The 66,402-nt window shown below is 42.0% G+C and overlaps 1 protein-coding gene across 2 annotated transcripts; it reads right to left on the bottom strand.

The window, feature by feature from the left end:
- Positions 1 to 24,274: 24,274 nt before the first annotated feature.
- Positions 24,275 to 50,027, bottom strand: CNMD (chondromodulin). Of its 2 annotated transcripts, none has more exons than XM_037800278.1 (7): positions 49,908 to 50,027; positions 49,047 to 49,187; positions 41,433 to 41,573; positions 35,881 to 35,994; positions 31,706 to 31,859; positions 27,988 to 28,154; positions 24,275 to 25,006 (listed from the first exon to the last, which is right to left on the bottom strand). In XM_037800278.1, exons 1-7 carry the CDS (start codon positions 49,995 to 49,997, stop codon positions 24,791 to 24,793), a joined length of 1,023 nt encoding a protein of 340 aa, XP_037656206.1. In that variant the 5' UTR covers positions 49,998 to 50,027; the 3' UTR covers positions 24,275 to 24,790. The 2 variants fall into 2 exon arrangements, with proteins under 2 accessions (XP_037656206.1, XP_037656207.1); XM_037800279.1 differs by having other exon boundaries at positions 24,275 to 25,003.
- Positions 50,028 to 66,402: the final 16,375 nt, after the last annotated feature.

Raw genomic sequence — 66,402 nt, 5'->3', positions numbered from 1 at the left:
AACATTAGCATTTTCAGTTTACATAGAAATAAGATTATGCTACTCACACAAGAAATTTCTATTTTGTAAAAATGTAGCTTGAATTTCAGAGTTTAATAAAAATCTTATGTAAGAAACTGTTGAATGGGTTATTATTCTGAACATACTTTTTTAGCATCAGAATTATTTGAAATGGTGGTGGAAGGAACAGGTATAAGGGAGAAGTTAATAGGTCTTTTCAGTTGCAGTGGACGCCTGTTGGCATATTTCAACTAAGTATGCTTATGTAAGTAACAGAAAGAACACTTACACATATTCAAACCCAGCAATACCATTTCTTCATTTCCATTTGCTGACTCAACAGAAAAGATCATGTCTAAGAATATGGTAGCCCTTTGAATGCGTCAAACTGTGCTTGAAAATTAATCCATATTCCTTAAGGATTTGTTTATACCACCACTGAGAATTAAATAATATCTACAAAATAATAAAATATCACTAATACATGCGTGTGTCTCTCTTTTTACACATACCCCAGTCAAGATTCAGCAAAGCAAACTGGTTGCAGTTACATTTGCAGTTACTGAGCTGGCATGGTTCAAGGTAATCTGGGAATTAATACCAATTTATGAAGAAGTTTATGTTCTTCCCAAATCCTCTCTTCCTTTATTAAATGTTCCTCTGTACACTTCAAAGTAGACCTTTGGTTTTCTTCCTGGAACACAGCTTGGGTCTTCTGTCATTCCTACTCTTAATGTAACCTGAGTTTCCCCTCTGCTTTTAAAACATCAGATTTTTTTTTCTCTATTAAGTTAATGTTCTTAGGAATTTATTGACTTTTCATAAAATGTCATAATCCTATTGTTTGCTATAAAATAAGTTATCTACCTGCTATATTACATTTAATTATGGAGCTTTTGAAAAGGCAGCACTGTTTCAAAAGGTAGCCTTCCCTAGGACTTACTCCCCTTTTTAAGATGCTCCTTCAGCTCCTCTGCCACCTGCTTAGTTCTCCCATAGAACTGAACTTCTTAGGATTGTTGATTTACATGCTCTTCTGCTCTCAGTTGTGTTGCTTGAAGCCAGGTACTATGCTTTTCATCTCTTGCATTACTAGTTTGTTGCCTCGCACATCTGTGGGTTTTCAGTGTTGGAAGTATGATTTTGTTTTCCTACCTCTTTAACTGAAATATGATTTACAACCATGGACACTCCCTTGATGCCTGCTGTCCACATCCCTGAACCACAGGAACAAAAAGGGAGGCAGGGGGCCACTTGAAGTCTTTCTTACTTCCTAACACTTCTTTAAAAAGGATTGTTCCACTCTTCTGGCTCAAAGTTTCTGTATATAAGGCTCACCACTGTTTCTAATCACTGATCTTACTTACCTGTGTTTGTTGGGACTTGATTCATGTCTTCTGTTAGCATAATTACAGGATTTGATGCCCTTTAATGCTCTTGTAAATGCTCATCCTTCACCCTAGCCTTGACTTTTTATATCAACTCCAAAGACTTGCACTTTCATTCCATTTTAACACATCACCTATAACTGTTCCCCAGTATGTATTTTAAATTATTTTCCTCTCATCACAACCTGCTTCCTGCTACACATTCCCATTTCCCCTATTCTTTGACCTCATAGATCCCTCTAGTCCTTTGCTTTCTCCCATTTTCTCTATTCTTAACAGGTCACCTTTCCATGAACTGTCTCATGAGTGCTCTCCCTTCCCTAGTATCCCTGTCCTTCTTAAACCTGCTTGGTCAAATCCCAGCCCTGGATCTAGTAACTGGTCTTTTTGCACTCCTATATCCAGGTGATGAGTGTTCCTGGAGGAAATCACATTTGGACAGCTGAGAGACTTTCAATTCAGAGGCCCTACCCTTGCCTGGGCACTCAGGTGTGGTCTAGCATGCGTGTATTATTCTTGGCTGCTTTCCAGTTTCCCTCAGCAAACTATCCCCACTCTTCTTTAGAGCTCTTTATAGTTAATCTCCATTCCCTATCTTTCAATGTACCAGCCTCGCTCCTTCATATAAAAATTGAGGCTGTCTTCCACTTGTGTTAGTATGGCAGCATAAGATGTTCTAGGGTGCTGTTGCCCCACTGAATCTTTGAACAACTGTCAAAAACTGGCAGAACCGTCTTCCTCAAGATGGAACACAGTTAAAGGGTTGCAGTAATGGTGAGTGCTGAATCAAGAAACACAGCTTTGAAAACTTTAGGAGAAGCTCATGGTGTCCTTGCTACCTCTCCCACATCCCCTTGGTGTGGACCTAGCCTGCATTCCCACTGTTGGTCCCTGGTACTCCTCTGAAGGGAGAAGATTAGCCCCTATGTGCACACTGGGGTTCTTGTATGTCAGCACCAGTCTATCAGAAAGAGCCTAAAAGACTGAACCAGGAATCTCATCTCTGGCTCACCTTCCCAGAACTTGCTCTACTGGCAAAAGTAGCTTACGGATAGCTAAAGCAGTATAAGAGGATTAAGTAAAAAGCAGCCTGGGGGCAGCCTGGGACAAAGGATTACCTGTTGTAAATCATACAATAAAGCACCAAGGAAGGGGAGAAAGTCTTATTTCATAGGGGGTTGAGGGGACATTTTAATTCCTATTACTGGCAAATTCCTATTGCGACAAGCACAAGCCCAGGACAAGACTCAGGCTCCAAGAAGACCAAGAGGACCCTGTGTTTCCCATAAACCTCTGACATCTTGCTAGGAGGACTAACCTCTGAAGGAGAACACCAGCCAACACAGAGCCAATTAGTAAACACTGTGAAAGGTGTTTTTGTGTTGGTTTATTAGCTACTGACACTCAAGAAAATGTCTTTCGTATCACTAGGTGAATAAAACTTAAACAGCTCAGGATGGTGGCATAGAGAGGAGTGGAAGTTAGTCCCCTCCCCGGAACAACTAATAAACAACCAGGAACAACTAGTAAGTAATCCGGAATAACTGCTGGGGGATAACCGTGACTGTCCATACATGATACACCAACCTGGATTGGGAGGAATGCCTGAGATCTCAGCATAAAATCTGTAAGTAAGGACTGCGGACTGAGCCAGGAGCCCCCACCCCCCATGGCAGCCCGAACTGCAAAACCTTACTGTGATAGCAGCACTCTGAACAAGCGAATATACTGCAGTCCAGCTCCAACTGGGGCTTTGATTGACAGACGTGGACTGCTCAATACAAGCTAGAAATCCCCAACAAGCAGACGGAGGCTTTTAGTGACAACTGACCTTAAAGAGCCAGAGGACTTCTCTGTGCTGGGAGGGGGAGCCCAGAGGACCGGGTGCTGTCTCTAGCTGGCAGGTGAAGCTGCGGGGGAGAGGGCAGCGGGGATCATGGACTGGCCCTGAAGGGGGGCTTTCTGTCCCTTTTTATCTCAACCTGGGCGGCTCAGTGGAGAAAGCCACAGCCATTTTCAGTTCACAGCCCTCTGACCCAGACAAAGGTAGAGATAGCAGAGTCAGAGAGATAAAGACCCTATTTAAATGCTTATGATCACTTCCTAGTGGGTGTATCTTCCCTAAGAGGAAGGAGGTGGTGCCCAGCTCTACTACTAGCCTCCATTCAGAACCAGACCCCAGAGCCTGGGGGGAAAACAGCCAAAACAGAAACTTAAGGACTAAGGGGGCCACACCTCCTTACACCAGTCAGGAGTGACAGACTGACAGGTACCACCTGCTGGGCAGGTTAGGAAAAGCACAGCAGCTTGAGGCCTCACAGGGTGTGTCAATCTTCTAGGACACACCCTCAGGGAAACCTGATACTAAATATTGTCCCCTTCTGAAATCTGAGGCCGTTCTGGGGTAACCAAGGAAACCAGATGGCTAGACAACAGAAAACTACAACCTACACTAAGAAAAATGAAGTTATGGCCAAGTCAAAGGAAAAAAGTTACACTTCAACTGAGATACAGGAATTGAAACAACTAATGTTAAATCAATTCAAAAAGTTTAGGGAAGATATGGCAAAAGAGATGAAGTGTATAATGAAAACACTGGGCAAATATAAGAAATCAAAAGTTCAAACAAACAACTGGCAGAATCTATGGAAATGAAAGGCACAACACAAGAGATGAAAGACACAATGGACATACAACAGCAGATATCAAGAGCCAGATGAAAACACTCAGGAACTGGAGAACAAGACACCTGAAAGCCTACAAAAAAAAAGAACAGATAGGAAAAAAGAATGGAAAAATATGAGCAATGTCTCAGGGAATTGAATGACAACATGAAACGCATGAATGTAAATGTCATGGGTTTCCCAGTAGGAGAACAGAAGGAAAAAGGGGCAGAAGCAATATTAGAGGAAATAATCAACGAAAATTTCCCATCTCTTACGAAAGACATAAAATTACAGATCCAAAAAGTGCAGCATACCCCAAACAGAATAGATCTGAATAGGCCTATGTCAAGACACTTAATAATCAGATTATCAGACATCGAAGACAAAGAGAGAATCCTGAAAGCAGCAAGAGAAAAGTGATCCATCACATACAAAGGAAGCTTGATAAGACTATGTGCAGATTTCTCAGAGAAACCATGAAAGCAAGAAGGAAGTGGTGTAATATATTTAACATACTGAAAAAGGAAGCTTGATAAGACTATGTGCAGATTTCTCAGAGAAACCATAAAGGCAAGAAGGAAGTTGTATGATATATTTAACATACTGAAAGAGAAAAACTGCCAACCAAGAATCCTCTATCTGGCAAAACTGTCCTTCAAATATGAGGAAGAGTTTAAAATATTCTCTGACAAACAGACAATGAAAGCATTTGTGAACAAGACACCTGTGCTACAGCAAATACTAAAAGGAGCACTACAGACAAACAGGAAAAGACAGGAGTGAGAGGTTTGGAACACAATTTTGGGTGATGGTAGCACAGCAATGTAAGTACACTGAAAAAAGATAACTGTTAGTAGGGTTGAAAGAGGAAGGTTAGGGAGCATGTGGGGCACCAGAAGGAAAGTGTATAACTCAGTGAAACCTAGAGTGTGCAACAATTGTGGTAAAATGTACAAATATGTTTTTTCATGAGGGAGAACAAATGTATGTCAACCTTGCAAGGTGTTAAAAATAGGGTGATAATGGGGGAAAAATAACAATCAAGGCAAACTAGAGAGAAACATTTTATTATGCTTCCTTTAATGTAACAAAGGTAATATACCAAAGCTAAATGCATATAAGAGGGGGACATAAAGGAGGGGTATGGGACTCTTGGCATTGGTGATGTGGTGTCTTTATTCTACTTTAGTTTAATACTATCTTTCTTTTTGCTGCTTCCTAGCTGTCGTGGGTTTTCTTTTTTGTTTTTTTTTGTTTTGTTTTGTTTTTTCTCTTTCTTTTATCTTTTTCTTTTGTCTCTCTACCTTCTTTGACTCTTCCTCTTCTTTGTGGAAGAAATGGAGGTGTCCTTATATAGATAGTGGTGAGGGTGGTGAATACATGAATACGTTACTATACAGGGTACTATCAATTTTTGTTTACTTAGGATGGAATGTATGGGGTGTGAACAAAACCATCTTTAAAAGATGGGTTGATGAAGAAACCTTGAGTACACTGTATTGAGTGAAATAAGTCAGACACATAAGGACAAATATTGCAGATTTCTCACTAATTTGAACTAATTATAATATGTAAACTCATAGACATGAAATATATGTTATCAAGATATAGAACAGGGCTAAAGAATGGGGAGCAGTTGCTTGTAGTGAGCAGAATGTTCAACTAGGGTGAACTTAAGTGTTTGAAAATGGACAGAGGTGGTGGTAGCATGTTGTGAGAATAACTAACAGTGCTGAATGGTGTGTGAATGTGGTGGAAAGGGTAAGCTCAGAGTCACTTATGTCACCAGAAGGAAAGTTGAATGTTAGAAGATGGTAATGTATAAAACAGTGAATCCTGTGGTGTGCAATGTTCATGAATAACTGTACAAATATTAGAAATCTCCCATGAACTAGAACAAATGTATGACACTATAACTAGAAGTTAATAGAGGGGCATATACGGAGAAAAGTATACTTATTGCAAACTATATACTACAGTTAGTAGTATTTTAACATTCTTTCATCAGTAGTAACTAATGTACTATACCAATACTATGAGACAATAATGGAAGTTGGGGGGAAGAGAACCTAAGATGGCGGCTAGGTGAGACAGGGCAAAAAAACACCTCCATGAAAAATACTAGGTAAAAGCCAGAAAGTGACCCAGAACACCAGTTCCAGCGATGCACTAGCTGAACAAGTTCTGCTAAATCCACAGGGACCGTGCATTTGGTGAAACTGGGAGTCTGTGTTCTGAAACGAGTGGGTGAGTCAGCTGAAAGTCCGGTGGTTACACTGCAGTATGGGGAAACCATGGGTTGGCGTTTGGAGATGGACTAGTTCTTTTTTAAAAAAGACCTGGGAGCAGATGTGGATATGGCGGTGAGAACTGCATAGTGAAGCGCAGCAGGAACAGGCTGTGCCAACGCCTCAATATCTGGCATGGGAGATAGCCTTTCCCACACCCACTGCTAATTGTCTCGGAGCAGGAGGGCTGAGGGGAGCCAAAAAGGAGAAAGAAAACACACACTTTGCAGCCATCTTCCCAACGGGCTGGGGACGCTCCTGCCCAGGGCCGGAGCCACAGCCCAGAGCCTCGCCAAGGGTCCCAGTGTGATGAGGAGTGTTTCCCGCAGCACCATGCACATGCCACAGTATCGGCCATGGACAGTGGTCTTTAGTGCACCCACAGCTAATTCTCCTGGAGCTGAGAAGGTGGAGCTGTGTGAAAAGGGTGAAATTAACAAGCCCCATTCAGCCATCTTTACAGCAGGCTGGGAGCGCCGCTGCACAGCCTGGCGGCCAAGGGCTTCCCTGGAGGGCCGCCATGCACTTGTGACGTGGCACAGCCTTCCCTCAGCTGAGGTCCTGGAAGAGCACGGCTGAGAAGGGGGACCTGCTTGGATATCCCAGGGACCCTATGCCAATACCAAGGATTTGTAGGACAGCAGCAGAGACAATCTGTGGCAAGACTGAAATGAAGGCTTAGACTCTTGCAAAGGCCTTAAATCTCCAGGAATAGCTGGGAGGTTTGATTATTAAAGCTGCCCTGCCTCCCTAACCACTCAAACACACGCCCCTCATTCAGGGCAGACAGCACCAACAACACACCCAAACTTCGGTGCACCAATTGGACCCCACAAGAATCAGATAAGCACACACCACAAAGTTGAGGAGAACTGATTTGAGGGGAATAGGTGACTCGCGGATGCCATCTGCTGGTTAGTTAAAGTGTATGCCACCAAGTTGTAGATCTGACAAATTAGAGACTGGTGTTTTTCATATTCTGAAAGAACCCTATCAAGTAAAGCAAATGCCAAGAGGCCAAAAACAACAGAAAATTTTAAAGCATATAATAAAACCAGACGATATGGAGAACCCAAACCCAAACACCCAAATCAAGAGATCATAGGAGACACAGTCCTTGGAGCCATTAATCGAAGAACTAAAGACAAACAACAAGAGCATGGCACAGGGTATAAAGGACATGAAGAAGACCTTAGAAGAGCATAAAAAAGAGCTTGCAAGAGTAAATAAAAAAAAAAATAGATGATCTTATGGAAATAAAAGAAACTATTGACCAAAAAAAGATTCTGGATACTCATAGTACAAGACTAGAGGAAGCTGAACAATGACTTAGCATCCTCGAAGACCACAGAACAGAAAATGAAAGAACAAAAGAAAGAATGGGGAAAAAATATAAAAAAAAATCAAAATGGATCTCAGGGATGTGATAGATAAAACGTCCAAATTTAAGATTCATTGGTGTCCCAGAAGGGGAAGAGAAGGGTAAATGTCTAGAAAGAGTATTCTAAGGAATTGTTGGGGAAAACTTCCCAAGCCTTCTACACAATACAAATACACAAAGCGTAAATGCCCAGTGAACTCCAAATAGAATAAATCCAAATAAACCCACTCCAAGACATATTCTGATCAGACTGTCAAATACTGAAGAGAAGGAGCAAGTTCTGAAAGCAGCAAGAGAAAAGCAATTCACCACATACAAAGGAAACAACATAAGACTAAGGAGTGACTACTCAGCAGCCACCATGTAGGCAAGAAGGCAGTGGCATGACATATTTAAAATTCTGAGAGAGAAAAATTTCCAACCGAGAATACTTTATCCAGTACAACTCTCCTTCAAATCTAAGGGGGAGCTTTAATTTTTCACAAACAAATGCTGAGAGATTTTGCTAATAAAAGACCTGCCCTACTTCAGATATGAATGGGAGCCCTACCAACAGAGAAACAACAGAAAGGAGAGAGAGATATAGAGAATTTAACAGATATATATAGAACATTACATCCCAAATCACCAGGACACACATTCTTCTCTAGTGATCATGGATCTTTCTCCAGAATAGACCATATGCTGAGACATAAAACAACCCTCAATAAATTTAAAAAAATTGAATATATTCAAAGCACATTCTCTGACCACAATTAAACACAAATAGAAGTCAATAACCATCAGAGACTTAGAAAATTCACAAACACCTGGAGGTTAAAAATGAGGGGGAGATGAAAACATTACCAGATAATCAAAAGCTGAGGGACTTCATCACCAGTAGATCAGTTCTATAAGAAATGCTAAAGGGAATTCAGCAGGCTAAAAGGAAGGGACACTAAACAATTGACTGAAACCACATGAAGAAATAAACATTTCCAGTAAAGACCACATGGTAAATATAAATACCAATACTAGTGTATTTTTGATTTGTAACTCCACTATTTACTTCCTAACAGGATCTAAAATACATAAACTTTAATGATAAATCAGTGGTTTTGGACTCAATGTAAAATACGTAATTTTTGACAAGAACTACATAAAGGTAGGGGAATGGAGGAGTATAGGAACATAGTTTAGGTGTCCTATTGAAGTTAAGTTGTTACAAAGAAAAACAAGATTGTTGTAGATTTAAGAAATTCAAGCCCCATGGTAAACACAAAAAAAGTATCAGAGAATATGACCATAGAGATGAAAAGTAGAGTATGGGTTATGAAAAGTGGGAGAAGGGGCAGTGGGGAGTCAAGAAATGAGTGTAGTGTTTCTGTTTGGGGTGAAGGGAAATCTCTAGTAATGGATGGTGGGAAGGTGATGGCATTGCAACATTCTAAATGTGATTAATCCCACTAATGGAATGCTAGGGAGGGGTTTGAATGGAAGATTTAGGCTGTATATATGTTTCCACAATTAAAAAAAAAAAAGACAGTCTAAATAGATAATGACAATTAAACGCCAAGGAGGATCCTGGATGGGATCTGAGGAAGGAGGAGAGGAGGCTCAAAGGGACACAGTTGGGACATAAGAAAAAAAAAAAAGGAAATGTAGAATGTAAGCTTTGTATCAATGTTGAATTTCTTGAACTTCTTAGCTGCGCTTAATGGGATTGCATAAAAGAACTTTCTTGTTCATGGGAAATGTATATGTGAATTATATTGGAGGAGGAGGAGGAGGAGCAATATGAGAATCTCAATAAAAGAGATAAAAATGTCAAACTGAGGCATGCAAAATATTGAAGCACAGTAAACAAAATGAGAAATTCTGAAGAGGGTTTCAAAAACAGATTGGAGTTGGCAGAAGAAAGAACCAGTGAGCTCAAAGACAAGGCAATGATTTTAAATGTTTCAGGCTAATGAGCAGAAAGAAAAAAAGTAATACTAAAAAAATAAGTGAACAGAGTCTGAGAGACAACAACACCAAATGTACCAGTATATGCAATATGGCAGTCCAGAAAGAGAAGTGGACAGAAGGAATATTCAAAGAAATAATGGCAGAAAATGTTCCAAGTTTAATGAATGACATGAATAAGCACATTCAAGACTCCCAATGGACCCCAAACAGGATAAATTTGAAGAGAACCATGCCAAGACATAGTAGTCAAACTGTTAATTGGCAAAGATAAGGAGAAAGTTCAAAAAGCAAAAGAAAGGCAACATGTTATGTACAAGAGAGTCCCAAAAAGATTAAATCCCAGGTTCTCATCAGAAACCATGGAGCCAAGAAGGCAGTGGGATGAAATATTTGAAGTAAAAAGAAAACAATTGCCAATCAAAAATTGATATCCAGTGAGACTGTCTTTCAAAAAAAGAGATTATAAGACATTACCAGGTAAACAGAAGCTGAGAGACCTTGTCACCACTAGACCTGCCCTACTAGCAATGCTAAGGGAGTGCTTCTAACTCAAAGGAAAGGACACTAAATAGTGGATTGAAGCAACAGAGAAATAAAGATCTTTGATAAGGGTAACCATCAGTGTAATTATAAATGGCAGTACTCTTGTATTTTTGGTATATAACTCTACTTTTTATTTCATACAGGTTCTAAAATGCAAATGCATAAAAAGTAATGACAGCATCTATGGTTTGAGGTGTACAATGTATACAGATATAATTTGTAGCAAGTATAACAAAAAGTTGGGGGATCAGGGGGGATAGGATATTGAAGTTGAGATAAAATCAAACATGATTATTATAGATTTCGGATGTTAAATTTAAGTCCCATGGTAATAACAGAAAGTATCTGAAAAATATATACAGAAAGAAGTGAGAAGGGACTTAAAATGCTAGACTACCAAAAATCAAATAAATATGAAAGCAGGCATTAAATGGAGAATTAAGGGACAGAAAAAGTATAAGACTTACAGAGATGAAATAGCGAGGGTGGGGCAAGATGGTGGAGTGGTGAGGTGTACGTTTTAGTTACTTCTCAAGGGCAGTAGGTAGAAAGCCAGGAACTGCATGGACCAGACACCGCAGAGCAAATTTGACTTTGGGCATACTTCATACAACACTCATGAACGCGTGGAACAGCTGACATCAGTGAAATCTGTACATTTTCATGGTCAGGGGACCTGTGTCCCTCCCTGCCAGGCCCAGTCCCATGGGAGGAGGGGCCGTCAGCACTGGGAACGAGGAGGGAGAACTGCATTTGCAGCCCTTATCGGAAACTCATTCTATGATCCAAACTCCAATCATAGATAGACTGAGACCAGACACCAGAGAATCTGGGAGCAGCCAGCCTGGCAGACAGGAGATAGGGATAGCAAAAACAGCAAGAAAAACCCAAAAATAAAAATGGAGGCTTTTTGGAGTTCTGGTGAACATAGAATGGGGAAGGGCAGAGCTCAGGCAGAGTCAGGCTCGTATGCAAATCCAGAAGAAAAACTGGTTTCTCTGTCCCCTGTACCATTCCTTAATGGCCCTAATTGCCTTGTCTCTTAGCATTTCAATAACCCATTAGATCTGCAAGGAGGGCCCCCCCCCCTTTTTTACTGTTTTTTTCTAAAACAATTACTCTAAGAAGCCCAATCCAGAAAGCCTCAAAGACTTGCAATTTGGGCAAGTCAAGACAAGAGCAGAACTGAGAGAGCGCTGAGACACAAGGCAATAAGTCTAGTGGCTGAGAAAATTCACTAAACACCAAAACTTTCCAAGAAAAGGGGGGGTCATCCTCTCAGAGCCATATTCCCAGTGGACAGGGAACACTCCTGCCTGTCGCCAGCCCAACAGCCCAGAGCTGCCCCAGACAACCCAGTGTGATGGGAAGTGCTTCCAATAACACACACACACACCACAAAATCAGGCGTGGACATTAGCCTTCCCTGCACCCTCAGCTGGTTGTCCCAGAGTTGGGAAGGTGGAGCAGTGTGAATTAACACACCCCATTCAGCCATCCTTTCAGCAGACTGGGAGCCTCCCTACACAGCCCTGCAGCTCAGAACCACCCTGGGGGGATGGCACTCACCTGTGAGATAGCACAGTCATACCTCAACAGAGGACCTGGGGGTGCACAACCTGGAAGAGGGACCCACTTGCAAGTCTCAGGGGCCATATGCCAATACAAAGGACTTGTGGGTCAGCAGCAGAGACAAACTGTGGCAGGACTGAACTGAAGGATTAGACTATTGCAGCAGCTTTAAATCTCCAGGAACACCAGGGAGACTTGATTGTTAGAACCGCCCCCGCCTCCCTGACTGCCCAAACACACACCCCATATACAGGGCAGGCAACAGCAATTACACACGCAAGCTTGCTACACCAATTGGACCCCAAAAGATTCACACCCCCACTCACCACAAAGACAAAGTGGGGGAGAACTGGCTAGAGGGGAATAAGTGGCTCATGGATGCCACCTGCTGGTTAGTTAAAGTATACTCCATGAAACTGTAGATCTGACAAATTACAGATACGGGTTTTAATCAGTCTACAAATCCCAGAAGAACCCTATCAAGTTAAGCAAATGCCAAGACGCCAAAAACAACAGAAAATTTTAAAGCATATGAAAAAACCAGACGATATGGATAACCCAAGTCCAAGCACCCAAATCAAAAGATCAGAAGAGAAACAATACTTGGAGCAATTAATCAAAGAACTAAAGATGAACAATGAAACCATGGCATAGGATATAAAGGACATAAAGAAGACCCTAGAAGAACATAAAGAACAAATTACAAGAGTAAATAAAAAATAGAAGATCTTATGGAAATAAAAGAAACTGTTGCCCAAATTAAAAACATTCTGGACACTCATAGTACAAGACTAGAGGAAGTTCAACAATGAATCAGTGACCTGGAAGACGACAGAATGGAAAATGAAAGAACAAAAGAAAGAATGGGGAAAAAATTGAAAAAATTGAAATGGACCTCAGGGATATGATAGATAATTAAAAACATACAAATATAAGACTCATTGGTGTCCCAGAAGGGGAAGAGAAGGGTAAAGGTCTAGGAAGAGTATTCAAGGAAATTGTTGGGGGAAAAATTCCCAAATCTTCTAAACACCATAAATACACAAATCATAAATGTCCAGCGAACTCCAAATAGAATAAATCCAAATAAACCCACTCCGAGACATATTCTGATCACACTGTCAAATACGTAAGAGAAGGAGCAAGTGCTGAAAGCAGCAAGAGAAAAGCAATTTACCACATACAAAGGAAACAGCATAAGTCTAAGTAGTGACTACTCAGCAGCCACCATGGAGGTGAGAAGGCAGTGGCATGACATATTTAAAATTCTGAGCAAGAAAAATTGCCAACTAAAAATTCTTTATCCAGCAAAGCTCTCCTTCAAATTTCAGGGAGAGGTTAAATTTTTCACAGACAAACAAATGCTGAGAGAATTTGCTAACAAGAGACTTGCCCTACTAGAGATACTAAAGGGAGCCCTACCGACAGAGAAACAAAGAATGGAGAGAGAGACATGGAGAATGGTTCAGTGCTAAAGAGATTCAGTATGGGTACATTAAAGGACATTAACAGAGAGAGGGAAAAATATATATACAACAAACATAAACCAAAGGACAAGATGGCTGATTCAAGATATGCCTTCACAGTTACACCATTGAATGTAAATGGATTAAACTCCCCAATTAAAAGATGCAGATTCACAGAATGGATAAAAAAAATGAACCATCAATATGTTGCATACAGGAGACTCATCTTAGACACAGAGACACAAAGAAATTGAAAGTGAAAGGGTGGAAAAAAATATTTCATGCAAGCTGCAGCCAAAAGAAAGCAGGAGTAGCAATATTAATCTCAGATAAAATAGACTTTAAATGCAAGGATGTTATGAGAGACAAAGAAGGCCACTACATACTAATAAAAGGAGCAATTCAACAAGAAGAAGTAACAATCATAAATGTTTATACACCCAATCAAGGTGCCACAAAATACATGAGATAAACACTGGCAAAATTAAAGGAAGCAATTGATGTTTCCACAATAATTGTGAGAGACTTCAACACATCACTCTCTCCTATAGATAGATCAACCAGACAGAAGACCAATAAGGAAACTGAAAACCTAAACCATCTGATAAATGAATTGGATTTAACAGACATATATAGAACATTACATCCCAAATCACCAGGATACACATTCTTCTCTAGTACTCATGGAACTTTCTCCAGAATAGATCATATGCAGGGACATAAAACAAGCTGCAATAAATTAAAAAAAATTGAAATTATTCAAAGCACATTCTCTAACCACAATGGAATACAATTAGAAGTCAATAACCATTAGAGACTTAGAAAATTCACAAATACCTGGAGGTTAAACAACACACTCCTAAACAATCAGTGGGTTAAAGAAGAAATCGCAAGAGAAACTGCTAAATATATAGAGACTAATGAAAATGAGAACACTACCAAAACCTATAGGATGCAGCAAAAGCTGAGGGGGAAATTTGTAGCACTAAACACATATATTAAAAAGGAAGAAAGAGCCAAAATCAAAGAACTAATGGATCAGTTGAAGAAGCTAGAAAGTGAACAGCAAACCAATCCTAAACCAAGTAGAAGAAAAGAAATAACAAGGAATAAAGCAGAAATAAATGACATATAGAACAAAAAAAAAAACAATAGAGAGGATAAATAACACTAAAAGTTGGTTCTTAGAGAAGATCAACAAGATTGACAAGCCCCTAGCTAGACTGACAAAATCAAAAGGAGAGAAGACCCATATAAACAAAATAATGAATAAGATAGGTGAGATTACTGTGGATCCTGAAGAAATTTAACAAGAAGAATTATAAGAGGATACTATGATCAACTGTGTGCCAACAATCTGGATAATGTAGAGGAAATGGACAATTTCCTGGAAACATATGAACAACCTGGACTGACCAGAGAAGAAACAAAAGACCTCAACCAACGAATCACAAGCGAAGAGATCCAATCAGTCATCAAAAAACTTCCCACAAATAAATGCCCAGGGCCAGGTGGCTTCACAGGGGAATTCTACCAAACTTTCCAGAAAGAACTGACACCAATCTTACTCAAACTCTTTCAAAATATTGAAGAAAATGGAACACTACCTAACTCATTTTATGAAGCTAACATCAATCTAATACCAAAACCAGGTAAAGATGCTACAAAAAAGGAAAACTACAGGCCTATCTCCCTAATGAATATAGACGCAAAAATCCTCAACCAAATACTTGCAAATTGAATCCAAAGACACATTAAAAAAATCATACACCATGACCAAGTGGGGTTCATTCCAGGCATGCAAGGATGGTTCAACATAAGAAAATCAATCAATGTGTTACAACACATTAACAAATCAAAAGAGAAAAATCAAATGATCATCTCAACAGATGCTGAAAAAGCATCTGACAAAATCCAACATCCCTTTTTGATAAAAACACTTCAAAAGGTAGGAATTGAAGGAAACTTCCTCAATATGATAAACAGCATATATGAAAAACCTACAGCCAGCACAGTACTCAGTGGTGAGAGACTGAAAGCCTTCTCTCTAAGATCAGGGACAAGACAAGGATGCCCGCTGTCACCACTGTTATTCAGCATTAGGCTGGAAGTGCTAGCCAGGGCAATCTGGCGAGACAAAGAAATAAAAGGCATCCAAATTGGAAAGGAAGAAGCAAAACTGTCATTGTTCACAGAAGACGTGATCTTATATCTGGAAAACCCTGAGAAATCAATGATACAGCTACTAGAGCTAATAAATAAATTTAGTGAAGTAGCGGGATACAAGATTAATGCACATAAGTCAGTAATGTTTCTATATGCTAGAAATGAACAAACTGAAGAGACACTCAAGAAAAAGATACCATTTTCAATAGCAACTAAAAAGATCAAGTACCTAGGAATATACTTAACCAAAGTTGTAAAAGACCTATACAAAGGAAACTACATAACTCTACTAATAGAAATAGAAGGGGACCTTAAAAGATGGAAAAATATTCCATGTTCATGGATAGGAAGGCTAAATGTCATTAAGATGTCAATTCTACCCAAACTCATCTACAGATTCAATGCAATCCCAATGAAAATTCCAACAACCCACTTTGCAGACTTGGAAAAGCTAGTTATCAAATTTATTTGGAAAGGGAAGATGCCTTGAATTGCTAAAGACACTCTAAAAAGAAAAACAAAGTGGGAGGGCTTACACTCCCTGACTTTGAAGCTTATTATAAAGCCACAGTTGTCAAAACAGCATGGTACTGGCACAAAGATAGACATATTGATCAATGGAATCGAGTTGAGAATTCTGAGTTGGACCCCCGGATCTATGGCCAACTGATCTTTGATAAGGCCCCCAAAGTCACTGAACTGGGTCATAATGGTCTTTTCAACAAATGTGGCTGGGAGAGTTGGATATCCACATCCAAAAGAATGAAAGACGACCCCTACCTCACCCCCTACACAAAACTTAACTCAAAATGGATCAAAGATCTCAATATGTAAGACAGTACCATAAAACTCCTAGAAGATAATGTAGGGAAACTCTTCAAGACCTTGTATTTGTCGGCCACTTCCCAGACTTTACACCCAAAGCACAAGCAACAAAAGAAAAAATAGATAAATGGGAACCCCTCAAGCTTAGAAGTTTCTCTACCTCAAAGGAATTTGTCAAAAAGGTAAAGAGGCAGCCAACTCAAGGGGAATAAATTTTTGGAAACCATGTATCTGACAAAAGACTGATATTTTGCATATATAAAGAAATTCTACAACTCAATGACGATAGTACAGACAGCCCAATTATAAAATGGGCAAAAGATATGAAAAGACAGTTCTCTGAAGAGGAAATACAAATGGCCAAGAAACACATGAAAAAATGTTCAGTTTCACTAGCTATTGGAGAGATGCAAATTAAGACTACAGTGAGATACCATCTGTGCCAGTTTGAATGTATTGTGTCCCCCAAATGCCATCATCTTTGATGTAGTCTTGTGGGGCAGACGTTTTGGTGCTGATTAGATTTGCTTGGAATGTGCCCCACCCAGCTGTGGGTGATGACTCTGATGAGATATTCCCATGGAGGCATGGCCCCACCCATTCAGGGTGGGCCTTGATCAGTGGAGCCATATAAATGAGCTGACTCAAAGAGAAGGAACTCAGTGCAGCTGTGAGTGACGTTTTGAAGAGGAGCAAGCTTGCTAGAGAGGAACGTCCTGGGAGAAAGCCATTTTGAAACCAGAACTTTGGAGCAGACGCCAGCCACGTGCCTTCCCAGCTAACAGAGGTTTTCCAGACGCCATTGGTCATCCTCCAGTGAAGGTACCTGATTGCTGATGTGTTACCTTGGACACTTCATGGCCTTAAGACTGTAACTGTGTAACCAAATAAACCCCCTTTTTATAAAAGCCAGTCCATCTCTGGTGTTTTGCATTCTGCAGCATTAGCAAACTAGAACACCATCTCACACCAATTAGAATGGCTGCCATTAAACAAACAGGAAACTACAAATGCTGGAGGGGATGTGGAGAAATTGGAACTCTTATTCGTTGTTGGTGGGACTGTATAATGGTTCAGCCACTCTGGAAGTCAGTCTGGCAGTTCCTTAGAAAACTAGAAATAAAGTTACCATTCAATCCAGCGATTGCACTTCTCGGTATATACCCGGAAGATCGGAAAGCAGTGACATGAACAGATATCTGCACGCCAACGTTCATAGCAGCATTATTCACAATTGCCAAGAGATGGAAACAACCCAACTGTCCTTCAAGAGATGAGTGGATAAATAAAATGTGGTATATACACACTATGGAATACTACGTGGCAGTAAGAAGGAACCATGTCATGAAACATATGACAACATGGATGAATCTTGAAGACGTAATGCTGAGCGAAATAAGCCAGGCACGAAAAGAGAAATATTATATGCTACCACTAATGTGAACATTGAAAAATGTAAAACGAATGTTTTATAATGTAGAATGTAGGGGAACTAGTAATAGAGAACAATTAAGGAATGGGGAACGATAATCCAATAAGAACAGATAAGCTACTGTGGGTAAATTTAATGTTCTGGGAATGCCCAGGAATGACTATGGTCTGTTAATTTCTGATGGGTATAGTAGGAACAAGTTCACAGAAATGTTGCTATATTAGGTAACTTTCTTGGTGTAGAGTAGGAACATGTTGGAAGTAAAGTAGTTATCTTAGGTTAGTTGTCTTTTTCTTACTTCCTTGCTATGGTTTGTTTGAAATGTTTTTTTATTGTATGTTTTTAAAAATTTTTATTTATTTCTTTATTTTTTATATAGTTGATTAAAAAAAAAAAGTTAATTAAAAAAAAAACAAGGAAAAAATATGCAGAGTCCCCTTGAGGAGCTGGTGGAGAATGCAGGGGTATTGGGCTTCCCCACCTCAATGGTTGCTAATGTGCCCACAGACATAAGGGACTGGTGGTTTGATGGGTTGATCCTTCTACCACAGGACTTGCCCTTGGGAAGACTGTTGCTGCAAAGCAGAGGCTAGGCCTCCCTATAATTGTGCCTAAGAGCCTCCTCCCGAATGCCTCTTTGTTGCTCAGATGTGGCCCTCTCTCTCTAGCTAAGCCAACTTGGCAGGTGAAATCACTGCCCCCCCCCCCCCACGTGGGATCAGACACCCAGGGGAGTGAATCTCCCTGGCAACATGGAATATGACTCCCGGGGAGGAATGTAGACCCAGCATCGTGGGATGGAGAACATCTTCTTGACCAAAAGGGGGGAGTGAAAGGAAATGAAATAAGCTTCAGTGGCAGAGAGATTCCAAAAGGAGCCAAGAGGTCACTCTGGTGAGCACTCTTACACACAATAAAGACAACCTTTTTTAGCTTCTAATGAATAGGGGTAGCTGGCTGTAGATGCCTGAAACTATCAAACTGCAGCCCAGAACCCATGAATCTTGAAGATGATTGTGTGAAAGTGTGGCTTATGAGGGGTGATGGTGTGATTGGGAAAGCCATGTGGACCACACTCCTCTTTCTCTAGTTTATGGATGGATGAGTGGAAAAATGGGGGAAGGAAAAAAAACAAACAAAGGCACCCAGTGTTCTTTTTTACTTCAATTGCTCTTTTTCACTTTACTTATTATTCTTGTTATTTTTGTGTGTGTGGTAATGAAGGTATCAGGGATTGATTTTGGTGATGAATGCACGGCTATGTGATGGTACTGCGAACAATCTAATGTACGATTTGTTTTGTATGACTGCATGGTATGTGAATATATCTCAATAAAATGAATTAAAAAAATAAAAATTAAAAAAAAATTAACAATGGGGAAAACTCAGAGAAGGATATACAGGATCTCTCCATGGTATCTTTGCCACTCTTCTGTAAACCTAAAATTATTCCCAAATTAAAAATTTCCTTAAAAAAAAAAAAGATGAAATAGCAAAATGTCAGAAGAAAGCCCTGCATTAATAGTAGTTACTTTAAAGTAAACAGATTAGAGAGAGCAGCTTGGAGAGACATTTTGAAGATGGCTGCTGAAAGCTGATGCTTTGGAGATACTAGCCCAGAGTTTGCCCTGGGATATGCTAAGAGAATAACCCCAATGCCTAGAGAGAAACGTCCTGGGAGCAAGCCATTTTGGAACACAACCTGGGAGCAAAGGAAGAAGATGCCAGCCATGTGTTTTCCCAGACAACAGAGGTGTTCCAGACACCATTGGCCATTCATCTGTGAAGGTTCCCTGTTGTTGACGCCTTAGCTTGTACACTTTTATGGCCTCAAGACTGTAATTCTGTAACCAAATAACCCCCCTTTATAAAAGTCAAAAATAAGTAAATAAAAAAAAAAAATAAACGGATTGAAGTCTCCATTCTGAACTGGAGAAATAGAAAATTCACAAATAAGTGGAAATTATTGCACTCTTAAGCATGGGTCCAAGAAAAAATCACAAGGGAAATTAGGAAATATCTTGAGACAAATGAAAATGAAAACACTACATGGCAAACATATGAGATACAGCAAAGGCAGTCTTGACAGGGAAGTTTATAGCTCTACATGCTTACATTAAAAGAGAAGAAAGATCTCAAATCAGAGACCTAACCTCACAACAGGAGGATCTAGAAAAGGAAGAGCAAACTAAACCCAACATGAGCAGAAGGAAGGAAATAACAAAGATTAGAGCAGAGATCAATAGAGAATTTTAAAAAAAGTAGAATTAATGAAGTTAAAAGTTGGTTCTTTCAAAAGATCAATAAAATTAACAAATATTTTAGCTAAACTGACAAGGAATGAGAGAATGCAAATAAAATCAGAAATGAAAGGGGGTGGGGAGAAATTATTTGGAAACCACATATCTGATAAGGGTTTAATATTCACAATACATAAGCAATTCCTACAACTCACCAACAAAAAGACAAAGCACCGGTGCTGGTTTGAATGTATTATGTCCCCCAAAATGCCATTAATTATCTTTGATGTAGTCTTGTGTAGGCAGATGTATTAGTGTTGATTAGATTGTAATTTCTTTGATTGAGTGTTTCCATAGAGATGCGACCCATCCAACTGTAGGTGATGACTCTGATTGGATAATTTTCATGGAGGTGTGGCCCCGCCCATTCAGCATGGGTCTTGATTAGTTCACTGGAGCCCTATAAAAGCTCAGACAGAAGGAGCGAGCTTGCTACAGCCAAGAGGGACACTTTGAAGAACGTACAGGAACTAAGAGAGGTGCTGCAGATGAGAGACAGTTTGAAGACAGCCATTGAAAGCAGACTTGCTCTGGAGAAGCTAAGAGAGGACAAATGCCCCAAGAGCAACTAAGAATGACATTTTGGAGAGAAGCTGAAGCCTAGAGAGGAACGTCCTGGGAGAAATCCATTTTGAAACCAGAACTTTGGAGCAGACGCCAGCCACGTGCCTTCCCAGCTAACAGAGGTTTTCCGGATACCATTGGCCATCCTCCAGTGAAGGTACCCGATTGCTGATGTGTTACCCTGGACACTTCATGGCCTTAAGACTGTAACTGTGTAACCAAATAAACTCCCTTTTATAAAAGCCAATCCATTTCTTGTATTTTGCATTCCAGCAGCATTAGCAAATTAGAACACCACCCAATTAAAAACTAGAAGACTTGAATAGAAAACATACAGATGGCCTGAAAGCACCTGAACATTCTTGACCATTAGAGAAATGCAAAACCATAATGAGTTACCATTCCATACCCACTTGAATGGCTACTGTTAAAAGAAAATAATAACAAATATTGAAGAGGATGAGGAGAAATAGGAACGCTCCTTCATTGTTGGTGGGAATGTGAAATTGTGCAGCCGCTGTGAAAGACTGTGGTTTCTCAGAAAGTTAAGTACAGAATTACCACATGACCTGGCATTTCCACTTCTAGGTATATATCCAAAAGAATTGAAACAGGGACTCGAACAGATATTTTCACACCAATATTCCTAGCAGCATTATTCGCTATTGCCAGAAGATTGCAACCAAAGTGTCCATCCACAGATGAATAGATAAACAAAATGCAGTATTGACATAAAACAGAATATTCTTCAGCCATAAAAAAGACTGAAGTCCTGATACATGCAACAACATGGATGAACCTTGAAGACATCATATTGAGTGAATTAAGCCAGACATAAGAGGACAAATATTGTATAATCTCGTGGATATGAAATAATATTTTAAGGAAATTTGTAGAGTCAGAAGCTAGAATACAGGTTGTCAGGGTTAGAATGGCGGTAGGCAATGGGAGTTAATGCTTAATGGGCACAGAGTCTCTGTTTGGGGTGATGGGAAAGTTTTGGCAATGGATGGTGGTGATAGTGGCACAACACTGTGAATGTAATTAACACCACAAGATTATATATTTGAATGTCATTAAAATGAATTTTAGGCTGTATATGTTACTAGAAGAAAATTTTAAAAAACAACTTAGGGAGTGTACAACACAAACTGAACTCTGAGCTATGGACTACAGTTAGTAGTATTACTATAATAATGTTCTTTTCATCAATCATAACAAAATACTGTAATATTGAAAAATGTTACTAACAGGAAAAACAGTGGGTGTGAGGGGAGTTATATGGGAACTCTATTTGCTGCATAATTTTTCTGTAAACAAACTTCTCTAATTAAAAAATTATTAAAAAATAGAGGCTCTCCTGTCTATCTCAACTGCAACAGGCAGAAACCTTTCTATATCCACAATTCTGCTTACTTCAGTTTTTTATTCTCACTTCAGTTTCATAACCCACTCACCTGAGGCGTTGATCATATGTATTTTTTTTTTAACGTTACTTCTGCTTCTGGCTCTTTGCAAATAAAGATGTCGAAGCCTCCCAGTTGATCATCTTTCTTCCTCTAACCATCATCCTATCTCTTCCCTTTGATATTCCCCTACTTCTTACTCCCAGTCAACTCATCTCCACTCTTACAGAAATTGTGCTTATTAAAGTCATTAATGAATTCCCAGTTGTCTAACAGTGGATTTTTCAAGTATGTTTTACGCTTCATTAGACACTGGCAATCTTTTCTTCCTTTGTATTTCCCCACTGTTGGCTTGTGATACTACAATCTGCTTCTCCCCTTACTTTGACTGATGCTACTTTTACTCTTTTCTAGACTGTTGTCCACTTAATGTTGATACTCCCCAAGAATTCATTCTCATCTCCCTTCTCTTTTGACTCATTTTTCTCATAGTTGTAAAATATTGTGTTTATCCTGAAGACTCAAATGTTCCCCCCCACTCCCCTCAAATCAAGCCTCTCCCTTAGGCTTTAAACCTGTATATCCCACAGCTTGATGGACATTTCCAGGATGTCTCACAGCACAACAAACTAAACTAATCCATAATTGAACTGGTTTCCCCAGTCTTTTTAATTTTTTATTCTTTTGGCCTCCTGAATTCTCCAGTCTAGAAAAATTGACATTTTTTTCCTTACTCCTTACTTTCCAATTAATTACCAAGTCCTGCTGGTTTTACCTCCTTAATATTGAAATGGTCTCTTCTCTGTTTCTGTTATCTCCACCTCTTTAAGACCCTCAACTCTCTCTCCTGGACTACTGCAATTGGTTCTGGATTGTTTTCTCTGCTTCTAGTTTTGTTCCCCTCAAATCTATCCTTTGGAAAGTTACTAAAGTGACCCAACTAAAACGGAAACGTAACCAGCCCCCACCTTTCCCGAAACCTTTCATTGGTTCCCTATTACTCACACACAGGAGAAAAATCCCAAGTTAACTTGCCATATAAGGTTCTAGCTTCTGCCTGCTTTTCCATCTTGGTATTTCCTACCTCAACCTGAGTACTCACAGCTGCCCACCTCTATGACTCTACTCAAACTACCACTCTGCCTGGACTGCATTTCCTCTGTCCCCTTGGCCTGGCTAATTCCTGCCCATCCCATCCATAAAGACATAGTTTTGGCATTCTCTACCTCAAGAAGCCCAACACTCCCATATTTATCATAACCCTCGGTGTTACCGAACCCTGATTATCTGTATCTCTCAATAGACCATAAGCTTTTCTGGGCTGGAGTTATTGTGTCATTTTTTTTCTTTCCTTCTTTGTAAAACCCAATACAGGTTCTGGGCAGTAGGTGGGAGGTGGTGGTGCAGAACTGTTGGCACATATTTGCTTAGTTAATAGAGTGACAATCGTTTCATAAAGTAAACCTGTAATTACTAACTTATTGTGCAGGAAACAGCTGCTCCCTGAGAAGAGTGTGATCATCACAGGTGATTATTTCACTCTATCTTTTCTTCATCCTCTTTTTCTTCAGAGATGAAGCTTGCTGTATATTCCATTAAATGCCAGCATATGAGTGCTGATCTGATACCAGGTTTAAAAAATTCTGGATGACTTCACAGACTTTAAGTGGCAAACATTAAATGCACAGCAATAGGTGTATTCAGAATATGGGACCGAATGAGAACATGGTCTCAAGGTCTTTCTGCCATCTCTGAATTCTTGTGTTATCGTTTTGGAAAACTTACATTTCTTTTTTCCTTAGGAAAGTTGTTCTTTAACTCTTAGAAACTGTGGGATTCAAAACCCAAATGTCAAATATATGAAACACTTGCTCATCCTCTTGTTCTACTATTGCAATTTCTAAAGACAGTCCTTGTTCCTGAGAAACTGTCTTTATGTCATTACAAACAAACAAGCTGCTGCTCTGCAGCCCGTCCGCCACGCAGCGCTGTCAGCTCCATTACCAGGAGAGTAACTTATTGGTAATTCGACCACATCAGCAGCCTGATTTGTACTACAAAGGTAGAAATCATTACGCTTCTTCATGCCCAGTGACCACTTATTGAAAACAGATTGAAAAGGGTATGAAGACCAACTTTTCAGAATGTCAATAAAGTACTCCTTCTTCCCCGTAAATCTGGCTTATCTTTTCCTGCATTTTTCCTCTTTGTCCAAATGCTCTTTCCCTGGAAGTGACTCTTAACATCGGGCAGCCACCTGTTATCCACATGCCAGCACATACGGTAGATGAACGATTTCCCCATAAGCCACTACATTGAAACTTACAATGTTTACTTTCCTGATTCCCTTTTTGTTTATTTATGATTACATTTGGGAACTCTGGGGGCACATTTGCAGGATGGGGAAGGACAGTAAAGGCTGAGAACAACTGAAGAATTCTGAACAAATAACAACAGAGAACAACTTAATTATTGTAGTCAGTGCCTTGATTAAAAGGAACTCAAGTGTATACAATTGAAACCTTTGACTAACTGTAAATAATTTCTCATGTTTATTTCACAACAGCTTGATAAGACTCATAAGCAGTCTCACTGGCAAAGCAAAGCAAATAATAAAGAGCAGCAAATAACAAAAGGATAGTTAGGGCATTTTAGATTTAAACTACCCTGTCAGTACATTTGCACACACTGGATAAAGTTCTGTAAAGCAAAGGAGAACTATTCTTTTAAAGGTGTCTAGAGCAATACCGTGCAGTTTGAGTATAAAATACTTTGTGGTCCTTCAGCTTCTGTGGTGATCTCTTCAGTTAATTCTTACTTTCCAGCATCTGGAGTAGGAAGTGATTTCACACCATGCCCAAGATGCGGGCCACCCACCAGCTACAGGGCATGATGACTCTACAGGCTGAACGGCAACCTTGATAATTATAAGGCCAGGGATTAAAGCCCCCCAGGGGCTCACAGATCCTCTGGCAGTGGGTGTAGCTCCGTCTACATTCAATACAGCAGATCCCTTCGTGATCCAGCCTGGGGTCAAATGTCATGCCTTCACCTTCTTGCTGCTGTGAAATGAAAGACAGTTATTTGTGGGTTTTGCTTCATAATGAGAAGTTTCTAGCATACACATTATTTTAAAATAAGACACTGAGTTTCTCACTGCTACAAGAAATCAGCATAACCAGCTGATATGGAGTTGTCAATCTTGTAACTTGCCCTCCTTCTGACTTCAGTGAACTTTCACCTGCTTAATCTGTCACTGGAGAAAGCTTGTGTGTGTGTTTGTGTGTGTGTGTTGCTTTTTTTTTTTTTTCCTTTTTTTTGGATACCTAAGTCTTTAATGAGTCATGGTTACCACTCAACAGTGACTCAACTTATTTTAAATTGCAAAACAAAAAGGGAGCATTATGACTCAAAAGTTGCCTTTCTGACACTGCTAATTTTAAGTCAGTGGTACGCTGATGCCTTCTTATAGTAATAGCTTTGAGAACTCCAGGGAGCACATTTGGAGACTCCCGAACTTTGTTAACAGATTTCAATTCCAGTTGCGTTGGCTTTGAGAACACTGTCAGGTCACTTTAGTTTCTCCCACCTTCATTTCAACAGCAGAATGGGGATGTTATCTCCATGGGGACAAAAGAGGTCTGTAACACCCAGAGAAAAGGTGCCACAAAAGTAAGTAAAAACCCAAAGACCTTAAACTTTACCCCTCTGGTTTCTATGTGCCATTATTACAGTTACATAAACACAAAATTACATTCAGTAAAAATCACCTACAAAAGTCTCCATTTTCACTGCTGGAAAGACCACAGGGCTGGACTGAACTTGCCCCTTGCTCAATTTACTTATCTGGTTTTCCTTTTCACGGATTTCTAGGGGTATAGATTCTGTATCCTCTTTAATATGGTATTGAATTATATTGCCAAGAAGCAGCTATCTTTCATGTAAATCCTTGCTTCTGTTTAAATCTTTTCCCTGGAGGGAGCAGTTTTGGGACGGAGGCCGCATGGAACAGGTTAGACCTTAGCAACGTCACCGAAAGCAACCCTGTTGTCTTTTCTGGGATGTTGTGACAATTTTCAAACACACTGAAAGGTGGTGGAAACAGTGTTCTGAGGACCAATACATTCATCTTCTAGAGTTAACTACTGTTAACCTTTCGTTAAGTTTGCTTTATCTGTGTTGTTTTTTTTTTTCCTGATATATTTTGAAGTAAAATTTGAAGTGACTTTAAAGAGAACTGAAGTGACATTTCACCCATAAGCATACTGGAACACGCCTCCAAAATACGAAGACATCTCCTTACACAACGACAAAGCCATTATTACACCTAACAAAATTAACAATTCCCTGCCACTCTGTTGTCACCAAAATATTGTTTATTGTCTTACTCTTACTCCATTCTTTTTTATTCTTCAGACTCATCTCTTTTGAATAGGTTCATCTGGGCTAGCAAAAACAGATAACCATCTCGGTAGTTATTTAATTGTAGGTGACCTCTCAGAGACAGGAGGAGTCAAAAAGCCTCATCTGAGTGTTCCTAACGGGTTTGTTAGGAATAAAAGTTGGGAGGAAATCTCAGGTTGTTGCTCTGAGATATTTCCTCAGAGGCAAATGTGAAGGATTGGGATCTCAGGGAGGTGCTTCTGCCTAAAGCTCAACACATAATCAAGGAAAATACTGATGAATGGATGTAATTGGAGTTTTTCAGGGGATACATTTCACCTCTGATGCCCTCATCTGTTGAACTGGATTCAGCCAGCCCAGCTAATTCGGGAATAAACTATATTAAATTTTCTGTTTGCCTATTCAGATTTTATTTCCTTCTTATTATTCTCTGAGCTTAGAGAATGAAGTACTGTGATGTTCTGAATTTTCTGATAAGCCATGGGTTATTTAAAAAATTCTTTTTGCTCTAAATCTTTCTAAAATATATTAGTCTAAAATGATAAACTAGAAAATGTATTTGTAACACATGGCAAACTGTGTAGGAATGAACAGGCTACATAGAAAAAAATACACAGATGACTTATCAAGTGTATGAAAAAGTGCTCAACTTTGTACATAGTTAAAGATGGGATGAGAAAACAACCAGGAGACACAATTTTGTATCCAAGAGATTAGCAAAGTTAAAGAAGAAGTTTGAAAATAAATGAGCCCTTTCATTACCAATTGCAAGTGTGTAGCTGGTGTGATTCCTTGGAAGGCAATGTGGTATTCTCCATTGAAATGTAAAATTCCCATTTACTTTGTCCCAGTGGACCCATGCTTTCAGTTTATATGCTAAAGATATACTTCCACATGTGTACAAGAGGTATAATAGCTGGGAGCTGAGCAAGTGCTTACTGTGTGCCAAGTATTGTGCTAAGAGCTTCATGTGCATTATCCCGTGTACTCCTTCCTATGAGGCATTTAACCCTGACCCTATGAGGCATGTACTAGGTCATACACTCTAACAGTATTTGTAACAGCATAACTTAAATGTCCATCAAAGCTGAAGTAGTGAAATTTCATTGCTTCTCTCTATATAGTGGAATACTATGTAGCCATTAAAATGAATGGTTCTCAGTATTTCAGTCTAAAGTGTTCTGTTTATGTGTGAGTCTGTCTCCTCGACTGCACTGTGAGCCACTGGGGCAGAAGTTACAAATGATTCTCTGTCTGCACAGGACCTGGAAATGAGCAAGTATTCAAAAAATGTTTGTTGAATGGATGGATAAAATGGATATAAAGGGAGAAAGAGAATACTTTGAGTCTGTGTTGACTCCAGGGTGCACTGTGGGAAACATTTTTAAAGAATCAAATTCCCGCTACGAATTTGTTTTCACAGATTTGCCTGTGACTCAAAAGAAAGAGAGCACAGAAAACAACTCTGAAAGAGGGTTATAGCTATTCAGGATTTTACTATTTGTATTTTAAAAAATAAATGAGTAGAAGTCTCCACTGAATACTAAGTGCTCATTTCGAAACCTCAGTAGAAACACCACCATTTCAGTGTTATGTCCATTGCCTCAGTCTGAGCAGGGCCTGGAAACAACATACTCACGTGGTAAGGGTTGTCTGGATTGAAGGGTTCCAAATCCTCTTGCACGCTGGGTCTGGTTTCATTGTTCAGTCTCCCAGGGCTTGTGTTGCCCTGGGATCTGCTGTTTGGTCTTCTTGTGGTAGTTTGAACAATTTTTCTTATCACTTCTCTTCTTTCTCTCTGGATTTCTGCAAAAATTGCTGTAAATTAATTTCTTTATCTTAAGAATTAAGGAAATTAGATCTGTTTTGTCAGGGAGAAACACATATACATAAGAAAAGATTACCAAAACATATACATGAACAGAAAGTATTTAGTTCTGTACTGGTGATTTCTGTAGTAATAAAGCATGTGTTAGAGCCTTGGGTTAATAAACATCCAGACATCCAGACACTGGTATTACAATTCTCGTTGAGGTAGACATTTGTAAGATGGTTGACAAACATCCACTCTTAACTCCCCTATTTTTCTTTGCCTGCCTCTAGGATAGAGGCTGGGAAAGTAAAATTCCACTCATTTTCCCAGGCTCCCTTACAATTAGAAGTGACCCAGGTAAAAATTCTTGGTCAATAGTGACATATAAGCAGAATATGCTTGTTCAGTTTCTGGGAAAGATTTGTGCTTTCTTGGTGAAGGGGATAGATACAGCTTGCTTCATCTTCCTTAGTTGAAAGTAGATGTGGGATCTGGAGCTATGGCAGCCACCTTGTAGCCATGAAGTGACAGCACAAGGATAACAAGCCAACACACTACGGTAGCAAAGGGGCAAGCTAGAAAGAGACTTGATGGCATCGCTGAGAAGCCTATAATGCCAGAAACCCCCTAGACTTCTGGTTATATGAAAACAACAACAACAACAACAACAAAACCCTATTTGTTTAAACCACTCTTGATAAGTATTTTGTTACTTGTAGCCCTGGGCATTCCTAATGGGTTGACTATATGTATATAAAGCGCCATAGTTTTCAAGGGGTATATTATCATAGTTGATTCTCTCAACAAATCCCATAGGATAGGAAAAGCAGATGTTTCTAGACATGAGGGCATCAAGGCTCAGAAAGTCCAGATGACTGGCCAAGATCACAGCAGGGGTGGCAGAGCTAGGAGCAGAATGTGAATTTCTCTCCTTCCTAGCACTGCCAAACATCCTGTAGCGTGACCTATGGCTGCGAAGCCACCAAGGTAGCAAGTACCACACAGCATGGCTCTAGCATCTCTCCAAGCCTCAGTTTCCTTTATCTGTAAAATGGGGATAATAACAGTATCTAATTCACAGGGAAGTGATAGAGTTAATGAGAATCTGTGTCTAAAGGTTTCAGCACAGTGTCTGGCATATAATAAGAACTCAAATATCAAGCGATGATAATTACATCATGCTTTGTTATTTATGAGAACTCAGAGGTGCTATAAGCCTGAGGTGGCTCCCACAGATAGTTTCCTGGCACTGAGGCATGGAAGGAGAGGCACTGGATTGACCTGGCTACAATTCACAGCTCCACTTCTTTGAACTAGCTGAAAGACCTAAGGCCAATTACTTAATCTCCATGAACCTTAGTTTCTTCACCTGTAAAGTGGGAATATTGGTAGTTACCTTGACAGTTGTTGGTAAAGATTAAATGAGGACAAAATGTAAAAGCTCTAGCATGGTGCCCAGACATCATCTGGCCTCAAAAGACATCAGTTCTCTCCCTTCCCTTCTTACCCATGTCTAGCTGCTACCCACAGGGTCTCTGAGAAATACAGCCACGAGACTCTGATGACCTAACAGGCCTAAAGAACCCAGGGAGGGGCTGCTGGACCCTAGGTGGGGAGCTTTAATTAGACTGCAGTTGTGAGAAGCTGGGCATCCTCAGAGAGGGTTTATTTTTCTTGACTTTCTTGTCAACTATAACCGCATTGATGAGAGACTGGGGAAAACCCCTTCATCTTTAGTGCCTATATTCCATCCAAATACACCAACATTTATTTAATCCTTTTTCCATTCAGGGGCATTTAGGTGGTTTCCAATTTTTCTTGTATCACACGTAGTATGTGTAATTCTTGTATGGATATTGTGATGATGCAACACTTAGATCTGGTCATGTTCTCGGGCTTTGAGGGACCAACATGGATGTTGGGAATGTGTTCTTTCCCGAAGGGAAGTTACTCACTGTGTCAGTCATTCTAGCACTGTCTTCCCACCCACCCCTTAGTCTCCCCTGCCCTGTTCTATTCTATTCCCAGAGCACCTTGTATCATACTATACAATTTTCTTCTTTAATATGCTCCATGTTTATCTACAGTCTTCCCTTGCTACTAATGTGAACTCCTCGAAAGCATGATTTCTTATTGATTTTGACCACCAGTTCACTCCAAGTGCCTAGAACAAGTGAATGGCACATTATGGGCTCTCAATAAATGTTTGTTTGATAAGTGAATGTACCCTGTAAAGTAAGGGGTTTATCCTTAGACAGAAAGTGGTAGCAGAGTTGGAGTCTCTTGTCTTTGGCTGGAAAAAGGTGACAAGGTATAGGAGAGGTAGTCCCTGGGTGGTGGAAAGCAAGGAGGCCCATTCCGAATGGAGGCTGATAGAGAATGGAACTTGGCAAGTGGCACAGAATTGTAAGCGGCAGCCACTCACTGGGCCATAGAGCAGGGATGGGCAAAAGAACTGTTCATTTAGCAACCCCCTCTTCAGCCTCCTATGATTGTGATAGACACTGCTTACCAATCATTGTATTCTTTCTTACTGAGCCTGCATATGGCCTCAGAAATTCTTCTCAACCCACTGTTCCAGGTAGCTCTGCTAGTAGCTTCTAAACAGAATCCTATTTGCCTCATCTGGGCTAAAGAAAAATCATCTTATCCTGCCTTTGGAACAGAACAGGCCTTGTGAGCCACAGGAATAAAGTTAGCCATGGCAGAATCAGAAGACTGGTGGTTTTAATGCCTGTATTTTCTTTATTCCCATGTTGCTCTCTCCTGGTGTTCAGTAACAGCTTACAGAAAGCACAGTCTATCTCAGCTGTGCTAGGAGAAAGGCCTTTTTGACCCCCCACACTTGAGCCAGGGCTGTAAAGCAGGCTGTGTGGGGCCGGTGTGGTGACTGCGTGACAATCAAGAGTGAGAGAACCTCTGGGGACAGCAGAAACTCAGGGGGAACGACTGAGACCCACTGGGTTCCTGCCCTTCCTCACCTGGAATAGCTCAAAGGTAAGCTCCAACCTAGCTTTGAACCCAAGGGACTCTTTACCTTCATTCACTCAGAAGCTGATGCTTGGACCTGAGGAATCTCAGCCTATACCCACAGCAGCTTGGGGCTGTCCCACAATTCTAGGTTTGAACATAATAAAGATTTGCAGCATGACAGCTCCTTAGTCCCTGGAAGGTGCAAACAACTGAGATTAAGGGGCAGAGCAGAAAGAAGTGGGAATGCCATAAATAAGAAATGCAGGTGAAGCTGTGTGTTCTGTTTCTGGCCTGCCTCCTGTTAACCCTGCTGTTCAGTCCCTTCCATAAAACACCCAGATGCTGTCATTTTCCTCCTCCTCCCTCTCCCATGGTAATTACCGAGATGCTGCACCGCGCATCTGATTTCTCGTTCTGGTTACATGCTCAGGCTTGTGACTCGCATGCAGAGGGGCTCGTGGGAGCCACACACAAATAGGGAGAATTCCAAGCAGCATTAAGTGATTTAAAATGTTACTTTTTTGGTTATGTGAATATATCTCAATAAAATTGCATTAAAAAAAAATGTTACCTTTTGGATATGTTGGTTTAAGCCAGAAAATAGGAAGGTCGCCACAAAGTTCTAAGACTTTAGGACTCAAGAAACTGTGGTCCTTTACAGGCTGGTCTACAGCCACCCAGATAAGAGCATCTTCTTCAAATTTAACCGGCATGATCTTGCCTTCCTGTAAAAGCAAGCAAAAAAGAAATGCACTGAGCAAAGAAAGCAATGGAGCATCCTGCATATTAAGATTCGTATGTTGCCAAAAGATTGTTTTGCCTTATAAACACTTAATGAGAATTCTGTGTGTGTATGTACTACACACTTTAAGGCTCTAATTGCTCCTCTTTGCAGCTATCTTTACAATATTCCGATACCTCCTCTGCCGCCCTGCCTTTGGAGAGCTGTACTGTGTGAACGTGAGCGTCCTGAGTTGAAGTGAAAATTACTTGATACCAACTTTGAGATTTAGGTTAATATGATATTTCTGATCAAAGATATTTTTGAGGAAAAGCAACTGAATGGCCCCGGAATCTTATAAAGGGTAGAGGAACCCTTCATTGAAGTGAAAATCCTTTGGGGTTTTGTTCTGCAGCTTCCGAGCAACAATAAAAAAGCAAGTGATTGGTTCTTTAATGTCTTTAGTTCAAAGTATTATTTAACATCAACTACTTCTACATTTCCCAGCTAAAGCAAAACATATTTCAGATGTTCCTCGCATCAAGCACACCACTGAGATTTCAAAGCTAAACCCTGGATTTTCTTCTATAGCAAGATGCTGAGAACGGTTTGATAACCCAGGAGACAAATTTATTTTGCCAGGTTGTTCCTTTCAAGTATTTATTAGTTTGCAATAGGTTGAAGAAATTAAAATGTTTTCTTCTTATTTTTAGCTAAAAGCAGCCCGTCATTTCTGCATTCTCCCTCAGGCTTATGGCTGCATTAAAACAACTTAAAGTTATTGGAGGAAGCTAGTGCTCAGGTAATCCAGTTATTTACCTTAAATTAAATGGCTCCATCCAGGAAATGAATGCTCTTTGGGTATAGCAGCTTTTTAAAGTTATACAAAACTGATGAAAAATGTATGAGAGCAAGTGGTACATAAATCTACCCCATCATAATCTAAAGTGTGTGAGAAAGAGTGGGGCTATTGGAATAATGCATATATATGCAGCCTACATGCTAGGAATGTTAAATAAATCTTGGGGTTCATACTTTCATCTCCCCCCGCTTCCCCTTCCTTGCAAACACAATCCTGATTTTGTTTGAGGCAGCCAAGTGCCCAGCCCCCAGGAGAAACCCTTGCTTTCTCATACTCTCCAGATATTAGGGCTGCTCAAAAGACCAGCTGTACCCAATGAGAGCCAAGACAAAGTATATTGGGGAGCCGGGAAGCATTTGCTTTTCCTGATTAAAGGAGAAGTCATGGTTGGCACTGCTCAACCTCTTCCTGACTTCCTTACTTGAATGAATGGTTTATGTTTGGAGCTGGAAGGAAAGGCAAAAAAAAAAAAAAAAAAAAAAAAAAATTAACAATAATAAAATAACAGAGATACTGGCCACTGAACCAAAGCCATGCACCTCCACGTTGCTTACTATGAGCTTAAGTGAAAACAAGAAAAGCAAATCTTATCTGTTGAAGTCACTCTACGTCTAGTTTTCTGCTTCTCACAACCAAACATGTTCCTAATTTGCAAAAACATATTGTCCACAATCATTTTTGTCCATCAGAGGATCCATCCTGCACAATACAAACATCTAAAACACAAGAAAAATAATCTACATCTAAGGCCAAGAAAAGAGTTGGATGCAGACAAAGATTTAAATGCAGAACATTCACCACCATATTATTTGAAATAGTGAAAAACTGAAGATACCTGAAGTGTTCAAGAATAAAAGAGTTAAAATACGGTGCAATCATGTACATATAATGCATCCATTATAACAACATTTTAGAAGAACTAAGGTTAAGTGAAAACAATATTAATTTACAAGGGTATAACTTCAATTATCAGAAGAATATTTTACATACATACTCATGAAGAAAATTCACCAAAACATTAACATTAGTTATTTGGGGGTGATGGAATTCCAAGTAATTCTCTTCACCATACTTTTATTTCCCAAACTTTCTACAATGACAATGTACTGCTTTTAAAAATCTGAAGAAAAAAAAAAAAACACTTAAAAGGCAGATGTGCTGCAAACCTATGATTAGATTTGGGTCAGCTGCATTTGGGGAACAGATCCTTCTGGAAGGAGAAGGGGAGGAGAGCTAGTTCAAATGGCCCCTTACAGGGAAAACATCAAGGATTATGGTTCTCTAAAGGCTTTGTAACAGGAACTGAGTGATATGACTGTGAAAAATACGGTAATGCAATATATACAGAGAGAGGAGGTCCTGGTCCCCCTTTTATACTCTGAATTAGTAAGTTCACACTGAAAGTATGGCCTTCAGTCCCGATCGGCACAGCTCACGAGGAGCAGAGACAAACAGGAACACAACCAGAGGAGAATGCCTGAAACAATGAAGGTCTGGAAAACATCTCATAGGATGAGTGGTTGGGAAAACAGAGAACATGATATCAGCTTAAAAAACTCACAGATTTGTTTTTAGCTTTTGTTTTGACACACCCCCTGCAGCTGTTCCTATGGGAGCAAACCATCGGGCAGTTTCCAGGCATTTTTGCTTACCCATATTTTTCCTCTTATGCCTTGAGGGAGCTGATACCTGCCGTGCCTCCCTCTCGGGGTACCGGAAAGATCACAAAAGCCATGGTAATAATAGCAGGGGCCACTTATCCATCGTCTCCTAGGAACTTGGCCCGTGAGGACAGCGCGCATACCCCCAGTGTGCAGAGAGCAAGACTGGGGCTCAAGGAGCTGAAGCCACCTTTATAACAAGTGTCAGAGCTGGGATTTGAACCCACGTCTTTCTGACTCACAAGTCCATTTTCTTTCCACCATACCCTGCCACAACTCCAATGGTTTACTTTGTAAACCCTGAGGCGTTATAAAAATGAAAAGTGCTATTTAACATGTCCTAAGAACTTTCCGTGCAATTCTGAAAATAAATTTCAAAAAAATCAAGTTCAAAGGCAAATTATTAAGAGTAAACGAAAGGAGTTTGTAAATCAACAACAAAAATTCACAGATTTCACAATGAAAAAAGAATTAGCTATATGTTGTGTAGCTTCATTGGGCTGCACTTGAACCAACAGGAAGAAACTGTAGGAAAAGCCAACTCAGCTCCATTAGAGCCCCCCCACAATTAGAACACGGAGCGCGAGCATCCACTGCTGGCAGAGCCCCCCCACAATTAGAACACGGAGCGCGAGCATCCACTGCTGGCAGTGTCCAGCAGAGGCTGGGTGATCTGCTGGCAGGGATTTTGCCATAGGAAAACCCACACTGAGTGGGCTCAGCCTAGAAGCCTTCTGTGGCCCTTTATTGAAGATTCCATGATGTGGAGCCACTTATGTTGACAATCACCGATCAGACAGTTCCCTAACATCAGGCCAATGAGGACCACGTGAGGACCAAGCCTCTTCATGTACTTTAAATTACAGTGTTAGGGGTTCAATGTGTCGTCCAGAAAGACGGGTGGAAGCCCTAGCCTCTGGCACCCACGAACGTGACTTCATTTGGAAACAGGGTCTTTGCAGATGTAATCAAGTTAAGATGAGGTCATTCTGGAATCCAATGGCCATAATCCAATCTGACAGGTGTCCTTCCAGGAAGAGGGCAGACAGACACAGAGACAGATAGGGCGAACACCACGTGAAGACAGAGGCAGCGATGCTGCCACGGGGTCTACCAGAAGTTGGAAAAGGCAAGGAGGGATCTTCCCCTAGAGGCTCTGGAGGGAGCATAACCCTGCTACCACATTGATTTTGGAGTTGTAGTCCCCAGATCTGTAAGGGGATGCATCTATGCTGTTTTAAGCCACCCAGTTTGTGGGGATTTGTTATGGCAGCCCTAAGAAACTAACATAGATGGTTTCCCAAAACATTAAAACAAAAGAATCTAAAGAATAATCTTTTGGATATAGAGTTTTAGAACCGTTGGAACAAAACCAGTTTAATTTCCATTGGCAGAGAACAAACAGGTTTTGTTATGGTCACAAACCATCCGACTACAGAATGAAGGGGCTGTGCCTTCCAACACCATCTGCAGACCCTCTGCTACGGTATACTGGTACCCACCAGCTCGGAGGAGATGCTCTTCTCGGTTTCAGGGTCCACCTCAGGAATGTGTGCCTTCACCTGAGCTTTGATGTAGCACTTCTCTCCTCCAGTGAAACGGATTCCTGTGATGCCCTACGAAACACAAGTTTATCCATCCATCCACCCATCCATTCATTCATTCAAGTGACTGAGCGTTGACCGTGTCCCGGGTACCGTTTCGGTGCTGGGTTTAGGAATAAACAGGATGGATGAAACCCAGCTTCATGGAGCTTCCATTTTAGCATGATTATCAGTATCATTTTATTGATTCTTATTAGTCACACTAAAATTGAGATTGTTATAAATAATAAATAAATATAAAGTTAGGTAGTGAAAAGTGTTATAAAGACAAAGCTGAGTATGAGGATAGGAAGGATGGGATGGCACTTTAGATGGTGTAGTCAGGGAAGGCCTCCATGAGCAGCTGACATTTGAGCTGAGACATACCATTGCTCTACCCATCCCTGCAAGCCCAGATGAAATGCCACCTTTCTTTCCTCCAACCATCCCAGTCTACACAGGCACGCCTTCCTGACTTCAGTAAGCCTTCTGGTCTGTAGCACTCATTTGGCCTTTAGCCTGTGTTGCAGTTGTTTGTCTTTTCCCTCCCTGATCATAAACTTCTTGAGATCAGTGTCTAAATCTTTGCTTTTTGTTTTGTTTTTGTGGCCCTACAATGGTTCTCAAAAACATGTTGGTCAAATTAATTAACTCCATGAATTCAGAATTTTCTTATGTTGCCGAAGCTAGAGGAAATAGTAAAGTTTTCCACAGCACCAGGAGCTTAATATTCTCCCAGACCTTACTCAAGGGCTTGGGTCCTTTCTTTTTGTCCCCTGTGAGATATAAACAGTGTCTCCTCCTCATCTGCCTGGGGACCAACCCCAAGGAAAACATCAGCTGCAAAGCTCCAGTCTTGGCTGACAGCTTGGCCTTGGTTTTACCCACATGAGGGACAACAGTACGCTGTGTCCCAAGAGTGTTTGCTGTCACACTGCTGGTTAGCTTCATGGCTAACAAGCAGCCAAAAATAGCATTAAAGGTCTGCAAATTCTGTGCAATTGGGATGTAGTCACCGACACGGTTCTGAGCCTTGTCAGTCTTTTGTTGGGTTGAGGCATGTGTTGGAAAGATACAGAACTCATTCAGGCATCGGTGGTAAGGAACGAGGGGAAGGAAACCACTTAGGAACTGAGGGGTCCTAGCTCAGGACTCAGCTCAATTCAATGAAGAATGAAGTTAAATCTAAGTCCGTTTGAGGATATTCATGACAAGTTATACCATGTATCATCTCAGAGCCAGGAGCCTTCCGGCAGCTCAGTGGGAACTGAGCAGAGAAGGGAAGGCACCTTGTCTCCCCAAACTCCTTATTATTTGCCTTGAGGCCCGATGGGCCATGTACACGATTGTGACTCATCTCACTTATCTCTCCAACACCACCGAGAGGGAGTGGCAGTGTCCCCGCTTTACAGAGGAACATCTCCAAGGCTTACTGCGGAGGTTCTCAGCTGTCGTGCATCAGAATCACCTGGAGAGATTTTTTAAATACCAGTGCCTTGGCTGCTCTCCAGAGATTCCCATGTACGCGGCCTGGGGTAGACTCAGAGTCCAAAAAGCTCTCCAGGTATGTATCACATACACCCAGGGTCAAGACCCATCAGTTTAGGGCGAAAAGGAACTTGTTCAGGGTTACAAACCTTTTAAATGACAGAAAGAGCCTTTGGTCCCAAGCTTAATTCCAGTTACGCTCCCCCATTCTTCTGTATCAGTGGCTCACAAACTTTTCCTTGTATCAGAATCACCAAGAGAGCTTGTTAAATAAAACACAGACTGTCTGGCTCCAGCCCAAGGTTTCTGTTTCAGTAGGTCTGGGGTGAGGCCCGAACTGTGCATATCTAACAACCCCCCAGGTGCTACAGGAGGCCTGAGGAACACACTTTGAGAACCACTGCTCTGTACTACGCTGTATCCGGAAGGTCTCCTGCTCTTAGGCCGCATGTAAATCTAGGACTCATGGTTTGAAAGACAGAAAGCAGGGCAGGGGAAGTACTGCTTCCCCATGTGATATGTTCTCTTAATTTCCAACCCTTATAGCTCCGAATGTGAGGTGCAAGGGAGGGAACCCCAGGTAACCAGGGCCATATCCCCAAAGGAGAGGGTCGGTTCAACTGAAGGTTTCACAGCCCCAAATGCGAATCTAGTACTGAGCGAGCTCTGACGTTCTACATGCTGCAGAGAAGAACTGAAATCCCAGGCTGGGACCTGTGGGGAGGAATTCACATGTTAGCCAGCATGTTCAGCTACAAGGTCACATCAAGCAGCAGATACATTAAGAGATTAAAAAGAGGAAATTAAAGGAAGCCCAAGAAAGCCAAGCAAACCTCCCGCTTTTGTAATCAAACAAGGCCTTCGAAGCTGGTGATAATGAAGAAATTTGCTAACAAAGGCAATGTGCGAAGATTCCAATGATCTAATATTCTTTCATCAAAGGAGCTGCATAGTCTCTCATCTTAGATGCACATTTTTTCTTTCTAGGTGGTCTCATCTATTTCTGCGGTTTAAACCACAGGTTCCCAAGGGAGTACTTGAGAAATCTTTGGGTAATTTTTTGTTGTCGCAGAGACTGGAGGCACTACTGGCCTTTTAATTGGCAGACTGGGGATGCTGGGTCCTTGCAGAACTAACTGTCCTTGGTCGTGCATGAAAAACCTGTTTATAATTATCTGTGCCCAGAACCTAAAGCCGTTTTACATATAAACACAATGTGATTTTTGGCATTGTTTTGATGTACACTGAATTTCCCAGGAATGCAATTACTGTGAAAATGGAGAGAAAACGGTACTTTGTTTTGTTCACTGTTTGAGAAAATTACATGGTATTTAATTTGCCAACACACTCTTGTGACAGTCTGCCTTTGAGACGGTGGCACTGGCAGCAATTTGACTTCCAGGGCACATGTACTACCTTATTATGTCTTCTAGTACGTTGGGCTGAGTATAACATTTGAAGTATATATTTTATTATCAATTACTTTCATTTTCTTTTCCTTTTATGCTATAGTTGGGGACTACATCAATTTTTGAAATCAATAACCTACATATCTACCTGGTAGCTTATCTTATCCTTTTTTTCTCCTGCTTTTGTTAATTACGATTTTCAAACATTCACAAGTTGTAAGAATTTTACAGGGAACACCCATTTACTCACCAGTTTATCTGTTCATTTCAAATCAGGATTTTTGTTATCTAAATGATGCATGAGATCTGAGAGGGTTGGATTAAACCAACGGCACTGATCTTGAGGGTATGGCCCTCTCGAATATAACTCAGACAGTATGAGCTGTCTTCATTTTTGGATTTGTCAGAGCACGGGGCCTGGAGCGCCGTTCCCCTCAAGAGGTTCCTCTTCCATTGGACTCTCCAAAATTCTTCGTGGGGTCTTGGGATAACAAGGAGGTTGTTCATTTGCAATACAGAACTTTTCAGAATCCGTCCATACCCCACACACATTCAGCCACACTGGGCTACATAGAACTCCCGACCTGATCTGTGCATTTGTGTTTATCATTCTTTCTGGGCTGCAATGCCCTGCCCCTACTTCTCTGCCAGTTGGAATGCTATATGATTCAATTGTCACCGTTTCGGTGAAACCCGCTTCAGCCCCGATTGGAAGGGTGGCCTGCTCTCCGTTCTCCCGCAGCACCGGGCTCACCATCCAGCCCTCCACTGCGACACCTTTCCCGGCTGACCTGAAACCCTTCCTGGGTGCCTGGCATCTCGGAGATTGGACTGTCAAGTCCAGGGGGGCAGGGAACAAGCATCCGTCTTCTTTGCACACCCCCATGCTTAGCCTTGTCCCCTGCACACAGTAGGCCTGAATTCAAATACAAATTCAGTACTTCTTGAATTTGACCAGTGGTTTAAAATACAGGAGAAAGTAATAGCCCAAGTACCATAGTGGCAGATTCATGTGTTTTCAAAGGTCCAGGCTTGTTTAAAACCATAACAGGGTCTATTCATCAAAAAAAAAAAAAATGTTCTCCTCATCAGTTCTGACTTAGAGAAATGTGGGAGCTATCAAAGAGAATTGATCAGTGTATAAAATATTTGTGGTCCTGTTAGCCTATGAGAACAAAACACAATCAATACCATTATTAGAAAGAACCAAAGGATTATAAAACAGAAATATAGGTTTGGGAATTAAATATTTTAAAAGTATATTCCTGATACATGAACATCTTGAGAGAGACGGAACTTTTCTTATTAATCTTTGATGCTCCCTTTGCATATCTCGACGTATGCAATTTTGTTTTGGATGGAATGAGGTATGTAGGGGAGTTACCTTTCTATACTGAGCAATAGAAAAAAAAATGAGTTTGCAGTAAAAGCCTTTAAAAGGCTTAGAGAAACTATACTGGTGCAGTGGACAGAACCATTTGCAAAGCTATGACTAAAATAAGTGCAGCCGGGAACGTACAGGGACAGAAAGCCTGTCCCCAGGCAGAGAGCACTCCCCACACAGCCAGGCTTTGTCCACCAGCAAATAACACCTCACATCACCGCAGCACCTTTTGCTCGATATTCAAAAGGACTTGTGAAATGTGTTTTGGTGCTAACAAGGGGGATGTTCTTTCATTCAAATAAAGCATCTCTCATTTTATCCATTAATCTTAAGAAAGATGGATCAATAAGATATTTGTAGGACAACAAGCTGTCAGAGGAGACATTATTTTCAGGACTCCTTTTTGATGTGAAATCTCACCTACTCCATCTACAAAGATTTAACACGAGAACACAAATAGTGATGTCTCTTCCTCACCTTAGAACATAGAAGAGAGTAAAATACTTACGTTTGCCAACCGTGAATTAGGGCTGCAGTGACACTTTGGTTTGCAGATGTGCACTGAAGCATGGACACAGAGTTTAATGTCTCAAACTGCCTGCAGATTGAATTTGTGTTAAAAAAAAACAAAAACATATTCTCCCATTTCAAAGGAGACTTGAATGTTTTATATGCAGTAACAGGCCATGGTCAGAAAACATGGATAAACTAGAGGAATTTCTCCCTGCTAATTTTTTGGGATTAATTGGTAAATCAGAAGAATTGAGAATAATACTTTAAATATATCCCTTCTGTTTTTGATGAAATTATTAAGTCATTAAGAGTTCTCTCCTTTCTAGAAGTTCAATTTTCAGATCTTGCAACATGCTAAGATAGTGTGAATAAAATCTCACAGCATTACAGGAAATTGCTTTGAAGTCTTTTGCCAAGACTTTATACAATTCCAAGAAGAACCTGCTCTTTTTTGGTGCCAAGATGTTGTTGTTTTTTCCTTTTGAAAACATAAAGGACAAAGCCTGTTCTTTTCTCCAGGAGAAGATGCAGCCTGATGTATGTGGATTAGCGGCACGACGATGCTATAAGGAGCATTTACCATTTGGATATGTGTGAGAAATGCTGCTTCTCCTTGAGTTAGAAAAGTCCCCCAGGCTTGCCAGGCTCAACTCTCTAAATGCATGAAATATACTTACATTCTGGAAATCACTGACTTCAATTGCTTCTTCAGCTCCACTTCCCATTTTAAAGGTCTCCAAGTTGTTCCCAGCATCTATTTCCATTGACCCATCTTGTAATTTCCCATTGATACTCATGGTGTAATGGACATTGTAAATCTGGAAGTGAAAGTAAGAGTTAGTGATACTTTCTTTCTAGAGCTTATCTTTAGACCTGCAGTATATGAGGAGGCTTTCATATTTTTCAGAGAGATGCTGACTCATCCTTAATAGTAATACACTTACATACTAGGACTTCATCCATACAGTAATCAGTGGCTACAATTATTTTTAAGATATATCTTAAAAGTAAAACCTCTGGTAGGCTCTAAGACTTATTCATGTAGTTCAGTGACTTGCAGTCGTGGCTGGACACTAGCAGCATATGGGTAGCCTCTTCAACCACCATGCCCTGGCTTCACCTTGAGCCAATCAAATCAGAACCTCTGGGGAAGGGGGATTATGCACAGGTATGTCTTTTTCTGAACCTCAATTCTACTATGCAGCCAGAGTTGAGAACTGTTGATGGATAAATGGAAAATGGGAAAGTGGAGGGTTAACAGGGCTATTCACTGAATTATACTGTAGTGGCATCTTCATTTGAAAAGTTCTTTTAAGTCTTTGGTCAAGATTAGGCAAGGAGGGTGGTATAATGAGGACTGCAAATAGTACTGGGAGATGCCTGATGTAGAGCAGCATTTGAAGAGAGCAAAGTCAGCGTGCACATCTGTTTCAGCTCACAATGAGGAGCTACTCATTTGAATGTCTCTGTGGGACAGGCACAATGTCGTAGGGCATTTTGTTAAAATGAGATGGGGCAGTGTTCTAGTTTGCTAATGCTGCAGAATGCAAAACACCAGAGATGGACTGGCTTTTATAAAAAGGGGGTTTATTTGGCTACACAGTTACAGGCTGAAGGCCATAAAGTGTCCAACGTAACACATCAGTAATCGGGTACCTTCACTGGAGGATGGCCAATGGCGTCCGGAAAACCTCTGTTAGCTGGGAAGGCACGTGGCTCGCGTCTGCTCCAAAGCTCTGGTTTCAAAATGGCTTTCTCCCAGGACGTTCCTCTCTAGCAAGCTTGCACCTCTTCAAAACGTCACTCACAGCTACACTGAGTTCCATCTCTGAGTCAGCTCATTTATATGGTTCCACTGATCAAGGCCCACCCTCAATGGGTGGGGCCACACCTCCATGGAAATATCCCATCAGTTATCATCCACAGTTGGGTGGGGCGCATCTCCATGCAAACAACCTAATTCAAACGTTCCAACTTAATCCCCACTATTCTGTCTGCCCCACAAGATTGCATCAAAGAATATGGCTTTTTCTGGGGGACATAATACATTCAAACTGGCACATTCCACCCCCTGGACCCCAGAAAAACATATTCTTTTCAAATACAAAATACATTCATCCCACAATACCACAGAAACTTAAATCATTTCAGTAACAATAGTTAAGTACAAAATCCCATCAAAATCAGTTTAGGTTTGGTCAGTTCTAAGGCATAATTCCCCTCTAGCTGTGGATCTGTGAACCTAGAACAAGTTATGTGCTTCCAATATACAAAGGAGAGACATTCATAGGATGAACATTTCCATTGCCATAAGGAGAAACAGTAAGGAAAACAGGGTTAACAGGAGCAAAACAGTTCCTAAAACCCGCAGGACAAACTCCATTAGATTTCAAAGTCTGAGAGTCACTAACAAAACAACGTTGCATCCTTGGGGCTTGAGAGAGCGGGAGCCTAACCCTTCCCAAGGGCCTTTTCTGCAGCCCGTTCCTCTCCAAACACTTAGGTGAGTGCTCCAACATTTCCACACATTGGGGAGACCACCTTCTTGGCTCCACCCTCCTCAAACATCGGGGCAGCTCCCGGATTCCCTTCCATCTCCAGGGCACACGCTCAACCCCTTCAGAACAGTGTGGTGGCAGCCAGGCTCTCCCCAATTCCCTGGAAATGTGCTCCACCCTCTTTGGGACCTGAGGTGGCAAAACTCTTCCAGAGCATCGAGGTGGAATGCCCACCCTTGACCTCTGGGGCAAACTCACCCTTTCCATGCATGTGGGCTGCTCCGCTCTCCCAGCCCGAGACCTCTTGACTCCAGACCTCAACCTCCATGGCTCTGTCTTTGAAGAGATTTTTCCTTTAATTTTTTCCTTGTCTGTCTCCTCCAGTCCAGACCGGCAATGGCTCTGTCTATAAAGTTCTTGCAAAAATTCTGTTGGCTTTGCATGAAGCACACAGGGGTCAAAGCCATCAGACAACAGGAGTTTCCACAAATCCTTTCTGGATAATTCCATCTCCAGTCTTGGCTTGTACTGAAATGGTGGCTGGGTTCCATGTTTGGTTACATCCTCACATTGGGCTGTAGCTTCTGGGATTCCACCCCCTGGAAGCTCATAATTTTCCAAGCCATCAGCTTCTGGTTTCTTTGAACCCAAGAGTTCAGTTCTAAGTTTATCTCTCTCTGCTCGCATTTTACTATAAGCTGCAAGGAGAAGCCAGGATACATCCTCCACATGTAGTCTGGAGATCTCCTCAGCTAAGTATTCCAGGTTGTTGCTTCCAGATTCTTCCTTCCATATGACACCAGGACTCAATTTTGCCAAATTCTCTGCCACTTTAAAACAAGGATCGCCTTTCTTCCAGTTTACAACAACATATTCATCATTTCTGTTCAAGTCCTCATCAGAAGTATCTTTAGAGTCCATATTTCCACAAACAGTCTCTTTAAAGCAGTTTTGGCCTTTTCTATCAAGCTCCTCACAATTCTTCCAGAAACTTCCCCTTATCCATTTAAAAAGCTGTTCCAACATGTTTGGTATTTGCAAACTCAGCAGCAAAAAGCACCCCACTTCTCTGGTATCAAAATCTGTTCTAGTTTGCTAATGCTGCAGAATGCAAAACACCAGAGATGGATTGGCTTTTATAAAAAGAGGGTTTATTTGGCTACACAGTTACAGGCTGAAGGCCATAAAGTGTCCAAGGTAACACATCATTAATCGGGTACCTTCAATGGAGGATGGCCAATGGCGTCCGGAAAACCTGTTAGCTGGGAAGGCACGTGGCTGGCGTCTGCTCCAAAGTTCTGGTTTCAAAATGGCTTTCTCCCAGGACGTTCCTCTCTAGCAAGCTTGCACCTCTTCAAAACGTCACTCACAGCTACACTGAGTTCCATCTCTGAGTCAGCTCATTTATATGGCTCCACTGATCAAGGCCCACCCTCAGTGGGTGGGGCCATGCCTCCATGGAAATATCGCATCAGTTATCATCCACAGTTGGGTGGGGCGCATCTCCATGCAAACAACCTAATTCAAACGTTCCAACTTAATCCCCACTATTCTGTCTGCCCCACAAGATTGCATCAAAGAATATGGCTTTTTCTGGGGGACATAATACATTCAAACTGGCACAGGCAGGTAAGCAGGGAGAGGGGAGGAGGAGTCAGCACTGTGGAAAGAGAGCTGATCCAGGAATCAGAAAAAGCGTGGCCACTCCATGTAATGTCCCTGCCTCTTGGGAGTTGCCTCGAGTATAAAATGAAGAAGTAAGACCTCACAGGCATTTAAAAAATTTTTTTATTTTTATCTATGTCCTTTGAGCTCTGAGGTTTCACAGAGGAGGTCACAGGTGAGGGTGGTAGAGCAGGTGGGACTCTTAACTCCTTTCTCCCCTGTCTGCCCACAACTCAACCAGAGAGACGGCTTTTTTAAATCTGTTTGATGTGTTGGATTTCTGAGTAAGATTTTGCTAGAAAAAAAAAGATTCTGCCTTACTTTAATCTTTTTACTTTTAAGTTTGCCACTAAATTAGGTGATAAGCCTTTGGCACCATGCCAGTACACTGATTTAAAAAATAATTCACATGCTCTCCTGCAGACTGCAAAAGACAACAGGTGCTCACTAGATCTTTCTGTGTGTTGTAGGGGTATGTGTGGATTTCTTTTCTTTATTTCTCTCTCCCTTTTTTGGGCTTAGAAGCATATATATCTTAAAGGGAAGGGATGAGAACTGGAGAAACACAGTTGCTCCTTAATGTAAACTCAATGGGTCAAAGCTCGAAATAGCTCAGATTCAATTCACGTCTGTTTTTATTCCCTCATGAAGAACGACTGCTACGTGGACAGACACTGGAAAAATTATCTGTTGTTACTGGATCATTACTTGTAGAAACCCATTTTTACAAAACCCACAAAGCCCTGTTTTATTTTGTCAGAAGAGAAATGCTGATAAATGCATGTAGAAATGGCTTTGCCATCCAGCACTTTTTGAGACAACAACATGCATTCTGCAGAATAGAAAGTATCAGCATCCTATTTCAGCTCACACCTCTCTCACTGCCCCTCCTTCCCTCCTTCTGATGAACTTGGATTCCTGCAGTTCGCTGTCTCCCAAGCTTGCGTGATCTTTAAAAACCACTTCTAGGGTTTCTCATTTAGCAGAGCTGGAGCTGAGCCCACTGATCACTTTGCATTTTAGTTGGTCCTTTGGATCAGGCAAGTATGAGCAACCTGTTTTCTTTGGCTCAGGTAAGGCTTAGAAAGGGGGCCAGGTTCTGTGCCTGTGATCTCTGAGCACAGGGGTTGATTAGGACTGTCAAAGGGAGCACGGCCAACAGCAGCCACGTGAGTTCCTGCTGAGCAGCCCTCACTCGTGTGTGACTCGAGACTCTTCTTCGTAAAGCATTGCACGTAAGCATTGACTAGTAAAGCAGTGCAAAGCCTATGAAATCTAATGATTGCTAAATTCTTTGCAGGTCTTAAGAAGCCAAGATTGTAACACCAGAAAAGCAGTCCCTGGTCCTAATGACACTTTCCTCCACTGCCAGTCCTCACCACCATCTCCTCAACAAAGGCCCCCTAACTAGGTACTGCATCCTTCCTCACGTAGCTTCAGTCCATCTTTCATAGCTGTGCACTGGTTTCGCCGACAGCGGCGAGAGCCCTGTACCCGCTTTAGGCAGCGGGTGGCCGGTCAGCAGCCGTTTCCAATGTCCTGGGCTCCCAGCTCAGGAGGAGGCTGTGCTGCTGGAGCCACAATCACATTATCTGCTCTAAGTCGATGGAACTGTTGGTATCTGAGGCTATTATGATCCAAGTTCATTATTTGCCAAAATTCTGCTCAATATGGTGCCTTTTACAGCCAAGGATATTTGCTAATGAGTTTTTAATAAAGCCTGGGTTCTTGAAGACTAATTACATAGTGTTTGGAAAAATGTCTAGAAAAATCAATCTGAGAAGAAAGGTCCCAAGCAATGATCTCATCCCTTTATCCCACAGGGTAGGGTTTTTCGTTTGCTCATATTGGTGGGGATTTCCCATATTTCAGTGCCTTGTTCCATTTGCAATAATAGGGATGACAAATGGCCTCAATACTTGAGCCCAGTCAGTTGTCCCGATTATTAGCTCTCTGATGCTGCAAAGTCCTCCAACTACATTCACGAAAACCTGTCCTACAGGGATTTATCCATATGAAAAGGAGCTGAATTGCAGCCAGTTCTCCTCCATAAATCAATAAAGAGGGGCAGAGGCACAACTAATCCCCAAAGAGTGGATAATCCATTGGGTATAGAGATGTCTGTCTGTTTGACAGAGACTTACCTTTTTTGATTACGTTTTGTTTGGGCTATTTAGATCAGGAAAAGGACTCCCAGGCATGTGCTATGCGTAGATGGTGCCAAATGTATTCTATTTGTTATTTTGTGATATGTTTTTCAGACTTAAATTATATGACTCGGCATCAAACATTTTTGGGAGAGTAAAAACTACCTGTGATTTTCTTCATTCTTCTGCATGTATAGGAAATAGCAATAACTTTGATTTTGGGCAATAAAATGTGATTCACTATTCCTCTGTATTCTTAGAATTTAATACTGTGCTCCTGAACCAGAGAACCAATCATCTTGTAGTAAAGTAAAAGATTTGAAAAAAAGAGAGTCTCACTTAGTAAGATCATCTTGTCTCTCCTTTTTGAAGGTAGTCAGTTAGCCATGTTTGCCTTGAATAATTAAATGCCAAACGGTATTCATTTTAATATATATCACAACCAAAATCTTTATCAAAACGAACAAAATAACAAAGCTATTTTTATCTTCAAATGACCTCTACCCTTGAGGCTTTGTCATCTAGAAGATAGCATTTACATTCAGCTACCATAAAATTTCCCAAAGGGAAGACACTCTAAACCCTCCTATTTATGGAAATGTAGACATTGAAATTGGTTCTCATGTTCAGATTTGCTGCTTTCATATATGAGCATCTGGCCCAGGTTCTATATTTAAAATACAAAGACATTAGGCATTTTTCAAATATACACAAAATACTGTGCAATTCTGATTTTACAAATCGATGCTTGTAAATTTGATATAGCCTCTAAAACAGACTCAGCCCTAAATGACATGCTTATCTACATTAAGCATTTGAGTTAAAAATACAAATTATGCAGTGACTGCAGAAGATGTGATGTGTAAAATGGTTGAATTGCTTTCAGCACCATTTTCTCTAAGTACTGGAATTCGGTCATGCTTTGAATTTCATGGTGGGAGAAAAGGAAAAAGCCGCAGTCACAGATCCTCTGAGGTTAGTGATTAAGAAACAGCCTTTTGTGCACACCCTAGAGATGGAATTCTTTTCCATTAGTGGTAATCAGCTTATACCAGACCTGGCAAATGGTCATCAGGATAAAATGCCCCCTTTTACATAGGTGAACAAAATTCTGAGTATTGGAAGAACACACTGGAATTCTGCCCAGTAAAGTTAGAAGCAGTTTTTATACTCCTTGGGGGCCCATGGAGCTTTAAAATAAATAGTTACATACAAAGAAAGTAGGACAGCAGTTGGCAAAACTTTTACCATTAAATCAAGCAACTAGGCCAAAACTGATTTTTAAACACTATTTACCACCATTAAAGAAAGTAGACCTTTTTCTTTTCTTTTCTTTTCTTTTTTAAGAGCAAGACAGCGCTGATTAGGAGGTCACACACACACACACATCCTCCTGAAAGGTCAAATTCATCCTCAATTACTGGGTCTGAATGTCCTAGGGTTAAAAATTCACAGCCTTTCTCGGCTCGGAGAAGCCTTAGAGACCATTCAGTTCCTTCCTCCTTCAAGGACGAGTAAACCGCGGCCAAAGACGACCAGCCTTATCCACGGCGCACACTGCTCAGTGGACGCGCCAGGCCCCAAGAGCCGAGAAGGCCTTTCCTCATCCAGTCCATTCATTTCTGCATTTCCCATTGCTCTTACTCGATGTTTCAGCACTCTCTCTTAAAGCCCTGACCTGCTTGTCTACGAAGTTGCCTAAGGCCAGAAAACAGCGTCGCGGAATTGGATGGAAAAAGGGAAGGGCGCCCTGGGCGGGCGAGGTGCACGCGCCTAAGCTGGTGCCCAAAGGGCAGCGGCCAGCTGGGGCCATCCGGGGCGCCCCGGCCTCCTGCTGACCAGCACTCTGGCTCCACCTGGGGGCGGACTTAGGGATCAGAGAGGGGTCCCCGCCAGCCCGCGCGCCTCCCGGCCCCGTGCACCTCCCCACTCCGCGTACCCGGCCGGGGTCCGCGCCTCGCGCGCCGTCGTCTGCACTTACGTGATTGTCGCTCCCCTTCCAGAAGTAGAAAGCTCCGATGGCCCCGAAGAGCAGCAGCACCGCCCCCGAAATGAGGACCACGGCTCCGACCTTGAGCAGCCGCGCGGCGCTGGACGGCTTCACGGTCACTGCGGCGTACGCCTGCGGGCCCGGGCCGGAGGGGCGGGTCACGTCCGGCCGCCGGCGCTCCGCGGTCCCTGCGCCCACCCCGGCCCCGCGCGGCGCCCCCAGGCGGTCCTGAGGGGTGGGAGCGGGAAACGGCTTGCCCTGAACTCCTGAGGGCGTCCCCTTTCGCCGCGCTCCCTCCCAAGGGGACCCCTGACCTCAGGCGTGGACGGGCGATAAGCTAACTTCGCTGTGTCAGGCCATGGCCTCCGCGGATCTGCACATTTTGACTCCTCTTCCTCCCTCTCCTCCACACCTGCGGCCTCTGCACACCCACACGCGTGGGGCGCCCACCCCACGCACACATTTGCACATGCATATTCTCCCCCATCCCCGTACTCGGTGATACAAATTCCTGACGCCGGACAATGGAACCGGACACCCGAGCGCAGCCCTGTCCCTGCGCGGGAACTAGCCCGGCAGCCGGACAGAGGATCCCGTGCCGTACTCACTGGGGGACTGCAAAACTCGACGTCGTCAGGCCCCACCAGGGCGATGGGAATTTTGTCGGAGTTCTCTGCCATGGCTGCGGCGGGAGGAGCGTGAACCTTGGAGATTCTGCTCGCGCCCTGGGCTCGGTCCTGCGGCCCCGACGTGCCAGGCATTTCAGCGTCGCTCACACACGGGCGCGCGTGCACACTGTACACTGTCCCGCCCGGGCCAGCCCAGCGGTCCCCACCCCTTCCAGCGCCTCACCTCTCCCCTCCCTTCTCTCTCCCGCTCCGGAGCAGCGTTCCGGGACGCCCCCTCCTGCCTCTCCCCAGTTCTCTGGCCAGCAAACAGCATCCTGGTAAACCTGAGTGGGACAGGGTGAGACTGGAGGCGCTGGCTGTCTTGGCGTAGAACAAGGATCCCAAGAAATGCTAAATTCCCTGGACTCTTTCCCCCATTCAGGGATCTCAGTTTCGGAGGGCTTCTGCAAGAAGCCTGGCTGAAGGCAATTTCCTGCAGGGTCTTTGTGTGTAAAAAAGGATAGCGGCCGAGGTTTGGCAGCGTTACATCACCTTTACAGTGGCCTGGCCTTGCTGGATAGTGCCTGGGACTGGAGCATGGGGCAGGATCTTAGAGATGGCCCCAGGGGTCTGGTTTCTCTAGGAGGAAGGTATGACTGCAGCAAAAACAAAAGCCAAGCAGTAGAGGCTAGAGGGAAGGAATTGGGGAGACCAAAATAAGGGTGCACAATTAAGTAAAACACACACACACACCCAAAAACAACAAAGACAAAATAAAACATTAATACTTCTAAAGGGACAGCTAAAACCTATATTTTAAAATAAATGCTGCAAAGGGAAGGCTCTTTTCACTTTTGGAAATGACGTCTGCCAGTAATAGGATGACAGGGTGCCTCACAGGGACCCAGGCTGAATTCCGATTGGGTTCTCACTTTGTGGCAGGGGCTGTGGTTTCCTGAGCAGAGGGAAGGGAAATGGGCAGGGCTGCAGCAGGAGGGTGAATGGGAGAATCAGGGAAGAGAAGGTTGTCAGTGGGGTGATGAAAAGCGTGATGGCAGTGAGGCTAGAAAGGAGGAGAAAAGTGGAGGAGACTTCCACAGAAGACACTGTGGGACCTGACAACCGTGGGGGTCAGGGGAGGCTGAGGTTTGGGGGCCAGGAAAACTGTGAGATGGTCAGAGCACAATGGAGATGATGAAGTTAGGTGGAACAGATTTAAGAGGGCCAGGGTAAGTGCAATTTTAGGTATGTTGAGCTTGATATGAGGAATAAAAAAGGATAGCCAGGGAGAGAAGTCCTGGGCCTGCGTTGGGCCCAGGGCAAAGCAGCCTGCACATCCCTCTGGGCTTAGGGTGCTGGGAAAACCTCCAGCAAGAGCTTCTGGAGAAGGGTCTCACTGTCCAGGCACAGCTATGGCTGCATTGAAACTCCTCCTTTCCCAAGGTCTTTTCCAACAGGCAATCAGTGAAGGAGGAAGAGAAAAGTAACTCTCAGAGACATGGGAGGGGATCCAAGGTAAAGTAGGGCATGGGATAAAAAAGGAGAGTTCAAGTAGGATGGCTTGGCAGTGTCAAATGCTGAAAAATCAGGAGAATGAATATACAGAAAGATCTTTGGATTTCACAATTAGGAGGGCACCCTAACCAGTAAGATAACAGTTGCATTGGCTTTATTGGGCCCAGAAGGGTTATTGAGTGACTAAAAATATTTGTCACTCAGATCACAGAAAAGGCACACTTTTTTTTTTTTTTTAAATAACTAGTTCCTGGAAATCATTAAAAGACCAACTGTATAATAGAAAAATGGGCAAATGATAGGAACTGACAAATCACGAAAAAAAATACGAATGGTTCTTAAGAAAAATGCTTGATCACATTCATAAAAAGGAATGCAGGAGAGGGGCAAGATGGCAGCATAGAGAGGAGTGGAATTTAGTTAATCCCCTGGAACAACTAATGAACAACCAGGAACAGCTAGTAAATAATCTGGAATAACTGCTGGAGGACAACCGTGACTGTCCACACATTGTATACCACCTGAAATTGGGAGGGGTGCCTGAGATCGCAGCGTAGAATCTGTAAGTAAAAATGCAGAACTGCACTGAGAGCCCCCCGCCATGGCAGGCTGAGCTGCAAAACCTCGCTGTGGTAGACAGTGGCACGGCACTCTCTAAGCGAGTGAATATAGCCCAGCCAAGCTCCAACTGGGGTTTTAATTAACAAAAGTGGACTGCTGAATATAAGCTACAAACTCCCAACAAGCAGACAGAGGTTTTTAGTGACAACTGACCTTAAAGAACCAGAAGACTCATCTTGCCCAGGACGTGGAGCTCAGAAAATCAGGTGTTACCTCTGGCCGATGAGTGAAACTGGGGGGCCGTGTACTGGCTCTAAAAGGGGGCTTTCTGTCCCTTTTTTTCTCTTTCAACCTGGGGAGCTCAGAGGAGAGTGCCACAGCCATTTTCGGTGGAGAGAGCATCAGCCATTTTCAGTTTGCAGTGCTCTGACCCAGACAGGGATGGAGATAACAGGGTAAGAGAGACAATTTAAATGCAGATGATAACTCCCTAGGGGATGTATCTTCCCTAAGAGTAAGGAGGTTGGGCCCAGCTTTCCCTTCAGAACCAGATCCCAGAGCCTGGGGAAAACAGCCAAAACAGAAACAAAGAGGCCACACCTCCTTACACCAGTCAGGAGCAACAAGCTGACAGGTGTCACCTGCTGGGAAGGTTAGGAAAAGCACAGGAAAGTCTGTCATTCCTCTAAGATACACCCTGAATATAACCCCATTCTGAGACATGAACCTGTTCTGGTCTGGGAAATTCTGACTGGAGTAACCAAGGAAACCAGATGCCTAGACAACAGAAAACTACAATCTATTCTAGGAAAAATGAAGATATTGCCCAGTCAAAGGAACAAACTTATACCTCAATCAAGACATGACTTAGATGTTGTTTCACTTTAATGAAGCAAACTATTAAAGATTTTCAAAGAAATATGCTAAATCAAATAAAAAAAAACAAATCAAAGAGTTCAGGGAAGATAGAACAAAAGAGATGAAGGCTATGAAGAAAACACTGGGTGAACATAAGGTAGAAATCGAAAGTTTGAAAAAACTGGCAGAATCCATGGAAATGAAAGGCACAACACAAGAGATGAAAAACAAAGTGGAGACATGCTACAGCAGATCTCAAGAGGCAGAAGAAAACACCCAGGAACTGGAGAACAAGATACCTAAAATCCTACACACAAAAGAACAGATAGGGAAAAGAATGGAAAAATATGAGCAACATCTCAGGGAACTGAATGACAACATGAAATGCATGAATGTACATTTCATGGGTGTCCCAGAAGGAGAAGAGAAAGGAAAAGGGGCAGAAGCAATAATAGAAGAAAAAATCAATGAAAATATCCCATCTCTTATGAAAGACATAAAATTACAGATCCATACCCCAAACAGAATAGATCTGAATAGACCTATGCCAAGACACTAAATAATCAGATTAACAAATGTCAAAGACAAAGAGAGAATCCTGAAAGCAGCAAGAGAAAAGCGATCCATCACATGCAAAGGAAGCTTGATAAGCCTATGTGCGGATTTCTCAGTAGAAACCATGGAGGCAAGAAGGAAGTGGTGTGATATATTTAAGATACTGAAAGAGAAAAATCACCAACCAAGAATCCTATATCTAACAAAGCTGTCCTTCAAATATGAGGGAGAGTTTAAAATATTCTCTGGCAAACAGACAATGAGAGGGTTTGTGAACAAGAGACCTGCTGTACAGGAAATACTAAAGGGAACACTACAGACAGATAGGAAAAGACAGGAGTGAGAGGTTTGGAACACAATTTTGGGTGATGGTAGCCTAGCAATGTAAGTACACTGAACAAAGATGACTGTGAGTATGGTTGAAAGAGGAAGGTTAGGAACATGTGGGACACCAGAAGGAAAGAGGAAAGATAAAGACTGGGACTGTATAACTCAGTGAAACCTAGAGTGCTCAACAATGTGATAAAATGTACAAATATGTTTTTACATGAGGGAGAACAAATGAATGTCAACCTTGCAAAGTGTTAAAAATAGGGTGGTATTGGGGGAAAAATACAATCAAAGCAAACTAGAGACTATAGTTAACAGAAACATTGTAGTATGCTTCCTTTAATGTAACAAAGGCAATTTACCAAAGCTAAATGCATTTAAGAGGGGGACATCGGGATGGGTATGGGACTCTTGGCATCAGTGATGTTGTCTGACTCTTCTATTCTACTTTAAGTTAACTCTGTCTTTCCTTTTGTTGCTTTTTAACTGTCATTTTTTTTTCTTTCTATCTTTTTCTTTTGTCTCTCTACCTTCTTTGACTTGCCTCCTTCTTTGTAGAAGAAATGGAGATAGCCTTATATAGATAGTGGTGATGGTGGTGAATACATAAATATAAGACTATACAAGAAACCATCTATTATTTACTTAGGATGGAAAGTATTGTGGGTGAACAAGACCATCTTTAAAAAAAAAAACAAAAAAAACGGATTAATGAAGAAACCTTGAGGGCACTACGTTGAGTGACATAAGTTAGACACATAAGGACAAGTATTGCAGGGTCTCACTGATATGAACTAATTATAATATGTAAACTCACAGACATGAAATATAAGTTACCAGGATATAGAGTGAGGTTAAAGAATGGGGAGCAGTTGCTTATTATGAGCAGAATGTTCAACTAGGTTGAACTTAAGTGTTTGGAAATGGACAGAGGTGATGGTAGCACGTTATTGTGAGAATAATTAACAGTGCTGAATGTGGTAGAAAGGGGAAATTTAGAGCCACGTATGTCACCAAAAAGGAAAGTTGGAGGTTAAAAGATGGGAATGTATAAAACAGTGAATCTTGTGGTGGACAATGTCCATGATTAACTTACAAATATTAGAAATCTCTTTCATAAGCTAGAACAAATGTATGACACTAAAACTATACGTTAGTAATAGAGGGGCATATAGGGAAAAATGTACCTATTGCAAACTGTATACTACACTTAGTAGTATTTTAACATTCTTTCATCAACAGTAACAAATGTACTATACCAATACTATGAGTCAATAATGAGGGGGGTTTGTTAGGTGTATGGGAGGATTTGAGTTTTCTTTTTTGTCTTTATTTCCTTTCTGGAGTAATGAAAATGTTCTAAAAATTAAAAAAAAAATCATTGTGATGGAGGCACAGCTGTATGATGGTACCGTGGGCAACTGATTGTGCACTTTGGATCTCTGGATAATTGTATGGTATGTGAACAATCTCAATAAAATTAAATTTAAAAAACGCCAAACAATGACAACAACAAAAAGAAATGCAAATTAAAAGTATACTTTTTAACCTATCAGACTGGGAAAAAAAAAAAAAGAAAGGAGGGAAGGAAGAAAGAAAGAAAAAGGGAAAACATTTGTTAAAATAATTTGTTGGAAAGTCTGAGTTTAAATGAGGCCCTTGTGTACATTGTTGTGGGAGTGGAGTTGGTGCAACTTCTATGGAGAGCAATTTAATACTAAAACGCAAAAAGCAATTTCAATTCTGTGGATTCTTCCTACAGATCCATTCGCACGTATGCCAGATCCTATGTGTGCAGAGATACTCGTTGCAGCGTGTTTGTGATAACGCAGGAGATCATGGCTTAAAAAGAACTTATGCTATATCCTCGCAGTGGAAACTTGGAAGCCATTTAAAAGAATGAGGCAGCTTTGGAGATATTGATGTGGAGCACTCTCTAAGATATTTTAAGTGAAAGAACGAAAAGGGTAGAAAACTTACATAAATTCCCCCATTAGTATAAAGGATACTAACAAGAGCATACATATGCACATCTGGCAAGATGACAAGATGCTGCTAGCAGGGGTTGCCTCTGAGGAGAACAACGGGGCTTGGGGAGACTGGCGAAGGAAGGAAGATGCTTTGCTGTGTACCTTTTGGAACATTCAGAATTCTGCATTGTGTACAGTTTTGGGTTAAAAAAACTGTGCACAATGTACATGTATTACCTACTCAGAAAACCGAATGAATAGAATAAACAGCAGTGAGTGAGTGGGGAGGAAGTGAATATTGCAAATGAAGACAATTCTTCCAAGAACTTTGCCATTGAGGAGGGGAAGGTAGGGAGGATAGATTGGGGGGGGGCTGGAGGATCAAGGAAGCCCCCGGCCAACCCCCGCCAAAGCTGGAAAGACATGTTTGAAGGCTAAAGGGGTGATAGAAAGATGGGGGGTGGGGTGGCGAAGGGGGTGGGTCCTAGGCAAGCAGGATTAAGCTTGAAAATGAGAGAGGGTCTGCATGGAGTAAGTGGTGATCAGTATGCTTTGGGGACATTGAGCAGAGGGTAAGAAGTAGGGGAAAATGAAGAACTGCCTTGTTCATATACCAAACAATGCACTCTGTACCCCAAAACACAAAAGACTGAAAAGTAGCTGATGGGGACGCAGGGTGTGGGGGGTGGGCAGGGAGACCAGTTCCATCCTCTGAGCACATTCTCCCAAAGAGGCATATTTTCAACAATTTCATAGTAATATGTTTACATGATGCTAAGACAGTAGAAGCAGCAGCAGGGAAGCCTGATTGGGAGGCCCATGGAGAAGGGGGTCAAAGGGGTGCCAGTTTCAGAGGCTTGATCCCCTGTGCCCACCCTCCTCCTGGGCCCGGGCTGTGCACTCGTTCCCTGGAGATTAGGACCCAACCAACTCTGTCCTCCTGCCAGGCACTGTGTCAGTTCTGGGGACACAGCAGTGAGCAAATAAGACATGGTCTCTGCCTTCAAGGAGTTTACAGAGTAGTGGGAAAGAGTCATTAAACAGGTAATCACAAAATAATGGTGTTGTTGCATCTGTGATAAGCAGTATGAAGAAAAAAGTACAGAGGACTCTAAGGTCATGTAAGATCTAATCTAGACTGGGAGGCGGAGCAGCACCTAAGAAGTTTAAGCTGAGAGCTGAAAGGCAATAGGAATTTTCCAGGCTGCGACGGAGTGGAGGGGTATGGGAAGTGTGGAGGGGCTGAGAGAGGGTTCTAAGTGAAAGAAACAGCATGTTTGAGGGCCAGGAGGTGGTCAAGAGTTTGGCATTTAAAAGAACAGAAGGCTAGATTGGAGAGAATGAAAGAGAATAGCAAGTGATGAGGCTGCAGAGAGAGGCAGGGAACTGAGCAAACAGAATCTTCTAGACCATGTTAAGAATTGTGACATTTTTTCTCATAGTATTGAGAATCCATTAAGGGGTTTGAAACAGAGGAATGGAATGACCAGGTTTGTATTTTTAAAACACCCCTGTCTTAGTTTGCCAGCCTGCTATGATAAAGGCCATACAATGGGTCAGCTTAAAAACAGGGGCTTATTATCTCATGTTTTTGGAGGCTAAAAGTTCAGAATCAAGGCACTGGCAAGGCAATGCTTTCTCCAAAATCTGTTGCTTTCTGGTGATCGCCTTCCAGCAATCCCCCATCACATGGTGCTCCCCCCTCTCTCTCTCTTTCTCTCTCTCCTCTGTCTCTCTCTCTCTCTCTGTCTCTCTCTCTCTCTTTGGTTTCATTCTCTTGCTTCTGGCTTCTACTGACTTTCTGAATTTTCTCTCTTTATAAGGCCTCTTGTCATGTGGATTAAGGCCCATCCTAATTCAATCTGGTCCCATCTATAAAGGATCTTCGAAGATTCTATCCACAAATGAGGCCACACCTTAATTAATGATAACTTCTCCAAAGTTCCTATTTTCAAATGGGTTCACAACCACAGTAATGCAGATTATGACTTGAACATGTCTTTATGGGGGCATGATTCAATCCCCAACGATCCTTTTGGCCACTGAGGGTAGAATGATTAAGTTGGAGGGGTACAAGAGTAAAAGGGGTAGATTCTTTAGGAGGCTCTTACAGTGGTCCAGGTGAGAGATGATGGTGGGCAGAACTAGGAGAGCTGTAAATGATGGCGATGGGTAGGACTGAATTGATTTGAGATCTGTTTTGTAGGTAGAATCAGTAGGCTCTGGAGATTGATCGAATATGAGGTATGTGAGAGAAGATGTTGGGACTGACCTTCATGTTTCAAGTAGAAACAACTGGGTCGATGTGCAGAGCATTGAATGACTTTTGGACATGTTCCTTTTAAAAGCTATGAAACTCCAAGTGGAGACGCTGTACTTGACAGTGTCAGTAAAGAAGCAGAGAAGGCCATCTGCTGAGACAGAGAAGCTGGTGGAAGGAACGGGGCTTGAGGAGTGTGGAAGAAGTACACAGCAGTTGTATGAGGATACAACATGGCGTTTACAAGAGCAGCGACTGTGGGACTGGAGAACACGAAGGTGCCAAGAGTCTCGTCAGCTCACAAACTGAGAGCGGGTGAGAGGACACGAGATGATGATGGGGGTAACTGAGTATTGACAGTGGTCTTGGAAAGGGCAGAAGGATATAGGGTGGGTCATTTTAGGGTATGGACTGGAAGGGGGTCTGTGACATGAGGAGAGGCCAGGAAAATGGGGAAGCACCAGAGTCATGGTGGCAGAATGCTGGAACGGAAGAGGAAGAAGCTAGAGGGATAAGTTGTTATCAGGGAGGGAGAACTGGAGATCTTAGAGGTGGACTGACTCTGTGTAGAAATGTAGCCTGATGTGTGGACTGCTGATGGAGTGGGTTGGAGGTGATGACACTTGTAGGGGTTGAGGATGTTGAAGTCCGGGTGTCAGATTCAGTGTGGAGTTTGAAGTTGATGGAAAGGAACTGTGAAGGAGTTGCAGAAATTGTTAAGGAAAGTGGGAGAATGTTCTGCATGGAACTTCCAAGGCAGGGTGAGGGAGTGGATGCCCAAACTTCAAAAGGAGACATTTTATTGAGAGAGGGTGCTGGCACAAAGTCTTGGAATGAACAGTGGAGAACCAAAAACAGTGTCTTGTCTCCAGGGAATGAATTCAGAGCCTCCTTCTTCCAGTAGAGGGATGAAGGAACACTGTAAAGTTCCTATTAGTGTTACTATTACTCTATCTGCATTTATACAAAGCCCTATATCACTACTGCTTCTTCTACACTTTGGCATTATAGATGAGGACAAGGGGGGTGGGGGAGGAGGCAGTTTCCGGACAAGTGATTAAAGATAAAGGAGAGCTTTTGAAAGGCCTCCATGGTGTCACCAAGACACACTCCACTCAGTCAGCTGGAGCCTCTCTAGAATTTTCTGATGGTGACACTGTCCACAACCTAGGGGGACTAAGAGGGCATTTACGTATGGCCTTCATAGGTGATTAACTTCCTGTGCATTATTCCTGAGTCTCTGCTTTCCCATCTGCTCATGCACTGGCTCATGGGTTCTATTTTCTTTTCTTTTCCTGCTGCCCACTGGCCAAGCCACTGTGGTGTTAGTTCAGGGAACTTTTTCTTTTTTATGTTGGCAAAATAAAAAGCATTACTCTGATGACAGAAAAAAAAATGTTGCATTCCAGAGTTAAATACCAGAGATTACTTTATTCTTCTGCCTTTCAGGATTATCAAATCAGGATTTCTTTTCTTTAGTTTAGCCAATTTTGAGCCTTTTTAATTTATGTAGGTCCACATATATAGGTTAATTTTCAAGATGTAATGCACTTTATTTTTTTCCTGAGAGGTGGTTATTTCTTGGCTTGTCAGCTCCGTTTCAGCCTTCCAACTCTCATCAACTCAAAGCCCTCTCAATGGAGCTGGATGTGGCAGTGATCCCAGGGATGACTCGAAAACCTCCTAGCTGTCTGCCTCCTCCTTCAAGTTTTGTCTCCTTCGATCTCTTCACAGTGCAGCCAGAGTGACTTTTCTACAGTGCCAGTCGGATCCCCTCACACCTCTGCTTAGGTCTCTGCAGTGACCTCGGCACCAGCAGAGTCAAGTTCGAATTATTTTGAAGCACACATGAGGCTCTGGCTGTTTCCCCAATTGCCTCTTTGCTTATATACTGGTCTGCTTTCCCCACCACACTGTCATGTGTGCTTCCAGGAGGTCAGGACTGTGTTTTATTCACTGTCATTCATTTGATGGGTGCATAATATATTAATAAATGGAAAGAAAAGAAGTGCAAGGGCCATGAAAAATGTTTGCCAAGTCATAGTTCAGAAAACCCTGCTGAAGAGGCTCAAGCTCCTTTTTACTCACCTTTCCAGAATTGTGAATGGTCTGTCATCTTGTGATGTGAGCTTCTCATGCGTTCAGTGGCCATAATTATTTAGCCAAAAATCAGAATTCATGGTTTGAGAGGGGATTTTTGTCTTGCTTCCAGATATAAGAGGTCACCTGAGAAATGTTGTTTGGATTCTGGCAGTTGAAATCTTTGCATATTTCAGTTATTTATAGGGATAATGGCATAGAAAAGTTTTCCAGTTTGCTAATGCTGCCCATTATGTAAACTACCAGAGATGGATTGGCTTTCATAAAAGGGGTTTATTTGGTTACAAAGTTACAGTCTTAAGGCCATAAAGTTTCCAAGGTAAGGCATCAACACAGGGTACCTTCACTGGAGGATGGCCGATGGTGTCTGGAAAACTCTGTTAGCTGGGAAGGCACGTGGCTGGCGTCTGCTTGCTCCCAGGTTGTGTTTCAAAATGGCGTCCTCCAAAATGTCAGTGTCAGCTTCCAACAGCTGTCTTCAAAATGTGCCTCTCAGCTGCAGCTAGTTCCTCAAAATGTCACTCTCAGTTGCTCTGAGTCTGGGCCTATGTGGCTCTTTTTTTTAAATGCATTTTTTTTATTCATTTCATTGAGATCTGTTCAGATACCATGCAGTCATACCAAACAAAGCGTACATTCAGTTGTTCACAGTGCCACCACATGGTTGTGCATTCATCACCAAAATCAATCCCTGACACCTTCATTAGCACACACCCAAAAATAACAAGAATAAAAATTAAAGTGAAAAAGAGCAATTAAAGTAAAAGAGAACACTGGGTGCCTTTGTTTATTTGTTTGTTGTTTGTTTGTTTTTTTTCTTCCCCCATTTTTCTACTCATCCATCCATAAACTAAACAAAGAGGAGTGTGGTCCGTATGGCTTTCCCAATCACATTGCCGCCCCTCATAAGCTATATTTTTATACAATTGTCTTCAAGATTCATGGGTTCTGGGTTGTAGTTTGATAGTTTCAGGTATTTACTGCTAGCTACTCCAATTCACTAGAACCTAAAAAGGGTTGTCTATATTGTGTGTAAGAGTGCCCACCAGAGTGACCTCTCGGCTCCTTTTGGAATATCTCTGCCACTGAAGCCTATTTAATCTCCTTTCACATCCCCTTTTTGGTCAAGAAGATGTTCTCCATCCCATGATGCTGGGTCTAGATTCCTCCCCAGAAGTCATATTCCACGTTGCCAGGTAGATTCACTCCCCTGGGTGTCTGATCCCACGTAGTGGGGAGGGCAATGATTTCAACTGCCAAGTTGGCTTAGCTAGATAGAGAGGGTGTGTGGCTCTTTTTAAAGTACTCCAGTGATCCAATAAAGACCCACCCTGAATGGGTGGGGCAACACCTCCATAGAAATAATCCAATGAAAGATCTCACCAATAGTTGATTGAGTCACATCTCCATGGTAACACTTAATCAAAGATTCCAACCTAATCAACACTAATACATCTGCCCCACAAAATTACATCAAAGAATATGGCCTTTGGCAGGACATAATATATCCAAACTAGCACAAAAAGGAAAGAGTGGAACTAGCCCAGAAAATACATGATTTATGATGGTGGATCACAATGATCACAGAACAGTTGGTACCTAAAAGTTATGACCCTGCTTTGCCTCGTGAACACCTAATGCCTCTGATTGGACACCAAGTTCCTGGCAGTTAGGGATGGTCTTGTACATCCTTGGGACCCACCAGTGTTTACTATGGTGTATTGAACATGGTAGGTAATTGCTAAATGTTGTTCCAGGGACAAATAGGGACTAAGTTACTCACCTCCTCTGTGTCACAGATGATTGCCCAGGAGACTGGGGACAGAATACCCAGGAACTTACAGAGAAGGTTCACATGAGAGCAATTACCACCTGAGCCCATCTACTGGGAGTTACCCTGAGTTTCCCTAGAGAATGGCTCAGCCAATTAATAGTTTGCTCAGAATGACTGCATCTCGAGCATATCTCAGCCTTGAAATCACTTAGGAAAATGGAACAGATGATGATTTTCAAGGCCCTTTTGCATGGATCCTTCTGACTTTCTCCATCTGTGCTCACCCAGATACCTTCTTCTGTCAATTGTGGGAAACTCCTCCTAAGAGAAAGAGGGACTATGAAAGTAGACAGGGAAAGCCAACCGAATGCTCTTTGCTGAAGGTAATAAATATAGGAATGGAGAGAAATGAAGATGGGGAGCATGCTAAAGGGCCATTAGGTCTGCCTGCTCTTTATCATTGCTGAGTAGCTACTAAGTGTCGACCCATGGTGGGCACAGTAAGTGGGCAGGATCCCTGCACAGCGAGTTAATCCATATGCAAACACAGTGACCCCAATTGCTTTGCAATAGAGCACCGCATGGACTGTGCCCTTAAAATACATCATTTGGGCAGCTGCCAGCAGGCTGATTTATCCCAGCTGGCCAGAAACAGCCCTGAGATCATCAGCGCTTTTGTTAATTGGGAGAGAGGGGCAGAGAAACCGAGATATTCCTGGGCACCGAGCATTCATTAGCCACCTGGCCTCCCTAAATTATGGTCCTGCCACGATTTTCCCAGTGCTTCGACTGAAATTTTAATATTTGGAATGTATTAATAACTTGGAACATGTCATTTCCTAAATAAGCAATGCCCTTCTGGACTTGTTGGATAATGGAGCCTGGAGAATTGTTAAATGCCGCAGATATTGGCTCCCCAGCAGCGTGGGGTGGGTGACCCTGGAAGTTCCATCCACAGCAGCAAATGCAAACAGATGTGATGTCCGGACAGACGTCTGGGTTAATAGCCCTGATTTCTATTCACTTGTTCTGTTCGTGTAGCATCTTAACAGGACCAGCTCCAAGAAAAATGATGAAAAGATGATAACGGCAGCTGATAATTCCAGAGCAGTTATAGTGCACAGCCACCTTGCTGAGGGCTGCATGTCACCTTCTCCTCCCAGCCAGCCCATGGGACACTGTTAACATTCTCAGGGGATATACACTTCACTGGGGCAGGGGCTTTGTCTATCTTGTTCACCTTTTTATCCCCAGCCTCTAGAACAGTCCTTGGCACATGGTGTCTGCTCCATAAAATATATGATAAGTAAATGAATGAATTTCCATTTTAGATGAGGTAGTTGAGACAAAATTAAGTACACCGTTTAAGGTCGCACAACTCTACGAGATGACAGAGCCGGGATCTTTCTCTCTGCAGTAGACCTTCTCCACCTTACCTCAGCCATCCTTGTACCGGGTGCTCAGAGCTCATCAGTATCCCCTTCAGCTCTGTTCCCGTCAGTTCTCTGTCCTCCGGAACAAAACTTCCAGGCCCCCTCACCAAAATTTACCTATCCCATGTTCCATTCATTTAGGGCATTCTGGAATAGTAGGTGATCTGATCAGCTCCCTGCCTCCCCTTTCTGCTTCCCCAACTCTCCAATGTCTGTGCAGTTCATCAAGGTCTGCACGGAGAGCTCATATGCATTATTTCACACGAGGCCCCAAACCAACATGTTGGCCATTGTTATCCTCCTTTCACAGACAAATATGCCGAAGGTTGGCGAGATCAAACGCCTTACCATGCCTGTGCAGAGAACTCAGCTTCTCTAAATGCCTAGCCCAGAGCCCCTTCCTCAATACTATGTTGTAGATACCATCTTAATCTGTCATTCCTTCAGGAGCAGATTGTAACTGAAGGCTCATGGTGATATGAAATGTTGGCTTAAATGAAAGACTCTCCCATGGCGGCATTCCTGGACGGGGAGATCAGAGATTTTGGAGGACCTCAAGTGACCCCAAGTTGGCATGTACCTGTCTTTCCTACATCTAAGCCTGAGGCAGGGTCATTCTTCTACAAAGCTCAAAGAGCTGCCAAACAAGCGGGTTTGTCTAATTGGCATGCTTACTTGATCTTCAACCCCTGACCATTCTAAGAAATGCCACGTGTATTTGTCCCACCTGTCCATCCCCACTCCCCCTGCCATACTTCAGAGCCTCATCTTCTCCTGCCTGTTGCTGTGGTCTCCTAACTCGATGTCCACTACCCCTTACTCTGTCCAGTCCACTTCCCATGTTGGAGCCTCTTGATATGTCTCCACAACAAATCCAATAAGTGTGCATGTTCTTTAATATTTTCTTAGTGTTTACCATGGGTTTAAATTAACATCCTGAGTCTATAACAATCTTGTTTGCTTTGATAGCAATTTAACTTCAATTGTATATTCACAAACCATATACCCATACCCCTCTGTCTCCCCACCTTTACATAGTCCTCATCACAAATTATGTTTATACATTATGAGTCCCAAACCACTGATTTATCATTACATTTGATGCCTTTGCCTTTTAGATCCTATAGGAAGCAAAAGATGGAGTTACCAACCAAAAATACAATAGCATTGGCACTTGTATTTACCCATGCATTATCTTTTCTGGAGATCTTTATTCCTTCATGTGGCTTCAGTCAATTGTCTATTCTCCTTTCCTTTAGACCTGTAGCACTCTCTTTAGCATGTATTGGGCCAGTCTAGTAGTGACAAAGTGCCTCAGCTTTTGTTTACTGGGAATGACTTAAGCCCACCCTCATTTTTGAGAGACAATTTTGCCAGATACAGAAATCCTTGTTGGCAATTTTTCTTTGCTTTTATCCCTTCACATGTCTTCCCACTGACTTCTTGCCTCCATGGTTTCTGGTGAGAAACTGGTGTTTAATCTTATTGAAGCTCCTTGGTGTGTAACACATTGCTTCTCTCTTGTGGCTTTCAGAATACTCTCTTTATCTTCAGCATTTGAAAGTTTGATTAAAACATGGCATGATGTGTGTCTATTGGGGTTTACCCTGATTTAGGCTCACTGGACATCTTGGATGTGTATATTTAAGTCTTTCATTAAATTTGGGAAGTTTTTAGCCATTATTCCCTTGAATATTCTCTCTGCCCCTTTCTCTCTTTCTTCTCTTCCTGGGACTCCCACGATTATTCTGGTATGCTTGCTGGTGTCCCACAGGTTCCTCAGGCTTTGTTCCTCACTTTTATTCTTTCTGCTCCCCAGCCTGAATGATCTCCATAGTCTTATCTTCAAGTTCACCAATTCTTTCTTCTGCCAGCCCCAATTTGCTGTTGAATCCCTCTAGAGAATTTTAAATTTCTGTTACTGTGGTCTTCAGCTCTGTTGGGTTCCTTTTCATAATTTTCATATTTCTATGGATATTCTGTTTGTGCTCATCTATCGTTTTCCTGATTCCCCTTGGTTCTTTGTCCATGTTTTCCTTTAGCTCTCTGAACATATTTAGGACCATTTAAAAAATATCTTTGTATGGAACATCCCAGGTTTGATCCTTGTCACTGATGGTTTCTAATGCTTTAATCTTCTCTTTTGCCTGGGCCATCACTTCCTGTTTATTTGTATATTTTGTGATCTTTTGCTGAAACCTGGAGATTTTGATATTTTAATGTGTTATCACTGAAATTTAGACTCTGTGGCATTCCTTAAGAGTGCATCCAGCTAGTGTCATGACAGAGCTTTCCTTGAGTGCCAGGAGCTAACAAAATAAATAAATAAATAAATAAAAAGAAGAAGGAATAAATGGAAACCTTTCCCAGTCTCTGCAGATTGACTTGCACCAGTGCTCTTCTTCAGAATTTATCCATGCAATTGTTTGCATAAGAATAGCCCCAGACCAAAGCCTAGAGGCCTCCCTGATCCTTTCTGTGCATGCATCTTAACTTGGGCTTGCGTGTGTGGCCCTAGGAATGCCCCATTTACCTGGGTTCACTTGCTCCTCATCCCTAGGAAACAGTTTCCTCAGGCTCCCGGCACTGCACTGTATGTCCTACAGCCAGCAATCCCTTGCCCCAGGCAGCCACTTGACTGCTCTCCCATGAGTTCTGTAGGAGAGCTCTATGAGTCACCTTCTACACCCAGGGATGGGGAGTACCTCAGGCCACCACCAGACAGGATGGGCCAGACATACATGCAACCAGTATGCGCACGAGGGTTACTCTGCTCCCTTTGGAACAGGACCAGGGATCCGCACTGGCAGTGCAGGCTGACTCCAAGCCGAGCCCATGAAGGGTGGAGAGTGGAGCCAGCCAGGGCACAACCAGATCCCACCACTTTTTATTTTTTAATTTTTAGTTATTTATTTATTTTTATTATTATTATTTCCCCTACAACTTTTCAGTAGACTTTTTCTTGCATCAGTGCTTGTGCTGTTACTGCAGTCCTTTGACTATTTTCTGCAGCCCTGAGAAAGATGTTTCTGCCATTTCTTGCTGGTTGTTCAAAGCTTTTGTGGGCGATGGAGCCCCAAAGCTTCTACTCCACCATCTTGATTGGGGTCTTTTTTACTTTCCCAGCTGCTAAAACAAATACTATGCCATGGGTTGGCTTAACAATGGAAATTTATTGGCTCGTGGTTTCAGAGGCTAGAAGGCTTGCTATCATATGGGTGGTTGGCAAACTTGGGGTTCCTTGGTTTTTCTGCCACGTGGCAATGCACATAGCAGTGTCTTCTCATTTCTCCTCTCTGTTCCGTTGACTTCCAGCTTCTAGCCACTCCCTGTGGCTTTTCTTTCTATGGCCTTCTCTACAAGGATTCCAGTAACAGCACTAA

The sequence above is a fragment of the Choloepus didactylus genome, chromosome 12 (genome assembly GCF_015220235.1).
Source record: "Choloepus didactylus isolate mChoDid1 chromosome 12, mChoDid1.pri, whole genome shotgun sequence".
Lineage (NCBI taxonomy): Eukaryota > Metazoa > Chordata > Mammalia > Pilosa > Megalonychidae > Choloepus > Choloepus didactylus.
This window is presented reverse-complemented; position numbering and strand designations above follow the sequence as displayed.

Bases quoted from the DNA above. Each gene is read 5' to 3' on its own strand.
- CNMD (XM_037800278.1), bottom strand. From the start codon at position 49,997: ATGCTGTTTGCTGGCCAGAGAACTGGGGAGAGGCAGGAGGGGGCGTCC. The intron at 49,188-49,907 runs GTGAGGCGCTGG...CCGGGCCCGCAG, and splicing joins AGAGAGAAGGGAGGGGAGAG to GCGTACGCCGCAGTGACCGT. The intron at 25,007-27,987 runs GTGAGTATGTTG...TTCATTTCACAG, and splicing joins ATCCAGACAACCCTTACCAC to CAGCAAGAAGGTGAAGGCAT.